Source organism: Camellia sinensis, chromosome 2 (genome assembly GCF_055761805.1).
Source record: "Camellia sinensis isolate YWXY chromosome 2, ASM5576180v1, whole genome shotgun sequence".
In the NCBI taxonomy this organism is placed as follows: Eukaryota; Viridiplantae; Streptophyta; class Magnoliopsida; order Ericales; family Theaceae; genus Camellia; species Camellia sinensis.
This window is the reverse complement of record NC_138962.1, coordinates 83893577-83965665: the sequence shown is the minus strand read 5'-3', so window position 1 is coordinate 83965665 and position 72089 is coordinate 83893577. Positions and strand designations below refer to the sequence as shown.

Sequence of the window (72089 nt, the reverse complement as noted above, 5' to 3'; positions counted from 1 at the left end):
ATTTTAATAATATAACTTGCAAGAAAAATTATTATTTGTATTTTATGTAATTTATCAAAATAAAATTAAAGAGAAATGATTATATATTTCTTTTCTTTTCTCTCCAATTTAACAAATAGGAGATTCAATCTTTTTTCTTGTTTTCTTTGCATAAGAGCATTTCCCATCCTTCACCGTTTCTTTTATTAAATTTGAATTTGACGAGGAAGTTTTCAAAAATTATTTCAAACCCTTTTATCAAATATTCATCCAATAAAGGAAGAGTTATTCTTTCATTAAATTGGGAAATTATCAAATTCTTCAACAAATTTGATTAAAAAAATTAAAGGAAATTTGCATTTCAATGGCGCAGTGGCTAAAAAATTACATTTTCATGATGATGCAACTTTGTATGAATAGTGCAAATCCATTCCAATGCTTAGTGCAACTCTTTTTATATGTTATAATTGCACAACAAAAATTCTCATTTATAATGTAATTATTTTGTAACTGTTCTATAGGGGCTGTCCATTGATCCAATGGCCCATCCAACCCAAACTAATTTTTTTAAGGCTTGGGAAAAATATTTACTCTATAGGGTTGGGCTGGACAAATTTTTTTAGCCCATTTAATTTTCAGGTTGGGTTTGAAATAAAAAAAATTTAGCCCAGCCCAACCCTAGCTTGCCATTTAAAAAATATTAATATTAATTTTTATATTATTTAAATACAAAATAAATTAAAAAAAATAAAAGACAAAAAAATACGTATATATACTTATTTGTATAGGTCAAACTAAAACACTTCTTACAAGATTATATTTATTTTATAGTTTAATTTTATTAATATTTTAAATTCAAATATATTAAAAGGGTTTAAATAATTTAATAACTCTTCAAGATAGGAAAAAAAAATTAATAACTCACATCTATTGGGTTAAGTGAGCAAGTTTGGGATTTCGATATTTTTTTAAGATTGGGCTTAGAATGTTTAGGTTAAACCTAATGCTGGATCGGGTTAAATTTGGGATGACACACATACTCTTACTATATAATGCAGGCCCGACCCGGTATTTGTCCACTCCTATTGTCTCACTTTTTGTAGGGTTGAGCAAAAAAAATAAAATAAAAAATCATAAACCGGTCCAATCCAAACCTAACCACTCAGTTGGTTGGTTTTCTCACTGCACGGTTCGGTTTTGATTCTTAAAATAAGCGAACAATATTTTATGGTTTGGTCCATAATTTTATAGTTACAAATCCGTTTAGAATCGAAGAGAACTATATATATATATATATATATTTGTGAACTATTGTAAACACTCAAATATCTTATTTGGGAATGCACTGAATAAGTGTACTTATTTACTTATTTATTATAAATTGTCACATTACTTATTTATTTTTCTATATATTTTTTAATAAAAAATCAAAAAATCACTAAATAAGTAAATTTCAAACCACCCATAATAATATTAAATGTATACATAAGTTACATATCTCTATTTTTACAAGTGTGTTGTTATTTAGTGATAGAACTAATCATAAACATTTATCCAAATAATTTTTAGGTTCTAAACAATATTTATGATAATAATATTTTAAAAATCGTGGTTCAAATCGAATCAAATCATGTTTTAGTGATTTGATCTAAATTGGTTCAAAGATTTTTATGATTTGATTTGATTTTGATTGACTCTTAAACCAAATCAATCTGAACCATACTCAATCATACCTATTTATAGTGTGCCCAAAAATAAATTTAAAATGAGAGGAGAATTTTTATAAAAATTTTGATAAACATTAAAATTAGAGTTTTTTATCCAAATTTAAAAATTAATACGAATAGAAAATAAAAAAATTGGTGAAAGTTGAATTCTGAACATGGTCCTACCAAATAAATTCTTTTGTTTTCTGGCCAATATATCCAACAATCCCGCTACATAACTCGAATTTTCCGTGGCTCCAGTGGCTTGAAATCCCAAAATAACGTCGTTTTGGATTTTTTTTTTTTTGCCCCTCCCTTTTCTTCATCCTTTCCATGACTCATAGAAGAAGAAGAAAGTAGAAAGAGATCATCAACAACCAACTCATCATCATCAACACATCATCATCATCACAGAGACTTCACAGAGAGAGAGAGAAATACAGAGAACGAGAGAGAGTGATACATAGAGAGAAATGGAGAGAGATATAGATTTGTGTATACACACACAGATCTATCTGTGTATGCATAAATCTGTGTATACACACAGAGGATGATAGGTGCCGGTGATGGTCTCCCTTCCCTCTTCTTTCTTCCTTCTTCATTCCGGTAAGCATAGTTAGTTTGAGCAGCAAAAATCGAGATAAAAGATGGAAGTGTTAACATACACATCAACCGAAGTAAGAGTTAGTTTTCATTCATCAGAAAGCAAATACAAAGGAGGGGCCGTAGCCCGGTTACAAGAGTAAAGAAGTAGCAAAAAAAAGAAAAAGTATAAAATCAAGAGAAAAGGTCTTCAATTTCGGCATCAATGTCAACTTGAACGCCGGTTGCAGATGGAGCATCCGTCTCAGCAGCAACTGGCAGAACGATATCAGTCGATGGCTCAACAGTCAGGTCTTCCACCGTTGCCTCCAACCGAGCTGATTGATCGCTGACTTGTGCGTTGACTACCGGAATAACAGTTTGTTCGTTCTCATCGTCTGAATCATCCGAATCCTGCAAAAATTGTTCTTGGACCAAAGCAGCATATTCCGCAAGAGAGGCCGGAATGAAGTACTGTGGAGCATTGTAGACCTCGGTTTCAGGCCCACAGCCGAGTTGTTCCACAGCACTCCTCCAGCCACACTTGAAGAACAAGTCTTTCGCCCCCTCGCATTGCGGAATGTAGAGGCCCTCCGCCTCTTTGAAACCTTGGGCATTGGCGTCACTGATCTTCTTCTTCAGATCCGCTATTTCGGCGTCTTTTTTGCCTTCGAGTTTGGCCAACTCGCGCAAATATTTATCTTTCACCGTTATTGCAATTTTTTGTTTTTCAGCTTCAGCCGAGCTAACAAGTCCGGTCAAGCGACCGTTCTCGAACTGTAGCTCGGCTATTCGCTTCTTGGCATTCTCAAGTTTGGCTGTCTTTGCCTCGGCGTCTGCCATGGCATGTCTTGTTGTCTTGCGGAGCTCTAGTACCTTTTTGTGTGCAATATTGTTCTTCTGAATGGCCTGCAAAAGAATGGTAACCCTCTTCAGCTGGACTGACAGTTGGGAAAAATTATACAGAAAAGGGAGCGCCACTTACCAGGATCATTGATTTTGTAGAAGACCGGATGGCCTTCAGCTCGGTGTTTAATTGCTTGTTGTGGTGCTCCATATCCTTCGGAAGGCAAACACTCTTGGCTAAGTTGAAAGCCAATAAGTGGTCCTTCTCAGCAACAACCGAGTCACTTTCCTCGATATTTCGGTTTTGAAAGGAGAGAACTAGAGCCCATTTTGAGGAGTCAGCTTGGTCAGATTGCTCCGGTTGAAGGATGGGTTGAGGACTTGGTGAAGGGATGGAATCGTCCTCATCCGCAAGTTGTTGTTCGGTCGGGATAGATCGGGCGCGCTTAGAGGGGCGTGATGAAGAAGGCTGTTGAGAAGGGAGGGCCACAACGGCAGGCTGCGTTTGGCTTGGTGGCGGTACTTCGGGCCTGTTTGTTTCGGTTAGAAGCGCCCTTACTCTGTTCTTTTTAGCCATCTCCTCTTCAGCTGTTAGTGGGATTAGTCTGATTTCTGGCAAGGTTGGGTCCGGTTCGGGGGCCTCCTCAAGAAGAAAGTCGGTCACTCTTGCCTTTCGGCGACCGCTGTATCTGTAGGTCGGCTCAAACTTTAACAGCTTAGCCCAACTACGTTCTGGATACCGTAGTGCGGCGCGTAAAGTCGCTAGATTGGGGTAGCTGTATAAAGAATGGAGGTGGGCAAAATCTGCGAAAAAAGACAACTGTTAGCTCGGCTGAAAGATTGACAAACCGAAATATAAAATAGCACGCAAGAAAACCGAAGTAAATTTACCAGGTTCTCCTTTTTTCCAGTTTATACGTCGGCCAGGAATCTGGGCTTGATGATCCTCAAAATTCCTAGACACCCAGAAAAAATCGTCGTCGTTCAAGTCCTTATCCGGTGTATGTTTTATTATCTTCTCTCGGCGACGACGTATTCTTAAATAATAGACCCACCCATCTTCTTTTGAACCAATGGAGTATTGGTGGAAGATATCGGCCAGGCCAAGGTTTAGTCCGGCTTGGCGGTTCAGTTCGGCTATTCCCATTATGATGCGGTAGGAATTGGTGGATAGTTGGGTAGGGCACAGTCTAGTTTGCCTAAGAAACTCGCAAATTAAGGGTTGGACTGGAAATCGTAGTCCGGTTTCAATAATGGATAAGAGGGTGAAGGGGACAAAGCCTTCATTGTCCCAAGGAATGACATCTTTTTCGGCTAAAATCAGGTGGACGTCATTGGGTATATTGTAGTCTTTTCTGAATTCGGCTAGGCCGCCTGGAGTGTCTACTAGATACCTATACTTCCCCATTTATTGTATAAATTATGAATAATTTAGATCAGTGCAAAAGTTGTGCTCGGTAGCTCGGTTGAGCGCACGGAGGAGTGCCTGGGCAACCTAAGTCTACAAAATAGAGAACAAAGGGGTTAAGCACAGATCGTTGGACCGTGCTACAAATTAAAAGCAAGGTAAAAGAGCCCTACTTCGGCTGTGTGGGCAGGTTCTATCTCGGTTCAGCAAAATGCTTGGTAGCTCGGTTTGAGCAGGGTTTTTATTAGCCAGACCTTGGCAAGCGTCTCGGCATACTAGCTTTGGAAACAATTTTGTTAGACTGGTTCATCGTCTAGGGGCAGCTTTCTGAGTTCGGTCTAAAAAACTAAGAAAGCTGGTTTAGCCCCAAAGGCCTAAATCGGTTGAACTATGAGTTTTGTTACTTCGGTTGAGCCTCTAGGGGCAGCTTTCTGAGTTTGGTTCAGAAACTAAGAAAGCTAGCTTAGCCCCAAAGGCTTAGCTCGGTTGAACGCCGAAGTTCCTAGTTTAATGAGTTCAAACTTAGTTCGGTTGGTTACCTCGGCTAAGGACTATCAAGAAGTTTTGACTTATTCAAAGCTACTGGTGTAAACATGAAGTGTTAGTCCGGTTGTACGTTGATTAGACTTCTACCTAGGTTAAACAGTATCTTAGTTCGGTTGCATCATGATTTTGGATCAAAGACTAGTCTTCTACAGGATATTGCATACACGCATGAGTTCCGTAAAGTTTTTCCAGTAAAGTACAGGGCAAAGCAAATGGAAAGAATATGTTTTGCAAAAACACACGAAACAAACTACATGGAAGTAAATAAAAGCAAAGAAAGATAGATAGGTTCCAGTTGCTTACCAAACGAAGACGTAGAAACACTGAAGATGGAAAAATGGTAGCAAAGTCACAGTCTCTTCAAGTGCAACGGAAGAACAGCAAAAACACAGGGTGGAGAGAGAAGAGATGTAATAGTAGAGTGGATAATCCAAAATATAGAAGGTGTTTTGTGTAAAAGAAGGGACGAAAGAGAAAAAGCGGGAACTGTTCAAATTTTTCGTAGTACGAGGGCGGCGTGACAGCTGCCCCCAGCCTATCAGAGCCTGCCACGTGTCATTGGAAAGGGAAGCGTTACAGTCGCTGTGATTGAAAAGACGTTTTGACCGGACAAGTAGAGCCCGGAGAGAAATAAGCTCGGCCGGAAGGCTAAAGAGTTTTCAGCTCGGCTAGAGAGGCTAAAGGGTTTTTTTAGTTCAGTTGGAAAGGCTTAAAAACTTCAGCTCGGCTGATAGACATGTAATCCTAATCATGCTGTGCAGATGGAATTAAGGGGCAATTGAGAGGGTAATTTTGGTGAAAATTGGGTCGAGCTATGAGATGGACTTTATGGCCCAAAGTACGAAGGACTGGGTAAAAAGGCCGAAAAGTTACTTCGGCCCAAGAGAGATAAAGTTACTCCGGCCCAAGAATTGTAAAGTTACTCCGGTCTGGAAGCAACTTGGAGTTAGGCCGGTCTCAGAGTTAGTCCGGTCATGACGTATTGTGGTTAGAACGGTCAAAACCTTGCTACTCGGTAGTTCGGTCTAAACATACCATGGTTTGTACATGAAAGAACCGAGATAGGGAGTAGAAAAGAAAGAACCGAACTAAGGATAGTTCGGCCTACTCTGTGGCTCAGCATAGCCAGTATTATTTCAGTCATGTGGTAGTTCGGCCATGGTAAAAACCATCTCACTTGGTTTAAGCAGTGAGGGGGGTGTTGAAGGATAAGTATTATCTTTCAGGAGTATGAATCCTAGGAGGACTCTGCATGGAGAAGTAGAAGTCCTACTAGGATTGTGCCACACGAAACTTATAAAAGCTCACAAACATCACCTTGGAGGAGGTAACACCAACTTTGCTTTCTGAATTCACAGAGCTTTGTCTATTTGTCAAGTTTGCTGACTTAGGCATCGGAGAGGTTTCCGGCACACACCCGCCGGCTAGCTCACGTTTGTGCTTTCAGGTGATAATGCGACGTCGTACGGAGGAGTGCAGACTTGGTCAATAGGATTATACGAGAAGGTTTATTTCTTTCCCGTACAGTCTCCCTTCCCTTTTTTTTCTTCCTTCTTCATTCCCCCTTCCTCCTCTCTTTCTCTCTCTCCTCCTTCCTCCATCTGTTTCAGATATAAAAGAAAAAAAAGAAAAACCAAAACGACGTCGTTTTGAATTCGAGCCACTCGAGCCACGGAGAATTCGAGCTCTGAAGCATTTTTCTATATCCAAACATATTTGATGCAACACAACTTTTAAGAATCCATTATAGTTATTTTAATTTGAGAGTTTGTATTTGTTTATTGTAATTTTTATTTATAACATATTAAGTGATTGTTTGAGATGATCAAAATAAATAAACTTTTTAATTTTTTACACAAAAATTATATAAAAAAATAATATGATTAAAAAAAGATAAAAAGATTTAAAAAAATATTAATATAAAAAAGATGTCAACTAAAATAACTCCAAAACAGAAATAACATAAATAAATTTTTAAGAAAAATTAATTATTTAAAAACTGCCGAATAGTACTTTTTAGCTTTTAGCTTAAAAAGGCTCACCAAACAGCGCCACTGCCAATGCCACTGGCTGAAGACTGAAATCAAGAGACTGCTTCACGGGTAGTGATGAAGTGAAATTGAATGAAGATAAAATCAAGAGACTGCGCCAATAATGCTTCTTGGTGCATTCTCAATTTCACTCTTCGCCAATGTAAAGGTAACAGGTTAGGTAATCTTAGACATTTATGAATCATAGATTTGTTAATTTTTGTTCGATTATGATTTTGCACATTCAAATCTGCATATGAAGAGTAATTGTTTTTGGTAAAATCAATGTTATTATAAAGTAATCCTCATTTTCCTACTCTGAATTTGAAATTTGTGCACACAAACAAATTTACCAGGTGAAAGTATATTCTACTAAAAAAATTAAACTGTTTAGGCTTGAATTTGAGATACAATGCCAATTTCTATGTAACTAAGGTGCAATGTTTGCTCTACACATTTGTGGTACCAATTGCGGCCTTGATGCTATCAGAGACCACAACCTTAATTTTATTCATCCAAATCTACATAATACAATGTTATGCCTATTTATATGTCATTAACCCATATTAATATAAGAAACTAAACCCTAATAATAGTAGGAAACATAATCAAAATATCCAAACAAACAATTTTTCAGATTCTAGGTAAATATTAATTAATAATAAAATCTATCAATTAAATTTATTGGACGAAAAAGTCGTATTTCTATACAATGGGCTACCTTGGCCTTCATTCGAGGGGTAATTCTATTCGCGCACTATACTTTATCTCGGTACACACCATTTGTGCCATTTAGATATTAACTTCTGAACAAAAACAAAAAATGTTCAAATATTCGAACAAAATCCTGTTCAACTTTTGAACAAAAACCAATTGTTCGAACAAAATCCTGTTCAAAAGTTGATATTCGATCATTTGTACTTTGTTCAGAAGTAGATATCCGAACATTTGTATTTTGTTTGGAAGTAGATATCCGCACAAATGGTGTTTACGGAGACAAAATGTGGTGTGCAAATAGAACCATCGTCATTCGAGACTTCCAAAGTTGATAATTATCCTCTAACCAATTAAGGGCTGCTCCATTAGGTCCCCAATTGGGTTGTGGAAAATTTTCTGATTACATAATTCTGCCAATCCCATTCCTTTCTGGAAATTTTTCAGCCTTTGCGCAACCAATGAGATGGAGGGACGTTTTTGAGGATTCTCTTCTGTGCACATCATCCCTTCTTTGAGCATATCGATACAACATAATTGATGCTTACTTAATGCACCGCTCCCATCTGTTTCATTTGCCTCCTGCTTTAATGACATGTCTACTACATCCAAAATTCGATCAGGAAATGCAGACCTCACCCATTTCCTTAGATCAATTCCATCTGAAAACATTTGATTTGTGGGTTTCTTGCCTGTTATCATCTCTAACATAATCACACCAAAGCTGTATACATCACCGCTTGCTGATACTTCAATCCCCTGTGCATATTCTGCTTACAAGCGAAGGTTGTTAGATTAGTTTACTTCAATCAGATGCTCAGTTTTACTTAACAGCAATTGTAGAAAATCATATGCTCAATTTCCTGATTTGAATGTCACCATAGATACTGGGAATCTCTTACTACTAGGAGTCAAGAATTCATAGTAAGATCATTGTAGAACCACTAAGGACCAGATTTGAAAACCCAATAGCATAACGTTAAATAAGATCCATGCCCCTCTACTAGTCCATTCCTTCAAAAACCTAGAACCATCTCAATATAAATTCTAAAACTTACTATCGTTTTGTTTACTATAGTTTACATGGGCTTTTATTTTGAGGTTCCGTGTCAAACCGCTTGTTATGGCTTCTGCTTACATCTTATGTAGTACAAATAACTTAAATGACTTGAAAAAAAAAAAAGAAAAGCTAATTATTCAGAAACTGGGGGAGGGGTGCTTTTAGATACTGCTAAGGATTATCAACTCTCAACTTAGCATAAGTTGCAACAAACAAGCCCTATAACTACGTAAATAAAACTAATTTGATAGCATATCAACATCATATAATATGGGTAAATTACATTTTGCTCTCCTGCACTTTACACCGAATTCCACTTTGACCCTCATTTTTAATTGTAACAGTCAAGGCCTTGCATTTTTGGTCAAATAACAATGTCACCATTATGTTAGGCTTTTGTTTAATGGGTTGACAGAATCTCACAAGAGAATTTTCAAGGACAAATATGGAATTTTTAGTTGTTCTACAATTGATCACAAACCTTCCCTCTCTGCCTTCCACCCCCACCTCGTGACAACCCCCCTCCCACAAAGGTCACCAGGTCCTCTCTCTTTCTCCTATTTTCTCCCATCACCTCCCCTTGACCACTCAACAGGTTAGTCTTAAATGTTGAATGGGTGGGAGCACCATTGATGGAAACTAATGAACAAATTATTTAATGATAATCTAGTTGAAATTGGTTGGCTATTGTTGAAGGAAATGGCTAGTATGATGCTGGGTCAATGATGTCATGGATCCAATTGTTTCCTGCAATTCTAGCTGAAGGGAAAGCTATACTTCATTGGAAGGCTTATTATGTGGGCAAGGTCCTAGGTATGATGGAAGGGTTATAATGTGGTTGAGAGATTCTAAGTGGATTTTTATTACCTGACATTCTTAATTGATGCAGGTATTTCATTTGATTTGGGTGTGGATGTGTTGGACGGTGGTTACAATGGCTGTGAGGGTACTTGGCTGAGGGCGTGGTGTGTGTGGGGGATGTTTGAATGGTTGTTGTTTTTGTGATTAAATTGAAATGGAGTAATTGATTGTGGTGTTTGAATAATTTGCTTCTAACTTGAAGGCTTGTTGCTATGCTCCTTTTCTCGAGTTACTAGTATGGAACTTCAACTCCTCTTTTATTTATTTATTTATTATTTTTTTTTATTTTTATATATATATATATATAAATCTTTAACCTCAGAAATTTTAGCACTTTGCAGCAGCATCGGCTATCTGCAAACATTGTTTCAGGATCCTCTCTACTTGTTGGTCAACTTTTGCAACATTAGCTAGTTTGAATTATGTCCTGCATAGTTTATCCAACATATATGTATTTATGTTTATACCAGACATGGCCTAAGAGCAGACACTCCTAAGATAGTTCTGTGTCCATGTCAGACACCAACACTCATTGGATACTCCTCAACACATGTCAGACACTCATCCAAACATGTATATATATTTTAAGAAAATGTTTGGGGGCCCGAATTTTTGTAGCTCGAATGGCTTGAATGTGTCAAAACGACGTCGTTTTACACTTAAAACGATGTCGTTTTGGGTGTTTCGAGCCATTCGAGCCATGATTTTTAGGGCCACCTAACATTGTTGATATTTTAATTGCTAAACACCTTTTGGACACTTGGTGTCCATTGTTTGAGTACATGTAAAACACATTGCAAGTTTAAAGATATTAACTTGCGAATTGTGATTCAATATTAAAATAAAAACAATGTGAATTAATAATTATTAATCATTTATCCTTTCGACTTTTTAAGTTTTAATTTTGGGAATGCTAAAGCCAATAACTTTCATTTTAGATGTTAATATATTTTTTTTGTTATATATTTATACATGTGTGTGTGTGTTTACCTTGTTATAGCATACTTTCGGTGTACCTAGAAAATTCAATTTTTTTTTCCTTCTTTTCAATTAGAGATGTCAAAAATAAATAATAATAATAGTAATAAAAAATAAATAAAAAAATAAAAGAAAAGTAAAAAGAGAGTTATCATGATCTGAGTAGAGAGATATGTACCTGGGGGGATATACCCAACTGTTCCTCGCAGAAAATTGGTTGTGCTATTGTAGTCTCCTTTTGGATTGTGATGTAAGGTTAGCTTTGCAATCCCAAAATCTGCTACATGAGCCACCATATCATCATCCAAAAGCACATTTTGTGGTTTTAGGTCACAGTGCACAATTTGACTTGAACAACCCTCATGAAGATATTCCAAGCCATGGGCAACATCTATTGCTATTTGCAATCTCTCCATGAGTGTCAGTTTGCACCGTCCTTCCTCCGACCCACTAGGATGAAGATGCTGTTCCAAGTTCCCATTGCCCATGAATTCCAAGACAATAGCCTTGAATTTTGAATTCCAGCTTACCCCTACCATTTTAACTAGGTTTCTGTGTCTAATTTCAGACAATATTTGGCACTCCCTTTTCAAATTCCGATAACTCTGACTGCACTCCTGCAGAACTTTAACTGCCACAATGGTTTTTCCTTCATCAATGATTGCTTTATATACTGATCCAAAGCTTCCCCTCCCTAAGAGATTGGCCTTATCAAACCCATCTGTTGCTATTTCCAGTTCCCTCTGAGTTAAAGTATGGGTTCCACGGTGTCCCAGGGGCACCATTAGTTGCTCCTTAGTTTCATTTTTGAAAAAGCGGTGACGGACAGAAATGGCAATCAACATAATGAGCAATAACATACAACTTAGTGAAATTGCAAGAACATAATATACCCATTTCCTTGTCTTGTGCTTTCTCTTTGTAACTTCACATGGAGGGAGGCCCAATATCTGAGAGCCACCGCACAATCCTGCATTCCCCATTAATGAACTTCTTCTGAGGTGGTCAAATTTCCCAGCAATTGGGACTTCTCCTGTTAATCTGTTATATGACAAATTTAGATTTTTGAGCATTTGGTTGTCATCAATCCATGAGGGAACTTTACCAGTTAGCTTGTTATAGGACAAGTCTAGAACTTCTAGATATGCAATTTTCTTCAAGGTATCTGGAATTGTACCTTCTAGCACATTGTTGGATAGGTTCAAATACTGCAAAGAAATGGAGCCTCCAATTGAACTTGGTATCACTCCCGAGAAGTTATTTGCTGACAAGTCAATTGCCTGTACAGATGCCAGATTTCCAATACTTTCAGGTAATTTTCCTTCAAGTTTGTTGTTTGAAAGGTTGAGTGAAAGAGCCAGGTTTCGGAAAAGTCCAATTTCTGTGGGAAGATACCCATTTAAATTGTTGAAAGATAAATCAAGGAGCATCAAATTTGAAGATTGGACAAGTTCTGTGGGAATAATTCCTGAAAGAAGGTTATGAGACAGATAAAGATATCTTAACTGGGTGAGCCTACCAAGTGATAAAGGGATTGACCCACTAATCATGTTGGCACCGAGATCCAGCAAACCAAGGTTGGTCATCTGCCCCATATCATCTGGAATCGGCCCCATTAATTTGTTTTGATTCAAGTATAACCTCTGTAACTGCCCGAGTTTTCCAACTGTTACTGGAATTGTTCCTGAAAATTGGTTTCCCCACAGGTATAGGCTTACAAGGCCACTCAGATTTCCTATACCCTCTGGTATGTTTCCTGTCATGCGGTTATTCAGAATATTGAAGTAATAAAGGTCTTTGGAAAGACGGCCAATAGAGGTTGGCAGACTTTCTGCAAGCAAACATGAACCCAAGTGCAGTTTTTGTAGAAATGAACAATTTGAGAAAGCCATTAGAAAAGAGTTGTTGGAGTTGCTAACCAGGTCATTGCTGTGGAGGTAAAGAATCTCAAGTTTCTGCAACTTCCCCAACTCCAGAGGAACTTCTCCACTTAACTTGTTGAGACTCAGGTCAAGCAAAGTCAGGTGAGAAAGATTTGATAAGGTCACTGGAATCCGCCCTGTTAGTTGGTTGTTTAGCAAATATAACTTCTCCAAGTTGTAGAGTTTGGCTCCCAATTCAGAAGGTATGTCTCCTGTCAATAGATTTTCTAGCAGTGATATCTCACGCAGAGCGGTGCAGTTACTTATGGATGCTGGTATTGTTCCCTGGAAATCGTTTGCGTGGAAATACATTATTTCTAGCTTTGTCAATGCTCCGAGTCCTTCCGGGATATTTCCGTTGAAATAGTTATTCGCCAGCACTAAATCTGTCAACTCTGTCAAGTTTGATAGGGAATCTGGTAAGATACCAGTGAGCCTGTTCACAGCAAGAGCCAAGTGTGTCAAGTTCTTCAGCTGAAAGAGTTCATCTGGAATGTTGCCTTTGAGTTGATTTCTGCTCATGTCTACATGTTTTAACTGAGAAAGCTCTCCCAAAGTAGTTGGGATGTTTCCATAGAAGCTGTTGTCATGCAAAGAAAGGGTGGTGAGAAAAGAGAGATTGGATATATAAGGCGAAACCTGTCCTTGTAAACCCATGTTTATGAGCTGGAGAGCTATGACCCGGTTTTGGAGTTGTGGGTGGCATGTAATTCCAGTCCAGTTGCATAAGGAACTGCTGGTACTAGTATTCCACGTTTGGAGATGCCCATCTGGATCACTTGTTATGCCTTCTTTGAATTTGAGAAGCGATATGCAATCAGTGAAATTTTCACAGACAAATGATGAAGTTGATGATGGCAGAGCAATACAAATGATCAGAGAAAACAGTATCATTGCTTTCATATGGTATGGGTTGTATGCCATTCTCTCTCTCTCTGCTGTTTGTTGCATTGATACAATGGAGGTGTGTGTAGTTTAGAAAAATTATTTGGAAATGGACAATGGAAAGGCAGGCCCCTATTCCTATTGAATAAAGGATTTAGGACTTCTTGTTTGCCTTACATATATATTTTTAGCTTAGATTTTATCTTTATTTATTGTTTTATTATTATTATTTTTTTTTGGGTAATGCAAGGAGGCTAAATTGCTTTAGGAGACGTGATTGCTTTTTCCTTGTGACATAATTAGTCTAGTTAACTCTATCTAAGAAATCCTAACCGCACTCTCTTTCTCTACTCTTTAGGGGGAGAGCGTGGCACTTCTAGACTTCCTCTCCCCTCCGTTTCTTCACTAGCGGTTTTTCATTTTTTCATTTTTATTCATCACCATGCTAGACAATATTGCTTCTCTCGTCTCCGTTCTCGGCTTGTCATTGCAAGAGCTTTTAAATCTAGATTGAGATCTAATTAATGATCAAGATTTGATGCTGCTAAAAGCATTTTTATACGTTAGGTGATTATCTCAAATCTATAATGTTTTGTTTGGTACATAAAGGTTGTTTGGTACATAAAGGTGGTGATTAAGATATTACAGTTACCGGTTGCAACGATAAACGAATCGTGAAGGTGATTAGTAATGTTTGTTTGGTGGTGACTGTTTTGATTTATTTTATTTTATTTTTGTGTTGAAATAATCCCTCTCTTTGTGGAAGTTTCTTTTTTTTCATAGAGGTTTTCTGCTCCATGCATGGAGATTTATTTTACTCCCTTATGTGGAGACTCGTATTCTCCTTACGTAGAGATTCTCTTTATTCCTTTTGGGATCTATTTTATACTCTGATATATTTTATTAGATGACTTATTATTACATGCAATTTCATGCTTTCTCATAATAATAAATAAATAATTAGTCAAGCTTAAATATGATAGATGATATGTCCAGATCACGAGCTTGACAAACCAAGGATACTAATGCGTTAATTTTTCTGGTACAACGCATTGAATTCGACATTATATGGCATGAGAAAACTAAATTACCATTATTTACCATTAAAAAAAAAAGGGGATATTAGTGTCGGAAAAATAATTACAAATCAATATAAAACTTTATCAATATTAGTAATTAAAATTATAATTTTTTCAATGATTCTATAATTATTTTTTACACCACACTAGATTGTAATTTTCCAAAAAAAAAAAAATTATAAGCATAAGGAAACTAACAGTTGTAACTGGGGCAAACGATTACAAATCAGTTGAAAAGGTTTTTTTTTTTTTTTTTTTTAGTTATAACAGAAGTGGAAAGAACAAAACTAATTGCAAAGAGGTAGAAATGGGAGCTTCTATTTGAACACACCTAATCCACTTTTTACACATCCTTCTCAGTTCACACACCTTAAAAAGATAAATAAATAAAATTTACTTATTACACACACTTTTATTCCAATTATATCCTCATACACAACTTTCCAACCCTCCCAATCCACGCATCTTCCACACCAGCGACCACCTCGCTGGCGGCGATGCAGCACCACTGTTTTCTTTCACTTCCAATTGCCATCCCCACCCCTTCCTTCACCACCGGCGACACTACCGCGACCCCCACCTCATCCCCTTGATCTCTCTCTCTCTCTCTTAGTCGCGAAAATGGGGTTTCGGAGGTTGATAGTCGAACCAAATTTGTCTTCTTTCATATTTAGGTTCTCATCTCTCTCTCTCTCTCTCTCTATGGGTGTGCAGAATTGAGGGTCGCGAAGGGGTGGGAGCTGCGGCGGCGGTGGTGTTGTGTTCCGAAGTGAGGGGTTACGAGAGTGGTGGGGAGGGTGAGTGAGCGACGAACGATGGGGTTCTGTGGGGCTTTGATTGGAGAAGAGGAAGGCTGGAGGGAGGTGACGGAGGGAGGGCCGGTGTTGAGGAAGGAGACGACCGGAGGGGAGGGACTGTGTTGGGGGTTAGGGTTAGGGTTTTGGTTGAAGAAGAAACGGATATTTTGATAATTTTATTTTAGGATGGAAATGTAATAAAAAAAATTATTATTAAGTGTGTGAGGAGAGGGGAAGTGGTGTGTGTAAATAGAAGCTCCCAGAAATCAGCCATTGAACTTGCCCAAATGCCCTCATTTTCCTCTTCTGCCCCTTTCTTACCTTTGCTTACCTCTATAACTCCAGTCACTGGCCTCGGCCGCCGGCCACCACTCCCCCACCACCCCCAACCCCTTTCCTTCCCTTCCCTACTACTCCAAACCATTGCCCCCTCCCATTATAGTTCAACTACCAACTTTCGAACAAAAAATATATTTTTGGGCATCAACTATTGAACAAAATTCAATTGTTCTTCCAATTTTAGCTATAATTTAAAAAAAAAGAGAAAAAAACTTCCCATTAGTTTGTAAACATTTATCTCATTTACCACTGTTATATATTTCCCTACAGTATTTGGTTGCAGCTGTTAGGTTTTTATCTAGAGGGAAAATATCAAATCAGTAGCATTTTTAACAAATAATTATAAATTACTGATAAAATTTATAAATATTAATAATTTTAGTTCTAATTTTTTTTTCATGAATACGTAATTATTTTTTGAAAGTTTCACTGAGGTGTAATTGCCCTTTATCTAAATTTGTGTGATTAGGGTTCATTTGGGTTGGGATTAAGTTTTATTTGGTTTTAGTTCTTATTATCTCTTTATTTTTGTAAAAAAAATGTTTTGATATTTTGGATATTTCTTCCTTCTAAATAAGAATTTGTCAACTGATTATAGGGAAGAGTATTATTTTCTAGAAGTAGCTGGTAAAGTTGAATTAAAGGGACAGTTGTTTTCAATGGTAAACAAAGAAAATTAGGGGAAAATAATCATCAATTTGGGAAAATTGGTAAACGTCAACATCTTTAAATGCGGTTTGAGATACAGCTAAAAAATCACATTTTTTTTTTCAATGATCTTTTTTTTTTTTTCAAATTATGTTATCTTTTTTACTTTTTCAAATTTATGTTGTGTAAATGAATCTAAAAAGTATATAAAATAATAAAAAATTTCAAAAAAAGTTTACTAAAAATAAAAATGAGTCTGTTTCTTCTTTCTTTTTTTTCGTCGTTTTCAAACTTTATGTAAAAAAAAAAAAATTAATTTTTTAACTATCTCCGTCTACCTACTCGGAATCTCGACTAGACATCAAAAGTATAGAGTTTTTAAATTTCAGTAAAGAATAAAAAAATTATTAAAAAAGTCAATTTTAAATTCTAAATATCAACATTTCTCATCGGCAGTGTTTGTTGACTTTCATGAATTATTTTTTTGTTTAAGAAAAGAAAAGAAAAGAAGCATTTTTTTTTTGTTAAAAAAATTTAAGATATATTTAAATAAATAAATTGCAAATTCACCCGTGGAGTTCAAAAAGCAAAATCAAACTTATATAAAATTTTCAATTTTGTAAAAATAAACTAGGGTTTGTTCATGTTAGCGTTTGTAGCCATAAATAATCATAATTAGTGATATTTTATTTTGGGGCAAATTACATATATCCCTCTCGAGGTTTAGTAAAATTACAGATACCCTCCTGAGGTTTGAGAAATTACAGATACCTCCCTGAAGGTACTATTTGCATAATAAATGAGAGGGCAAATTGTTATGAAAATATAAACCTCAGGGGACAATTTGTTATGAAAATATAAATTTTAGAGGGGTATCTGTAATTTTCGAAACCTCAAGGGGTATCTGTAATTTAGCTAAACCTCGAGGGAAGTATATGTAATTTGCCCTTTATTTTGTAACTACAAACAAATATAATTATTGTGAATAAATTTTGATAATCATAATTAATGATACCTTTTCGATGATGACTAGATTGTTGATTGAAGGAATCAGTTTGATGATGTAACTGGAAATCAAAGGAGGCAGTTTGTTGTATAATCTAAAGATTCATGGAGTGATTTGCTAAGGGATTTCTTGTGAAAGATGTTTCTGTGTTTTCAAGGTGGGTGGAATAAAAAATGGGTCTACACTATTGATTCTTTGTGGAACAAATAGTTTAAGTGGTGTGTGTAGAAGGATGTTAGTTTAGGGTATAATTGGAACATGTGAGGTGTGTACTGAGAATAAAAACATAAAACTAATTTCATAAGGGTGTGCATTGAGAAATTATGTACACAGAGATAAAAGAGTGTGTAGAAATAGAATTTCCCAGGTTAATCAAAAGTCAATGGGAAATTCTATTTCCCTACACTTACTTACCTCTGTATACACATTTAATGAAATATTATTTTAATGACAATTGTACCCTAAAGCAAAATTACTATAATGGACATCAAAACGCACCTATAATATTATATCAAAATTTCTCTGTACACATCTTTTTAAAACAAAAAAAATCTCAATGCACATCTTTTGAGTAAAAAAAAAAAAAAAACTAAACCCTAATTTCTCCATTGTTTATCCCTTATTCCATTGTTTCTCACTTAGTATATTGTCCATTACTTGCAACATATTCTATAATCTTTTAGTCTGTTGTCCATTTTGATTTGAAGCTTTTGTCTTTTATCCCAATCTCAAGCTCCAATGATTATTTTTTATAGATATACAAAAACAAAACAAAAAGGCTAATAATGACATTAATCAATCATACAACTCAATTGCATTAAAACCCAGTCTAAACTAAAGTAATATCATCCACAAAACTATTTACGAAGAACAAATAGTCAAATAAATGAAAATGTAACATCAAATTTATTATAAGTAGTAGTCAATTTACAGGTACTAGAGGACCCCTATGCATTCATCTTCAACAAAACATCTCTCTTTCTCAATTAAACATATACTGATTTTTTTATTAGGATTTGGATTTTAATCCATTTAATGTTCTGTACAAAACAAGGGTGCCCAAGAACTCAAATGTTCTCTCCTCTGAACTATTAAAAACAGAGTACTCTGAAACCAAAATGATAAAAACAGAGAAAGAAACAAAGAAACAAAATAAAATCTGTTACCGGAGCTAAAATTATGTGACACCCCCAAAATATTGACATACGGATTACCCGAAATCCTAACATTTAAACTTTATACAAATTTAAGTAAATCAAGACCAGTTATATATATATATATATATATATATAAGGATCAATGTTATACTTCTACAAAATGAGTACACATGCATAATACATTCTTTGATAGTGAACCTTGAATCCATAGCATGTGAGCGTTAAATAGTAATGTCTAAACTATTACAAGTTAATGCCTTAGTGGCTACAGGTTCCCAAGTTTATACTTGGTTACAACAAAAGTGGGATTTAAGTCCAGTACATGAAAGCCCGAGGCTAAGCACAAAATAAGATACAAAAGATGAGCGTTCAACTCTAACTTCCTCCCAAGCTATCCTCTTGACGGGGGCAAACCATTAGCACCTGAAATGTTTTTCCACATAGGGTAAGCTAACACCCAGTAGAGATAAGTTTAACGAGTTGCATGATGCTTAACCAAATCATGCGGTGAATGCTTGTGTTATGCTGTTACCCAAAACTATGAGTTTTCTCCATTTTCGAAACCATACAATGCTATAATTTAAGTTACATCTCGTATAATTGCATCATTTCTTCAAAACATGTAATAGGGCGGTAAACACACACAATGAGAATCTCTAGGTACGTGTTTGTAAGTAGGCTGTACAAGCACTACCAGAAGCCATTTTACTGGTACTATCCAGAAGGATTAACACCTAACCGCGCAAGTTTTTGGACTTTCACTAAAGACACAAAAGCTAACTTAAAACCATAACCCACACCTTCTAACAAGATTCACCAAGGTATTCAGGGTCATTTCCCTAAATAAGCCAAATTATCAATTCAATTCCCAAACTAAGCCTAGTTTTGAAAGAATTCCCAAAATAGGCTAAAACGTGGTTCACAACCACGCTTTCAACGTCTGTGTGCCTGTCCCGCGTGAAAATTCGGAAGTCTTAAAAGCGTGGTTACAAAACGCGTTTTTAATTAATAAAGCGCGGTTACAAAAGGCGCTTTTAATTAAATTTTTTTTCTTCTGAAATTGCTGTTCTGAATCACGCTTTTAACTTACATTTTTTTTGTTCTAAAAGCGCGGTTGTGAACCACGCTTTTAACCAAAAAAGATTTTCTTCTGAAATCGTGGTAATGAACCACACTTTTGGCTTAAATTTTTTTCTTCTAAAAACATGGTTATGAACCACGTTTTTTGGCAAAAATTTTTTTCTTGTGAAAGCGTGTTTGTGAACCACGCTTTTTATATAAATACACCAATTATTTAGTTTCAGTTTAACTGAACTCTGAAGAAGAAATTTTTTTTTTGTTTTTTTTTTTTTGTTTCTGTTGTCATTGTTTTGGTGATAATATATTTCAGAATAATTTTTTGGGTTAAAATTGTTTTACTAAAACCGTTCTCATGTTAATTTTTTTTTTCTTTTCTTTTGTCTTTATTTTGGGTTAGAAGGTGTAATTCAGAACTTTTTTTTGGCTTTACTAAAGTAAATTTATTTTGTTTTTTCTTGTGTTTGTTTTGGGTTAGAAGGTGATAATGTAATTCATAAATTTTTTGACCTTTAATAAAGTCGTTTTGATGTAAATTTTTTATTTTATTTTATTTTCTCTTTGTTTTGGGTTAGAAGGTGTTATTCAGTAATTTGTTTGGGCTTTAATAAAGCCGTTTTCATTTAAATATATATATATTTTCTTTTGTCTTTGTTTTGGGTTAGAAGGTGATAATGTAATTCAGAAATTTCTTTTCGCTTTACTAAAGCTGTTTTCATGTAAAGTTTTTTATTTTTTATTTTTTTCTCTTGTCTTTGTTTTGGGTTAGAAGGTGTTATTCAGAAATTTGTTTTGGCTTTACTAAAGTCGTTCTCATTTAAATAATTTTTTTTTCTGTTGTCTTTGTTTTGGGTTAGAAGGTGATAATGTAATTCAGAAAACCTTGAGGAAAAAATACATAAGTCTCCCACAAAAATACATAGGTAGTACAGACATAAGTCTCCGACAACAATACATTCTGGACACCATGAACTGAACACACAATACATACAAAAACATAACAGTTAGACAGACAAATATTAGCCAGACAATGTGACAAACTCATTACGGAAACACTTAGTCTAACACAGACATTACATATTAATGTATGACTTAATATTGCCGAAGTGTAGACATTAACACCTAATTCGCGCTTAAATCGGTAGGTGGCTCAGAGTCTGAATAATCCGAAAGCTCAGCGTCAGAGACAAGCTCAGGATCCTCCATGATACCCTTGATAGCCACAATATTTGGTTCTGTTCTGTTCTTCTGGGCATCCTTCTTAACTATTTATAGCTGCATATCGCGGGCTAACCTACGACGCATTTGAGAAATCTCACGTTGTAGTCTTTCACATAGTTGATCAACATTATCAGGATCTTCTTTTTGGATCTCAACAGAACGTGCTTTTGGCACCTTCAGTCGATTTTTCCGACATAATCTTTCATTTGCACTCGCTCTATAAATAGTGCGGGCCACTTCAGAAGTCTAGCGTCTACTAAACCATATCCTGTTTGATTATCTGATGGATCCATACATGAACCTCCTTGAACTGGATAATACTTGGGTATCAAAAAATGTCGCTTCCCAAACCTATCACGATAACCACAAGCATAATCTAAAATAGGTATTCCCACTCCCTCCCATGAATCGTCTTCAGCATCGCCACGTCCCCTTTCCCCTCCTCGTCGTGAACTATCACCCCTTTGCAAGTTCCGACCACCTCTGTGATTCCCACTCCCTCCCATGAACCATGTAGCCATGCTAATTTTTTAAAACAAATGAATGATAATTTCGTAGAGCGAAATGAGTTGTAAGGTTGTGTCTTCACCTTTAGTTGTTTATATAGTTGGTTATGAACAGCTTTAGAAAGATGCCCCTGCATGACAATCCCACATATACGAACAAGGTATGAGTTGTCACTAGAATGAAAAAACAGAGAAAAGCAAATACTGTGTACCAAGTCACGTGACTTGACAATCCATCTGCATATACTGACAAAGTAAGGGCATGCTCACTGTAAGGTAAATAAGTTAATTCACTGTTGGCATGTGACTTTTTGAATTGAGAATCACTGTAATAAAAAAATTGAGCAAAAAATCGATAAAACCAAAGCCTGTGCACCAAGTCACATGACTTGACAATCCATCTGCATATACCGACAAAATAAGGGTATGTTCACTGTAAGGTAAATTAGTGAATTCACTGTTGTTATGTGACTTTATGAATTGAGAATCCCACATATATCAATAAGAGATGAGTTGTCACTGTAATAAGAAAAATCGAGCAAAAAATCGAGAAGACCAAAGCTTGTGCACCAAGTCACATGACTTGACAATCCATCTGCATATACCGAGAAAATAAGGGCATGCTCATTGTAAGGTAAATCAGTGAATTCACTGTTGCCATGTGACTTTATGAATTGAGAATCCCACATATATCAAATTGGTGTTGAGTTGTCACTGTAATAAAAAAATCGAGAAAAAAATCGAGAAAACCAAAGCCTATGCACCAAGTCACATGACTTGACAATCCATCTGCATATACTGAGAAAATAAGGGCACGCTCACTGTAAGGTAAATCAGTGAATTCACTGTTGCCATGTGATTTTCTGAATTAAGAATCCCACATATATTAATAAGAAATGAGTTGTCACTATAATAAAAAAATCGAGCAAAAAATCGAGAAAACCAAAGCATGTGCACCAAGTCACATGACTTGACAATCCATCTGCATATACGGACAAAATAATGGCATGTTCACTGTAAGGTAAATCAGTGAATTCACTGTTGCCATGTGACTTTCTGAATTGAGATTGTAATAAAAAATGAAGCTTATGTAGGCAATGTTGTGTTTCACTTAGCTATGCATCATTCGTTGTTACGACCAAACGTTTGTGTATTTCATTGAAAAGTATGACTATTTGAATTATTTGTTGTCATTTGGGTACAAGTCAAGTTTCTTACATTTTTGGCCTTGCGTTGATTGCTATTCTATACTAAGAGAATCGTCAATTTCTTGAAAAAGGCGCAGAAAACAATCTATTTGTGTATAATTAATTGTAAATAGTGATTTTGACAAGCAAATCAAGTAAAACCAATTGGGTTTTAAATTTAGTTCCCCAACTGGACCAATCACTTAGCTTTGAGCTTGTTTGTCCAGCCGCCCAAGTTTAGTTATCTGTCAACCCCCCATTCCTTACCAGAGTCATCATTTTGACTGGACTTCCAGGAATTGGAAGGCGACTCTTTCTTCTTTTCTGATAGAGATTGAAATTCTTTACGTACAGGATCCCTATTTCACGAGCCCCAGTTAAGGGAAGCTTTTCACCGAGCTACCTGTTTTGTTTTATGTGTTGTTGAAGGCGGTAGTTCGCTTGTATGAACTTTATTAGTCCCCTAACTGGACCAACCACTTGGCTTTGAGCTTGTTTGTCCAGCCCCCAAGTTTAGTTATCTGTCAACCTCCCATTCCTTACCAGAGTCATCATTTTGACTGGACTTCCAGGAATTGGAAGGCGACTCTTTCTTCTTTTCTGATGGAGATTGAAATTCTTTACGTACAGGATCTCTATTTCACGAGCCCCAGTTAAGGGAAGCTTTTCACCGAGCTACCTGTTTTGTTTTATGTGTTGTTGAAGGCGGTAGTTTGTTTGTATGAACTTTATTAGTCCCCCAACTGGACCAACCACTTGGCTTTGAGCTTGTTTGTCCAGCCCCCCAAGTTTAGTTATCTGTCAACCCCCTATTCCTTACCAGAGTCATCATTTTGACTGGACTTCCAGGAATTAGAAGGCGACTCTTTCTTCTTTTCTGATAGAGATTGAAATTCTTTACGTACATGATCCCTATTTCACGAGCCCCAGTTAAGGGGAAGCTTTTCACCGAGCTACCTGTTTTGTTTTATGTGTTGTTGAAGGCGGTAGTTCGTTTGTATGAACTTTATTAGTCCCCTAACTGGACCAACCACTTGGCTTTGAGCTTGTTTGTCGAGCCCCCCAAGTTTAGTTATCTGTCAACCCCCATTCCTTACCAGAGTCATCATTTTGACTGGACTTCCAGGAATTGGAAGGCAACTTTTTCTTCTTTTCTGATGGAGATTGAAATTCTTTACGTACAGGATCCCTATTTCATGAGCCCCAGTTAAGGGAAGCTTTTCACCGAGCTACCTATTTTGTTTTATGTGTTGCTGAAGGTGGTAGTTTGTTTGTATGAACTTTATTAGTCCCCCAACTGGACTAACCACTTGGCTTTGAGCTTGTTTGTCCAGCCCCCCAAGTTTAGTTATCTGTTAACCCCCTATTCCTTACCAGAGTCATCATTTTGACTGGACTTCCAGGAATTGGAAGGCGACTCTTTCTTTTTTCCTGATGGAGATTGACATTCTTTACGTACATGATCCCTATTTCACGAGCCCCAGTTAAGGGAAGCTTTTCACCGAGCTACCCGTTCTGTTTTATGTGTTTTAAGTATTCACATAATTCAACATACATTAATCCATTCATTAATCCAGAACATTCATTTACTCATTGCAATTCAATAAAGAAAGTCATGAACTAATAAATGTGCAGTTATAAATGTAGTTATTTCATAAACTTCAAGTTCATAAAACAAATACTTGAAATACATCCGTACGTTAGATGAACAACAACATTGTCTTACACTCCAGTAACGAAGATATGAGACAACATACAAACATATATAAAAGATAAAGGTGTTTGATTTCTCATTCCTCATCTGACATGTAGTAGTCAGAGAGATATTTTTCATTGTTTAAGACATTATTTTGCTCAATCACTATCAAATCTTTGTTGCTTGCTTCTGCCATTTTGGTGGCTAGCTGAAGCATGAAATGTCGACATCTCCGCATCAACATTCTGTTCTTCTCCTTCTTAATTCTGGTAACTGCTTTTTCATAGTCACTCACATTTTGTCTAGCCATGGTCAATGAACGACGATGAGGTACCGGTGCCCCAAAGTTACGTAGATCATTAAACAATCCTTCTTGCTCCGTTACCCTGAACGCCCATTCTGCTCGGATACCAGCATAATAATCCTTCAGACTCGAGTACTTTTCGCTCTTGTAGTCATAAGTAAATGGAGGTAGCAGCCACACTTTCGGATTTCTTTGCCGGCGTGAACTTCCTGCACCTCTTGAAGACATTGTTCATAAAATAAACAAACAAATAATAACAGTAATTGTAGATATATTACTATTGTTATGGCTTGAACAAACATCATACTGGGGGTGTCGCTATTTATAGACATCATATTGAGGGTTAACTAGAGATGATCTAGTGACGATAATGCATGCTGGGGCACTATGGAAGAAGTGATACCCGTGATATTATTTTATGTTATTCATTTCATGCAATCCTGAGTACCCGTGACTTTGTGTACCTATGATGTAGTCACGGACGTGGTTATCAGATAAAATCATAATTGTAGGCCAGAGGATGACAATGCAATCCCTTCATATTCGAGCAGTGAGTTGTCAAATAAAACAACATGCAGTGAGTTGTCACATCGCCACATGAAACTATTTTTTCATGCTTACTTTTTTTAATACAGTAAGTAGTCACTTGGAATTGACGATTTAGTACAAATTGGTGTTTTCAAAAAATTATAAATGAAATTAAATGCTTAAATTTTCTTTGTTTTAAAGTAATATTCTTCATAAACAATTATGAAACAGAGTGCAAGTAAATACACAACCGTCCAACTCACTTCGACCTGCAAAACTATCGTTGTTTTTTTCACCGAAATAATAAAATGGTCACCTGATATGTAAACACGATTGGAACTTTGCAGCCTATATTTTATCTTATTTTCACTTAATGAACTTCACAATCATCCCATTTTCTCCTCTTTGCATTTTCTGCTTCTTTTTATATTCGGTGAATTACACTTTACTCCTTCAGTCCATCACATAATTGTTTATCAACACTATTGCCATGTGGTCGTATTGATGTGACTTAGATGAATTCTAAAATGTGAGAAAAAAAGAAAGCATTTATTTGCGCTGCAGAAAGTCACATGTATCACGTAATGTGAGAAAAAAAGTCACAAACTATATAAGCATGGCAAAGTCAGAAAGTCACATGCATTACTGCATCACTGCATAAAGTCACATGCATCACTGCATCGCTACACAAAGTCAGATGCATCACTGCATCGCTGCACAAAGTCACATAGTATCTGAGGAAAAAACAAAGCATCCAAATTATTACGTCTGTTCAAGTCACTAGTGAGCATCACTGAGAAATGTTGGACGTATCACTGCGTCGAGTTACAATTTATTATCGTACCATACCTACTGTGCCCTTGTGAATTATGCAATTCATTAAAATTTTGAGGGGGTATCATAACAAAATAACAATAAATTAATAAATATGTCAATACACCTAAAAAGTAAAACAAACTTGTGAAAAAGTTTTTCAAAAAATTTAAAAATATTTTAAAGATTTTTAAATTGTAATTTCACATTTATTTTTTTAAAAAAATTTAAGGCAGAGAAATTTGACTAATTCAGACGTTTAGTCTGTTGATCAGCTTGGTTCTTTTCATTTTTCATAAAATATTTTTCAGAAAATTCTAATTTCTTAATTTTCGTGTTTTTTTTCCAAAGTTTTTACTGATTTTTTTAAATATTTTAAGCAATTTGACTAATTTAGACGTTTTTACTCTTTTTTTTTTTTATGTTTTTACTTTTTGTTTTGAAATAACAATAAATTATGCAATTCATAAAAGTCGAAGTGACAACTCCTATCAAGTTGATGCATAGTTGTTCAGGTCATAAAAGTTGACGTGACAATTCTGATGCATAGTTGTTTACAATAATTTCGTACATACAGCTACCATGTGTATATATGGTATAAATATCACATCATACCACAACAAAAGTTTTACAGCTATTTCGAGCGATATCATCATGAGATATACGGTGGTTGATCTATATTCAGCAATGGGTCGCTATTGGGTTGCAGATGGAGATGAATTTGAATACCCATTAAATCCAAATTTGCGTTACTCACGTGCCACCGTCAATACCATGAGAGCTGAGTGGGAATTTCGCAAAACTCGAGCAAACGTTCTCGTTGAGCTATGTCGTGAAGTTAATCTTAAATTTCCTCGCCGGTTAGCCATGCGTATGCCAACTGACACTCCACAGTTGTTGCAAAGGGCATTGCATCGTATCCGCGACGAGGTTAATCGCATGACCCAACGTTTGCAAAGGTCCGGACTAATGAAGATCGCAAATGAGCATACCGAAGATGGGTTAATGGATGATGTACACCAGTACTTCGCCTGGAGCATGGATGTTATGTATGATTCCGATATTGAGATGTCAGATGATGATGATAATGAATGAAATTGTTTAGATAAACGACCAAACTATTTCTGTAATGCATGCAATTTGTAATGCTTATCCACGACTTATCAATGAAGGGAGATATTTCAATTGTTTTCGAATAGTTCTTGTATTTCTACCTTTACTTTCTGTCCGTTATTGTTATTTTGAAGAACGCTACTTGAACTAGACTTTCATGATTTCATGCATTATTGATGTGGAATATAATAATGATACTTAATGAACTACAGGTTCATATAACAAATAGTTGAAATACACGTTTAAGCTAGATGAACAACAAATATATATGTCTACATTTTGTTTGGTTATCATTGGTTTGTACATGAAAAAAAGACAGTGAATGCAATCATTCAGAAAAGTAAAAGAAAAGGGAAAACAAAATTATGTGTTTGCTTAGATATTTATTTTGTTTCCTTTTTATTCATATTTCTCCCCACAACTATCCATTATGCAATGTTTACATTTTTTTCTCAGATTTTTTTTGTATAAAATTTTTACTAACCTGTAGCAACATAAGTGGTCCTCCAATCTCCCTCGTTAATAAAATCCTATCAATTCTTATCCTTTTTTTTTTCTTTCTGTTTTCCTTTTCATTTTTATGGAAATCATCAAAACAAGTAAGAATAAAAAATTGTAAAATTGTATTTTTGGAATAAATAAGTATGACACATTTACATCATCTGTACAAGTTTGATTTACAAAAACTATAACAAAAACTATAAATAAAATAAACTATACACTCCATATCACACTCGCTAATGCCCTAACCTGTCCCCAGTCCCACAATCCCGACCGTGGACCTCCCTCCTCGGTCTCCTACGGTAGACTCTCTGAATATCTGGCTCCCCTAATCGTAAATGCGTATCCTGTGGAGCCTGTGAGTGTGACCTCACCTCTACTGCATGTGCTGCCCCTGATCCTGTCTGTGGCCGAAGATCGGATACTGCTGTAAGCTGTGAAACTCTATCATCTGGTGCAACTGTATCACGATCTGCAGCTGGACCTCGACCTCTGCCTCTGCCCGCACCCCGACCTCGGCTGCGACGTCCGCCACGACCAAAACCTCGGCCTCTCCCGCGCACTCTGGGGGGGCTCAATATGGGCCTCATCGTCAACGTGGGAGATGTCAGTGAGAACTGCATCATGTGTACTCATGGTCGCGGTCGAACTGTCTGGTGGTGATAACTGGGTGGGTGGGGTAACAACGTCATGCATGTATCGGGGTGGTGTCCAATCAGGGTCAGGCACATAAGGTATGCCAGATATGTATAGGGTAGTATGTGGTGGGGTGACTGATGTCGAAGGAGCTGATGTGGCAAGCGCTGAAGTGGAAGGCGCTGACGTGGACGGCGCTGATGTGTCTGTAGCAGCTGCTGAAATGTGTACATCGTAGTGGCCGTAATGCAAACGATCTCCTCGATGGGCAACCTGGAATGCCTGGTACAATAACTCTCGGATCTCTGCAACGGCCTACAAGGCATGCTGTCCATCACGTTTGAAATGGGCGTCCTCTGCCAAGTGATACGACCTCCCAGCTCCAGCCACCTGAACAAACATTCAGACGTATTATTAGGCTACAATTGACTGAAAGTAAATCAAGTATGATTTTAATAATTATCTGACACATAATATGATACTCACCAATGCCTCAAGATAAGGCCCAACTCCCTGGTATACAGACTCAGACACGTGGCTCAGATTCCCGACTAGTAGGTGTGTATGTCGCCGATACCACAACATATAAGGGTCGGAAGAGGGGATCACCTCATCGCTATAGTCAACCGGTACAATACTGTCCCGACGGGCATCCCACAACTGTATATATGGCATATAAAACAGATGCAAGTCAGTGCCAGCTCGGCCACGCCTATCAGTGACGTGCAACTGCCACTCAGTATCGAACCAATCCGGCACGGACTGGACCCGACCAAACTGTCGGAGGACACGATGGGGGAGATGCCACTCAACCACGTCAAAACAAATAAGTGGCACTCTCGCCATCCATATCTCCTGACCCAGTCGGCAGTAGTCGGGGAGCGTACCGAGGACCCCAGCGTAAGGCTGCCAGATAAACTACAATGACAACAAATAAATTAAATTTTGCTCGTGAACTCAAAACATATACAATGAAGAAGACAACTAAAATGCAATCAAAAAATTTCATACCTCGCCCTCGATCATCCAGTCCAGCTAGTCTCTATAAACTACCACTATGTGGGTCGAGACAACCTCGTGGCCCATGTCAACCCTCCACCGGCAACCTCGCGGTCCGGGGGGCAACTGAATGTCCCCCTCACCCATAAGAAGCTCACAAGGACCAACCAGTTGCCGCCTAGTCGGGGCAATGCGAATCAATCTCTCTCATGCCCAAATCTGCAATAGTTTGAACACAATTAAAATACTGATATATGGCATACAATATGAATTGACATGTAATAAAATTCTTACTAACCCGTAGCAACATAAGTGGTCTTCCAATCTCCCTCGTACCCACCTGAGTTGCTCGACATAGCATCCTATACAAGCATGCCAGAGCCGCGCTACCCCAGCTGTACTGCCCAATCTCGTCAATGTCTCTCAGCAGTGGCAAGTACATCAGCTTGAACAGGTTCTGTGACTTATCAGGGAGAAGTACCCCCCCCAATAAGCCACAGAATATATGCTCGGGTATGCTACTGTACCAACTCATCTGGAGCATGATCTGGAAGATGAGCAAACTGCTCGGCCAGCCACCTGACCCTCAGTCTACCTGCCTGTAAATCTGCTGATGTAGGTGCTACTCCCAATAGCTCAGCACATAGGGCTATCCACTGCTCCGTCGCGAAAGATGGGTCAACTCCAGTAACTGCTCGGCCATCAGTCCGAAGACCAAATATGACGGATACGTCCTACAATGTGACGGTGGCCTCCCCGATCGGGAAATGGAATGTATGAGTCTCTGTGCGCCACCTCTCGACGAGAGCAGTGATGAGTGCGTGGTCCAGTCGAATGTGCCCGATACGATACACACCATAGAATCCCGCGCGTAATACATACTGCAAGACTCTATGGTCTAACGGATGCTCCCACAATCCAGAATCTGCCCGACGGCATGTCAATGCGGTGCGTGCCTCATCCTGCACAACAGAATGATCAGTTTAAATAATAACATTATCACGAAATATACAACAAAATGCAATGTATTTTAATTGTAAGCGTAAAGTCCAACAAACGTTATTGCATACCGGACGCTCCCATATACTGTCAGCCCAATGTGCCTGTCTGAACAGTGGAACCTCCTTAGGTACATGTGCCATGAAGCTTGTTCAATTGAAATATTAGATCATCCATATCAAAATCTCATTTAATCATAACATAATAACAGAAAAACTGTAATTATTGATTTTGTACTTAACGATTTAAAATACAATGAAGTAAATCTTATGGGTTCGAGAAAAGACAAATTTATGTGCCACTTACATGGAAGCAATTCGAAACTAATGATTACATTATGGCATATTTGACAAAACTTCAATATTGATTTTGTAATGCTAAAAGTTTGAATAAATTATAAATTTTGTAAATTACATATAAAATTTGTAATTGTGAACAATGACTGCAGCATTCCAATTTTTAAAATTTTAATTTATATAGGTTAATTTTTTTAAAATTTGTAAATTTTTTAAATTATAAAATGTGAACAATGATTGCATCATTCGATATTAAATTTATTCAAAAATATGAAATTTTGAAATGGTAGAAGAACTACGTGATTAAGTATAGAATCTTGCAATACACATTTTGAATCAAGTACACAGTGAAAAACTAGTACACATTTTCAATAAATTATACAAGTTTGAATAAATTATACACATTTTCAATTTTGTATTACACATTTTGAATCAAGTACACATTTTGTAATACACATTTTAAATGTACGACCCCGTTTACAAATAAAGAATTTAAAAATACATAATTAAATGATCTATTACAAATAAAGAATTTCAAAAGGATATATTACAATATGTAAGTATTACATAGTCTTCATCGACCAAGTCGCGCCGAACATGTTCGCCTGTCATGACTTGTCTGCTGGCACTGACTGCAACGAGCTGTCAAATGCCTGTTTGATATATCCATCTCATTCGGAATACGAGCCATAGATGTACGACCCCGTTTTACTTCTCGCAGACGAAGTACATTAGGCATTAAGGTCCACTGCGGATCATCCCAATAATCTTGATGATATATTGGATTGAATTTAATTTTCCAAACCCTCATGTATACAGGAAGCCTATATAATGGATCAACGTACTCGAATGGATTGTCACCGCATTCAGACATTATAGCGAACATATGGGAACATGGATAGTGTCTTATCTCATATTTCCCACAACTGCACGTGGGTTGATTCATCCTCACAATCTGTCTATTGCGACCTCGTCCACGGCGAAAAGATGTTTGCACCTCAAATACGTGGTGTAGACACCCCATTTTTGACCGTCTTCAAGACTTGGACGTCACCGCTTGAACACTCAGTGATCATCCATATTCGTGTTTATTTTGAGTTCCCGGAGGTCTTGGCTACGCGCCTTGCCTCAGGATCTCTCGACTTGCTTGTTCTGTGCTTGGTTTTACACCAAGGACTTGTTTGTTTTTTTGCACTTAAGGGTAGAGAGTAGCTTGATAGCTACCCCTGATACCCACCGGCCATGGATTGAGGCCATCGGTTGTGTTTTGAGGCTACCGGCCATTGGTGAAATATACCATTGGCCGGTCGGTACTTAGTGTGGTCGGCCGACCATCTGTTTGGCCGATGGCTTCCTTTTCTGGCCGGTGCCACTTTTTTGCCTTTTTCAGGCATGGTGTAAGCCAGCTGTGCCAGCTGGAATGCATGGACCCTCTTCCCTATGTACGAGTGTGGCTGTTTTGCCCTTTTTGCACCTTTTTGGTCTAGCTTCTTGAGGAAGCTTGGACCTTTGTCTTAGCTTCCTCAAGAAGCTTGGACACCTGTCCCAGCTTCCTAAGGAAGCCTTGGCCCCTTTGCCTTAGCTTCTTTAGGAAGCCTTGACCCCTTTGTTGGCTTCCCTTGGAAGCTTAGCCTTTTCCATTGTCTATATAACGAGACCTCCCCTCTCTTTTGTAGGGGTTGAGCAAAAAACCAGAGCTTACATATATATTCAGATATATATCACCTTCTTTCTCTACATCTTCCTCTCTCTCCCCTTTTGTGTGTGTTAGAGGCCCCAAAAGTGTGTTTTGACCTTAGTTGTGCACTAAGTCACCTACTATTACACCACACTTTGACTTTGGAGGCTTTGAGAGTTTGTTCTTGAGGTTTTGGGGTGGTTTTGATCAGAAGAAGGGGCCTGAGCTTGCTGTTCTTGAGGTGTTCTTCAAGGATAATACTTTTGCTTTAGATTCCCCAATCTTGCACTAGTCTTTAACCTATCTTGCTTACTGATTTAGACTTTGTGTATAACTAAAAAAAGTCTTGTATTTGCATGCTTAAGATACTTCATTAAGGTTGTTTTGGTGTTGGGGGTCGACCTCCCCCTCTAAGGCCTTGTTTGGCCCTTTTTGTGCCTCCATTGTTAAGCTTTGGTTACTTTGGTGTATTGGCCTTCTCACCACTGAAATCCAGTGGATTTTCAGTGGTGAAGAAGGGGGTTTGAAGTCTTGCATAGGGGAGGGACACCCCTCTCCCTTTGTCTCTCTTTTGTTTACATTTTTGGCTCATAAGGGTAGCATGCATGATTAGTTGTCTTTGGCTCCATTTCAGAGGTTTTTGGGTGTCATTAGGTCATAATATACCTCTATTTTTGGTCGGATTAACGGCCCCTCTCATGCTTAATACACTTGCTTTGTATTCTCCCATTTTGCCTAGAAATGCATCTTGCCATTAGACCATCATGCTTGCACATTTTTGCCTAACTTTGTAAAGCTTTTAGTCATATTTTGCCATGCTTGAGGTCTGTTAGGTGTTGATTTGGTCATGCATTTCATGCTTTGTATAACCCCTTTGCATTCTAGCATGTTGGCATCGGGTGTGTGAGTCATTAGCATGCACTATCTTGGCTATTTTAGTGATTTGGAATCACTTATTACGTCATTTCAGTCCACGTTTTATGCTTGCATGTTTGCATTTTGTTATCCTTTCAATGCTTCGGAGAGACATGATCCTATGCTCCATGTATGGCCTTTTGTGCATGCCTCTTGTTTTGTGTCTCTTAGCTGCCATATCAGGGGGTCTTGGGACTTATTTTGGTGCATTAAAACTCTGTTTTTGGTTGTATAGCTCATACCATGCTTGCTTGGGGTAGGTGTTGAGTAATGCTCCCATTTTTGTGGCCTTGAATGCCTTTCATTTTGCATCTATTCCCTAGCATGATTTGGCATCATCATTCACATGTTTTTTTAGAAGTTAACATGAGTGTTTAATGTCCATACTTACCACCTTTGAGTGTTCTTGAGAGTAGCCTTCCATGCTTGGGTTTTTGGCTCATTAGTGTGCATGTTTGCATGAGCACTTGTCCACCATTTTTGGCACTTTTGGTCACTGTTTATGGCAAGGCCGAGGTCTGTCCTTTATGGTTTAAGTCCACCATTACATGTTTGTCATATGTTTGTTGCACATTTGGCTCATTATGTGTTGCCACATGCTAGTCCCATTGCATATTTTTCCATGTTTACTACATTGCATGTTGCATGCTTTAGTACATTACACATTGGCATGTTTAGTTTGCATTGCATTTGGCATGCCTTGCTTACTTAGCTTCATGTTGTATATTTGACCCATGTTGCATATGTGAGGTACATTGCATACTTGCATTACATTTTGCTTGGTTTGGGGTGTCAAACCAAGCATGAGAATTGAGAAGTGTTCGTACTTAAAGTGACGAAACACGTCTCAATCCTCAGTCGCTGACGCCCTTGATCTTAACATGATAGGGCGTTAGCATTCATTTGTTTGTTGCATGCATTTACATTAAGTTGCAAACTTGGTACCTTTGGCCATCATGCATCGAAATGCGTGACTGGTGGCCCGAGTACCAAGAGCCGCACTCCCTTGAGTCCTTAGCATGATAGGAAGAGTGGCCATGCACACATTTGCTTGAAAATTCCATGCCATACACTGTTTGCCCTTTGCTGCTGTCAATTGCAGGATTCTACAGGAAGAAATGGCCGACCGACCATCTTCAGTGTCGACTGGCCATCAGTGCCCAGCCGATGACACCATCTTTGGCCGATAACCTTATTCCAATGGCCGGTAGCCTTTTGCTCTGGCCGGTGGCACTCCACAGCACTCAAAAGGAAGCTCAAAGCAGTTCTGGAGACTTTCATAATTTTCAGAGGGGTGAGGCAGTGTAAACAGAGGCAACAGTGGCATGGTGCGGGTTTCCGGGCAAGGCGGATCGAGCACGCATCATTCACGCATCCCGAGGCAGGGCTGCGGCCACCTTTCTTTTGCATTTCATTTGTTAATTAATTAGAAGTTCTGTAATAATTAATTTAGTAATATTCATTTGGTTGTGTAATATTTAGTCGGACCCTCCGAGCGAGGGCAATTGTGTAATAAGTGTGCGTGAGTGTGTGTATGTCTTCCAACCCCACGTCTTTCTTCCCTTATATTTACTCGCTTTTAATGGTTAGTATTAGGGCATATTTAAATTAGCATACCTTATGATATGCATGCGTGCATTCATACATTTGTCTTGCTTGCACCAGGCTCGGCGCATCATGCTAACTGCATTGTATTTCAATCCCAAATTGAATACATGTTATCTGTTGCATTTCACATGCCATGTTTAGAATAGTCGAGCCTATCTAGATTGCATCTTTGCATGTGTTGCATTAGCCATTTTTAACACGAACTATGCATATGATTACTAACTAGTTTCTGTTTTGGCTCGGAGTACTAGGTAAGCTTTTTATGCTTTAGCATGCCACATGTGTGTGAATGTTGCCATGATAGCATAATTACCATGAGGCTAGCTGCTTATGTGATATAACTGCCTGAATGCCTGTGGGTGGAGGTTGGGTTATTTGAATTGGAACAATGCATTAAATGCGAGTTTTAAGCCCACTTGGAAGTGGCAAAACCATATTTTCTAAGGCCCACTTGAGGGTGGCAAAATTCATGTTTTAGCCTACTTGCGGGTAGCACCATCAAACCATTTTCAAACAACAAACATGAAATGTCTTGTTCCAGTTTAGGTGACCCAGTCTATACTTGTTTGCTGTGCGCATAACATAGTAAATCTAGGCTAATAACCGGAATAAGAACATGTAATGTTTTCAAAACAAGATATCATGGTTACTAGAGGCCGATCTTTGATCGGGCGAGAGGGGGTGCTCATAGCTGACCTTCCCCAATCGTACCCAAGTTCCCGAGCCGAGGCAACTTTGGTGATGACGGACACATGGCCTTAGGCAACGAGTCAGGGTTTCCTAAATTTTCCCAAAAATAAAATATTTAGGTGGCGACTCTGTATCTGGCAAAGCAGTCCATGTTTGGTGCTTCTTTTCTAAAAAAATTTATTTTTTTCTCAAAACGATTTGCCGGATTTGGACTCTTTGGTTCAGATTAAGAACCGTGACAATTTGAGTCCGAACTGTAGTAGACCCACAAATGAACAGAACAGGACTCATCCTCCCGGGGCGTTTGGGGACGTCTACAGTTTCTGGCGACTCCGCTGGGGATGTTTGGAGAACTTGACTCGAACTCAAGATATCTTGTTTTGACTACGCTTATGTGTTTCTTTGCATTGCATGTGCATTGGTGCGCCTAGGACACCGTGTTTGCCATCTGCCATTCCTGAACGGTTTGCCGGAGGCTTGTCTTGTCAAGGCATGACCATAAGGCTGACCGGTTGCGGGCTCTGCCAGTATGGGAACACAAACCCCGATTTTTACCAGGGCACTCTTTTTTGACCATTCGACCTAGTGCATATCGAAATCTGTAGTGATCATTCCAAACTAGGACAGGTTGGTTACCCGATGTTAGGTTGTTTGAAATCGCTGCGTGCGTAGCGAAACCCTAGCTCCTGACAAAATAGGACAGGGAAACCCTACCCCAACATAGAGGTGTTTTGGCTCTCACTTATCTGCTATGTGCTTTAGAGTGTGTCTCTACAGGAATGCGTGTATCAGTTTGTAAGTTTGGGCATCAGGCCTGCGGGCGCCAGTTCAGTGTTTGAGAATCAGTTATTTGCGGGTATCAGGTTTAGTTTTGGAAACAGTGATTCAGGGACAATAATCAGTATTGAGGAACAGTGTACTCGGCTTATCAACCGTGTGTTGTGATACCCGACTGTGTGTTGTGTGTATTTATTTTACGCTGTTATGCTGCCCGTTTGTTTGGTTATTTATTTCCTTATTGCTTTATTTATCTTTTTGCTAGATAGTTTAGCACGATTGCTTTCGACCTAGTAAATATTCCCCAAGCACTCTGGACTAGAGGTCGCCGGCTCAATTGATCTGAGGATCTGGTTGACGGACAACCAGTGTTTTATTCTCTACCCCCGGTTATCAGACGAAAGCCGAGAAGACGTAGTGTGTCTGAGCAGAGATCGCCCGAGCAGTGGTCGACCCTACCAGTGGACAATCAGGCTGAGGTCTCAATTTTCACCACAGAGAGGGAACATATACCAGTAATTCAATCAAAACAAAGCAATATGGCAAGCTTAGAGGAGATGGTGCGCCAGCTCCAGGAGAGCATGAAAGTTATGTAGCAAGATGCTGTCCGACAGGCGGAGTTCGCCAAGCAACAGGCCACGGTTATGACTGAACAAGCAGAGTTAATTGTAAGGCTACAGCAGCAAGCCGGGGCATCTGCTTTGCATCAAGCCCCTCCCCCACCAAGGGTTCCGATACCCGAGGAGACACCAAATGTTCAAAATGTCCAAGAGGATATAGACATTCCAACGGGGCCGGCTCCGCTTCCGATTCCACCGCAACTATCCAAGGCGCCCACGCCTATCAATGTACCGAACTCTCCCTTCGAGTTCGAAATGGACCCCACAGCGCTAAAGCTGAGTAAGCTGGAAAAGATGTTTAAGAAATCCCAAGGAGTCAAGTCCATTCCCGACATTGAGGACGGATATACGGACGCAGCTGTGACGCTGCCAGATCGGTTCAAAATGCCACAAATTGACCGATTTGATGGATCCGGTGACCCCATGGTGCACCTGAGGTTGTTTTCAAATATCTTAAGGCCAATGGGCCTCACTAGACTACAGAAGCTGTCTCTGTTTGGCCGGACCCTGTCGGGTGTGGCGGCCATCTGGTACGCAAAATTGGAGGATGATGTTATGAGGAACTGGGATGAGATAGCCGAGGCCTTCGTTGCACAATACTCGTATAACACACAAATCGAGATTACGACCTGTGATCTTGAGACGACGAGACAAGAGGCTAAGGAGAGCTTCTTAGAATTTGTGACCCAATGGAGGGTAAAGGCCTCAATGATGACCATTAGGCCAACAGATAAGGATCAAATACGGATGGTTGTGTGCAACCTCTAGCCCAAGCTGATGCAAAAGATGATCGTGCTCCCCTTCCCTACCTTTTCAGATCTGCATGAGATGGGAGTACAGATTGAGGATGCCTTGAAGCAAGGATTGATCGATAATGACAGAGAGCAACCCAAAAGAACTTTTAACTGCAACACTAATGCGGGCCCGAGTGGCGCTACAACTACAAGAGCCTCCGAAGTGAGCATGGTCACCACCATTCTCCCTCCAAGAACCATGGCAGCTATGCCATTCTCCGGTACGTCCGGAAGCAACACACAGACAGCAAAACACCAACCCAAAAACCAAAGAACCTTCGCTCCACTATATATGCCCCTGTCCAAAGCTCTAGGGGTTTTAATCAGAAAAGGGCACTTGAAGCCCCTAGAGCCGAGGCCATTGCCGGAAAAACTTCTCCCTACCCACAACCCAACCAAATATTGCGCATTCCACCAACAGCACGGTCACAACACCGACCAATGCTACCGATTACGTCATGAGATCCAGGATCTCATTGATAATGGAGTGATTGTGCCTCCAGAAAAATCTAATGTCACGACAAACCCTCTCCCACCGCACCACCAAGCTCCACCTCCCAAAAGAATCAATTTCATCCAGATTGGGGTCGTGTCTTACAATCCTAGCATATATATCACTCCTTCCCACCTACCCAAGCTGGAGGTGCTCCTTCTTGACTGCACCGACTTGTGCATGATGGACATCTCCAGAACCCAACCCAAACTAATGGTGGTGACTGTCGAAGACAGAACAGGGGAGTTTGCCAGGGAGAATGAGATTGTTGGGACAGAATTTGAGGAGTCTGGGATTTTTGCCAGGAAAGGGCACAGTCCGAGCAACTACATTTGGTCGGCAGGCCGAGATAGATCGAGTGTGGAGTCGCCAGAAAGGGTAGAACTCTGTGTGATACAGGGAGATGGGTTGGATTAGAGATCAGAGGACTTAGCGGCCATGGAAGGAGACTTTGCTGCCTTCCAATTTTTCAATGAACAAGGCCCAGAGGACGTGGCAGTCAACTGGTCAGATTTTGAGGAATCAGTGGAAGTTATCGGGTGGCTCGATGACCTACCAGACGTTGTTGAAGAATCTCAGTTGGGACAGGGCCCGGCAGGGGCAAGAATAACAGTTGTGGCCGGAAGGGCCGGAAATCAGGATACATCGCCGGAGAGCGCCGGTGTCAAGAATTTCGCTCAGGGTCTGAGCAATTTGAATACAGGAATCGTTGAACAGACAACTGTACTGACGCAGTTGGAACAGGAAAGGTTTGGGGATTCTGAGAGGATCAGGAAAGCTAAAGCCCATGTGGGAACTGAAACTACTGTGTGCACAGGGACAGAGAATGCTGCGAGCATGTGGATGGGGGGTACTGCGAGTACGAGAACGGTTGGTGGGAGGACGATGATTTATGTCTTGCCCACACGGATGAGGATTGGGGAAGTGACCAACCAGATGATACTTGGTATATCGGCGAAGTTGATCACATGCTAGGAGTGGACGGTATTTTAAGCCTCCACACCTAGATCAACCAGAGGCGTCTGCGGAAGATAGGAAAGCAGAGAAGCATAAAGAAAAACAACTTGAAGATGAGGCTGTGCTCAAACAATTGAAAAAGATACAGGCAGACATCTCCATCTGGGGACTGCTTATGGCATCGCGGGTGCATCGACAAGCTGTCTTATCGGCCATGGACAAGGCCAAGCTCTCAATAGACACCACGCCCGAGTAGCTAGTGGGCTTAGTTTTTCCAGGAGGAGCTACCCCGATGTTAACTTTCTTCGACAAGGAATTGCCACCTGAGGGTGCGAATCACAACAAACCTCTCTACATCTCTGTGGAATGTAGAGGCAAATGGGTACCAGTGGTTCTTGTCGACGCGGGATCCGCCATTAATGTGTGCCCGTTAAGGACGGCATATACAATCAGGTTGAAGCCCGCGGACTTCGTACCAACTGCCCAGGTGATTCGGGCGTATGATAACACAAGTAGGGAGGTGATGGGGACTATCAAAATTCAGACCCAGGTTGGTCCAGGACAGCACGAGATTGATTTCCATGTCTTGGACGTTCCCGCAACCTTTAACCTACTTTTGGGGCGACCGTGGTTGCACCAGGTAAAGGCAGTTTCTTCCACCTTGCACCAGATGTTGAAATAGCTCCATGGGAAGGGGGTGGCTATAGTTTTTGGGAATTCATCGATCCATCCGCCACCAGAGGTGTCCACACCGGTTTTGGAAATCGAGCATGGCACGGAGGATGTCTTCTTATCAGGATTTACCCTGGCCGAGGCCCGGGTCGTTCAGAACATCTTGGCTGATAATTAGGGGTTGTACGTCAGTGCACAGTCAGTGTATCTCATGAACAAACTTCAGCACATCCCTGGGATGGGATTGGGAAAGGGTGGCCGGAAGGGCGTCGCAGCATTGGGCAAAGTGCCACACAATCCACATACCTTTGGCTTCGGTTACCTGTCCACCAAAGAGGATTGGATAAGGAAAGACGAGGAAATGGCCGGGAGAGCTAGAGCAAAGAAGGCCGGGAAGCCTTATGAGCTAATGCACCGACCCATTCAGGGTACCCTAAACAGACGCTTCGTCTGGAAGGGGGAGGACTTTCCTTTTTGTGGCTTCCCAGAGCCATGGCTGAACGCAGAGAGGAAGCGCATACCAGGCTTTGAGATCTTCTTTGATCTGCAGTTATCCGGGGATGATGTTGCCGAAGAGCAAACATACCCATTGGCTGAGGCTGAGTGGAATGAGAAAGTGGAGTTTGAGGACACCGAAAGTGAAATGGGGGTAGCGCTGGCATGTCTACTTTCAGATCCTCCAATCGAACAGAAGTGCTTGGGGGATAACTTCTCGGTATACGTGATCGGGAATAGAACGGCTATGGGCCTACCAGCAAACATTTTGGATGCATCCATCGCACCCTCTCTCATTTGGCAGTATGAAGAGGGATTTTTGTCAAGCAGCACCGGGTTAGGTAGTGAGCCGGAATCTGATTCCACCAAGTCTTATGAGTCGGAATCAGGTTCCAGCTCAACTGAGTCTGAGTTCGGTATTCCTGGGGATGATAACCCGGATACCGCAGTCTTGTCCAGGTCGTCTTTTTCTTTCTTTTTTGAGTCTGTTGTAACCGAAGAATCAGACGATTTGGATGTGCTTAATGAGAATGATATGGCTGTGATTTCTGAGTACTTTTCTGTGCCCTTGATTTATTGCATTAACTCAGACTTTCAAAATTTTGATGAAAACGACGAGGAAAAAATTCCTCCGGTGTTGCAACGCTTAATTGAACAAAAGCAGGAAAGATTTGTTAAACCCTTAATGGATGAAATCACTACTGTGAATGTTGGTACTGAGGAGGACCCGCGGCTGGTCCAGATCGGGTCCACGTTGTCTTCGGAGGAACGCGAACGCTTAGTCGTTTTATTAAAAGATTTCAAAGATGATTTCGCGTGGTCCTACGAAGACATGCCTGGAATCGATCCTGAGATTGTATAGCATCGGATCCCTCTTGACATCGAGGCCCGACCCGTTAAACAAAAACTCAGAAGGATCCGCCCGGATTGGGCTCTCAAGATTAAGGAAGAGGTCACAAAGCAAATTGACGCAGGTTTCCTGCTGGTATCCGAATACCCAACTTGGTTGGCCAACATCTTTCCGGTACCGAAGAAGGATGGCAGGATCAGGATATGCGTGGATTTCAGGGACTTGAACAGAGCCAGTCCGAAGGACGACTTTCCGTTGCCCCATATTGATGAGTTGGTAGACTTCACAGCGGGGCATGCTTTGCTTTCGTTCATGGATGGCTTCTCAGGCTATAATCAGATAGTGATGGCACCTGAAGACCGGGAAAAGACTGCATTTACCACCCCGTGGGGGACATACTGCTACAGAGTAATGCCGTTTGGGTTAAAGAATACTAGAGCTACATATCAACGGGCTGCGACCACAATATTGCATGACATGATCCACAAAGAGGTTGAGGTGAACGTGGATAACATGATCGTCAAATCCAAAGAAATAAAGGGCCACTACACCGCCTTGCAAAAGTTCTTTCAAAGGATCAGAGAATTTTGGTTGCGGCTGAATCCTCAGAAGTGTACGTTTGGTGTTACAGCAGGAAAGATGCTGGGGTTTCTGATTACACAGAGAGGTATCGAAGTCGACCCTTCCAAAATCAAGGCCATCTTAGAAATGCCACCACCAAGGACTGAAAAGGAGGTGCGAGGCTTTCTGGGTAAAGTGCAATTCATAAGACGGTTTATCTCGAAATTAACCTTGACTTGTGAACCACTTTTTGGCCTCTTGAAGAAAGGAAAAAAATACCGGTGGGACGACCGATGCCAAGCTACTTTTGAACAGATCAAGGAATACTTACAGAACCCACCTGTGCTGTCACCGCCTGAGCCGGGGAAGCCGTTGATTCTGTATCTTTCAGTAACTGAAGCTACAATGGGTTGTATGCTCGTGCAAGAATCAGAGGACAAAGTGAAAAGAGCCATCTACTATCTGAGCAAGAAGATGCTAGAGTATGAGACTCGTTACACGCCATTGGAGAAAGCTTGCCTAGCTTTGGTATGGGCTACCAGGAAGCTGCGGCACTACCTGTTAGCTCACTTCGTAATGTTGGTTTCACGACTGGATCCCATCAAATATCTTTTCGAGAAACCGGCACTTACGGGTAGGCTGGCTCGTTGGTTGCTGTTACTTTTCGAATTTGATCTGAAATGTTTGACGCGCAAGTCAGTCAAGGGAAGAGCAGTGGCGGAATTTTTAGCTGATCATCCGGTGGAAGGGGGTGAAACAGTCGAGTACTTATTCCCAGATGAGACCATTTTACATATCGAAGATGAAACTTGGACGATGTACTTTGACGGAGCGTCAAACCAGTACGGGTATGGGATAGGGGTGTTGCTAATAGCACCCGACAATTCCCGTATCCCTTTAGCCTTCAAACTCCGATTCAAAGTCTCAAATAACGAAGCAGAATATGAGGCGTGCATTGCCGATTTAGAAGCAGCCCTGGAACTAGGGGCAAAACGGTTGGACGTCATCGGGGACTCGAACCTTGTTGTGTCTCAAGCAAAAGGAGATTGGAAAGTCAAAGAAGAAAAGATGATAATGTACCACTAGACCTTGGGCTTGTTGATTCCTCGGTTTGAGAAGTTAAACTTTACTCATCTAGTAAGAGAGAACAATAGGTTCGCAGATTCACAAGCAACTTTATCTTCCATGATAGACATCCCGTTTGGAGTCCGGATGCGTCCGATCATCATTGACCAAAAGTTTGCGCCGGCATATGAATCAATTGCTGCCATAGATGAGGTTCAGGATGAGAACCCCTGGTATTACGATATTTGGAATTTCTTGGAGAAAGAGGCGTATCCACCAGGGGCGAATGCCAAGCATAAAAGGACAATCAGAAGAATGGCCGTTCAGTTCATCATTTGCGGAGGTAAATTGTATAAAAGTGGTCATCTGGGAATGCATAAGCTGTGCGTTGAAGCTGAAGAATCAAAACGCCTGATGGAGGCCATCCATGGAGGGGAATGCGGTTCACATATGAACGGGGTAATTCCAGCCAGGAAGATCCTCAGACAGGGTTACTACTGGTCCACCATGGAGGAGGATTGTATCGGTTTTGTTCGGTGATGCCACAAATGTCAGATCCATGTAAACCGCATGAACATTCCGCCGTCGAAGCTGTACAATATGACTTCGCCATGGCCATTTTCGGTTTGGGGAATTGATGTGATCGGAGCTGTTACTCCGAAGGGGACAAATGGGCATGAGTTCATCCTGGTTGCGATAGATTATTTCACAAAGTGGGTTGAGGCCCAATCTTATGCGGTGTTGAAGGCGTCGCATGTTGCAAAGTTCATCAGAAACAACATCATCTGTCGCTACGGGGTCCCGAACGAGATCATTTCAGATAATGGTTCCCACTTCAAGAAGGAAGTTATTGACTTGTTGGAAAAATACAACGTGGCTTTTCATAAGTCATCCACACACCGGTTGCAAACCAATGGAGCGGTTGAGGCCGCCAACAAGAATATCAAACACATACTGCAGAAGATGGTGGAAACCTACCGGGACTGGCCAGACAAGCTGCTGTTTGCTCTGTGGGGTTACCGGACTTCAATCAGAACTTCTACTGGGTGACTCCGTATTCGTTGGTTTATGGGATGGAGGTCGTTCTACCCATTAAAATTGAGGTTCCATCTTTGAGAGTACTGGCTGAGTGTCAGATAGCCGAAGCAGATTGGCAGCAGAGCAGATTTGAGGAACTCATGCTCTTTGATGAGAGAAGACTAAAAGCATTGTACCATGTTCAAGGTTATCATCGCAGAATTGTCCGGGCTTTCAACAAGAAGGTTAAGTCCAAGAATTTGAAGGAAGGAGATCTGGTGCTCAAGGACAACCGAGCTCCCATCCACGATCCTAGGGGCAAGTTCAGACCCAATTGGACTGGTCCCTACATCATCAAGTCTATTTGGTCAGGTGGAGCTGTGGTTCTGATGGATCTAGATGGCCTAGAGTTTTCACAACCGATCAACATGGACAAGTTGAAGAAATATTACCCCTGAGAGACTTGCTAGGCCGAAAACCCGAAGGGCGACCTAGGCAAAAGTTAGAGCATTGAAAAATTTGAAATTATAAAAACTGAGCTCGCAAGGTTGAAAACTCGCAAAGGGCGGCCTTGGCAAAAGTTAGAGCATAAAAGGAGAGTGAAAATACTCGAGTGAACCCAAGCCTGAACTACGTAAGGCTTGATTCCCATCTTTGGGATACGTAGGCAACTTCATCCTGAAGTTTAGCCATAAACTTTTCCCTGATCAACTTAGTCCATTTGATCATCTCGGCCATCTTTGTCCATTCAGCATTCAAGAGTTCGGTTATGATCTCCGGTTATGATCTCCGGTGTAGTGCTTTTCAGACTAGGGGCAACTTTCCATTGCCATGCAGTGCCGCGGTACTATTCAAACTAGGGGCAACTTTCCAGTTGCTGGAATCCGATGTTGTGCATCTCAGTGACAGATTTCAGGCATGTCCAGTTCTGATCCATATCAAAAATGGTTTGAAAAGTTTTAAGAAAAGTTGACTTTGTTCAAATTAATCTTTTTACAACTAGGACCATTTTTGGACCAAAGCGGAAAATTTTCAGTACCCACAACCTTCAATTTCATTGATTTCAATACAGAGTTCTCCTGCTCTTGCATACAAATTGAAGTTGCTTTTTATTATTACATTCATAAAGAAAACTTGAAAGTTCTAATAAAGTAATAAATCCGGGGTATAGATGAGTCAGGTGCTCCTGCGCCCCCTCCCAGAGCTGGTCGAAGCCTCTGATGCCAAGTTGGGCCCAATCTGCGCCTCTTCATTGAGCCAATCTATGCACTCGTCAGACAAAGTGCAACTGAAAGTAGGAGCGGGGTCCAGGAGCTCTCTAGTCCTCCACGCTGCGGCCTGCCGAGCAAGCTACGCACCTCGGGCCGGGAATGCAGCTGGATACTTTATCCCCTCTGCCGGGAAAGTCTGATCATGACCGAACTGACGCTGGAATCGAAATGGGAAATAGAACACACAGTGAGTAAAGCCAATCAACTGAATCCCAGTCTGCCGGGACATACTATAGCCCATTGCCGGTAGGTTAAGCCAAGGGCACCGCCAAGCAATACGGTCTGCGGACAAGCGACACATCCAATCGAACCACCATCCCTCATCAAGGGCATTGACTAGGCGTTACCGGAAGAAGTAACCACGCGCTGAGTATGCTGGGCAAGAGTCCACAGCTTGCAACTTGTCCATCAACCACACCTGGGAAGGGATTGAAAAATGAGAGAATAAAGAATAGAGAGATGTACGATGAGAGAAAAGTGAGAAAAGGGCTTTGTGAGAAAAACCGAGCCTGAGGGCCGAGTGATGTGAGCAATACATATGTAAGATTGGGTGGGAAACATTACCTACAGTAGTAGTGGACTCCCCGCAAATCTGGTCGTCTCTCGGCGAGAGAAGGCGTCTAAGCCCATCAATGTCTCAGCCAGAGTCATGGCAACGCAGCTCTTGCCCTCCTTCAAGCCTTGGGCCATCTCGATCAACTGGACGTTAGATCCTCCCAAGTTTGAGACAAACAGGAAATGAGATAACATGCACAAACAGAGGGCATGTCGCCGAAAGCCTTGCCAATGATGGTCACTACGGTCGCCAACATCAGAAAACCGACAAATCAAACTCGGAATATCCAACATTCCGTCACAAATCAAAGATCGAGCGTCGTGCATAGTAAGTCCACACATTCGCCCTAAGGCTTGGGCGTGGCCAAAGCGAAGCTGAGGCAAGATTTCCTCATCGTGCTCGGATTCCATCAAAGCTTAAAAGTCTTCGAAGGTAGGACACACCTCTTTCCCGCCAAAGCTAAAGACATGTGTTACCGGATTCCAAAACCTTGCCGCGGCATGGAGAAACGAAAAGTGCAGCGGAGTACGACTCAGCGTGAATAGTGCATTCATGCCGAAACCCCGGAAGTTCAGCTTTTCCGAGCCGTCCAAGTTGGCAATCCAAGCTGTGAGATTTTGGGCAAGAAATTCTTCCATTTGGAGCAAATCAGTGTGGAATTAAGAAAAACTATGAAGCTGAAGTCTTTTGTAGGGGATAAGGCTGAGTGAAGGACAGATGTCAGCATTCTGCTGGTCTCTGCCATTTATGGCCGGCCGGCCAAGTATAGTGCCGACCGACCACAACTTTTGGCCGATGGCCACTTTTTGAGGCCGATGGTTTTCCCCTGTGGCCGGTGGTATTCCTTCTTGCTCCCTGAGCTGTTTACGTGTTGAACATGCTGAGGATTTGCGGAATACCACCACTTCCAATGCCCTCCGATGATGACTTTTGCGGCGTCACGCCCATTTGCTTATCGAGTTATTGTAAATTTGCTTATCGAGTTGTATTTCACATTCCTTAAATCTTTGTGTTGCTTATCGAGTTGTACTCGCTCTTGGCTAGCTAATCGAGTTCTTTGTTTATCGAGTTGTAAGTCGGTTCACTACCTGATTATTACGATGCAAGTGCTCGATTTTCAAACCAAGTTCAATTTCGTTCACATTGCTATGTGATACCATGCGATGCGATGCATAGAAAGCACGAATGTAACACCTTTTTGAACAAAATAGCTGTTTCATTTCCCTCATGTGTTTTGCAAAAATACACACTTTTGAAAAAGTAAAACCTGCCTGAGGCAGTGCAATGTGCTTAAATTACCAGTAAAAAGAAAAGTAAAGCAAAAGAAGAGCAGGGCAGCAGAGTATCGGAATTGATACCGGTAACCTCCCCTTGCGGCCAATACACCTCCCGCGCCCTTGTTCGGGTCAACTATGTGGCTTGGCACCTTCATTACTCAAGACAGTGCAAGGAAGTGCACTTTCGGAACATTAGTAGGCCTTCGAGTTGACCTCAAGCCGTATCTTCTATGAGCAATGCTCGGTGCGTGCGAGGAACGTCCCTTTCCGTATCCTTTTCGTATCTAGTGAATTCCACAAATCGCTTCAATTATACTGTGTTGCAGTGCTTTGCATTTCAAATTTCATGAATAACATGTTTTTACCATGCTTCAAAATTGAATCGGCCCCTTCAAGTTTCTATACACATTGCATGCATTATCGCAACGCTTTACTTACATGTGTTCAAGTTCCTCTCTATACACATTGCATGCGTTATCGCATCGCTTTACTTACATGTGTTCAAGTTCCTCTTTATACACATTGCATACGTTGTCGCGTTATGCTTTACTTACATGTGTTCAAGTTTCTATACACATTGCATGCATTATCGCATCGCTTTACTTACATGTGTTCAAGTTCCTCTTTATACACATTGCATATGTTGTCGTGTTATGCTTTACTTACATGTGTTCAAGTCTTTATACACATTGCACACGTTGTCGCGTTATGCTTTACTTACATGTGTTCAAGTTCCTTTCTATACACATTGCATGCGTTATCGCATCGCTTTACTTACATGTGTTCAAGTTTCTATACACATTGCATGCGTTATCCCATCGCTTTACTTACATGTGTTCAAGTTCCTCTTTATACACATTGCATACGTTGTCACATTATGTTTTACTTACATATGTTCAAGTTTCTATACACATTGCATGCGTTGTCGCATCGCTTTACTTACATGTGTTCAAGTTCCTTTCTATACACATTGCATACATTGTCGCGTTATGCTTTACTTACATGTGTTCAAGTTCCTTTTTATACACATTGCACACGTTGTCACGTGTTCTTTACTTACATGTGTTTAGGCCTTCATAGCATTGTTATGCTTGCCTCTAGTCACATCGTTATGCTTCCCACTCGATTTGCGTTGTCACGCACTTTCAATTGCATTGTCATACATGTTGCTAATAATATTGAACCTGTTAGTTTTCTTTCTCTTTCAGGCACGATATTGTATGTACGGTTCATTTGAAGCTAGTGCGACCAGACGAGCCGCACAGGTATTGTATTCTTCGCATAAAACGTAGCGAGAATTGCATAATTCTCTTACATCCTTTCTGCATTGTAATGTAGCTAGATTCGTGTTTGATTGCTTAAAACTGTTACATGATATGCTTCGTTACAGCTTTCTTTGCATCATCATAAGTTATGTTCGGCTTCTTGCATTGTCAGTTGCATTTTGCCTCTGCCTTCAGGCACATATCTAATCTGTAGCTTGTATGTTTGTCTAAGTCTTCGGCCTTGTCAAAAATGGGTCGTCTCTGGGCTTTGACACTCACTCTCGTCATTGTTATGACTTTCGAGTTCTGTCAAAGAGAGGCAACTGTAGACACCCCATTTTTGACCGTCCTCAAAACTTGGACGTCACCGCTTGAACACTCGGTGATCATCCATGTTCGTGTTTGTTTTGAGTTCCCGGAGGTCTTGGCTACGCGCCTTGCCTCAGGATCTCTCGACTTGCTTGTTCTGTGCTTGGTTTTACACCAAGGACTTGTTTATTTTTTTGCACTTAAGGGTAGAGAGTAGCTTGATAGCTACCCCTGAAACCCACCGGCCATGGATTGAGGCCACCGGTTGTGTTTTGAGGCTATCGGCCATTGGTGAAATATACCATTGGCTGGTTGGCACTTAGTGTGGTCGGCCGACCATCTGTTTGGCCGATGGCCTCCTTTTCTGGCCGGTGCCACTTTTTTGCCTTTTTCAGGCATGGTGCAAGCCAGCTGTGCCAGCTGGAATGCATGGACCCTGTTCCCTATGTACGAGTGTGGCTGTTTTGCCCTTTTTGCACCTTTTTGGTCTAGCTTCTTGAGGAAGCTTGGACCTTTGTCTTAGCTTCCTCAAGAAGCTTGGACACCTGTCCCAGCTTCCTAAGGAAGCCTTGGCCCCGTTGCCTTAGCTTCTTTAGGAAGCCTTGACCCCTTTGTTGGCTTCCCTTGGAAGCTTAGCCTTTTCCATTGTCTATATAAGGAGACCTCCCCTCTCCTTTGTAGGGGTTGAGCAAAAAACCAGAGCTTACATATATATTCTAATATATATCACCTTCTCTCTCTACATCTTCCTCTCTCTCCCCTTTTGTATGTGTTAGAGGCCTCAAAAGTGTGTTTTGACCTTAGTTTTGCAGTAAGTCACCTACTATTACACCACACTTCGACTTTGAAGGCTTTGAGAGTTTGTTCTTGAGGTTTTGAGGTGGTTTTGATCAGAAGAAGGGGCCTGAGCTTGCTGTTCTTGAGGTGTTCTTCAAGGGTAATACTTTTGCTTTAGATTCCCCAATCTTGCACTAGTCTTTAACCTATCTTGCTTACTGATTTAGACTTTGTGTATAACTAAAAAAATTCTTGTATTTGCATGCTTAAGATACTTCATTAAGGTTGTTTTGGCGTTGGGGGTCGACCTCCCCCTCTAAGGCCTTGTTTGGCCCTTTTTGTGCCTCCATTGTTAAGCTTTGGTTAATTTGGTGTATTGGCCTTCTCACCACTGAAATCCAGTGAATTTTCAGTGGTGAAGAAGGGGGTTTGAAGTCTTGCATGGGAGAGGGACACCCCTCTCCCTTTGTCTCTCTTTTGTTTGCATTTTTGGCTCATAAGGGTAGCATGCATGATTAGTTGTCTTTGGCTCCATTTCAAAGGTTTTTGGGTGTCATTAGGTCATAATATACCTCTGTTTTTGGTCGGATTAACGGCCCCTCTCATGCTTAATACACTTGCTTTGTATTCTCCCATTTTGCCTAAAAATGCATCTTGCCATTAGACCATCATGCTTGCACATTTTTGCTTAACTTTGTAAAGCTTTTAGTCATATTTTGCCATGCTTGAGGTCTGTTAGGTGTTGATTTGGTCATGCATTTCATGCTTTGTATAACCCCTTTGCATTCTAGCATGTTGGCATCGGGTGTGTGAGTCATTAGCATGCACTATCTTGGCTATTTTAGTGATTTGGAATCACTTATTACGTCATTTCAGTCCACGTTTTATGCTTGCATGTTTGCATTTTGTTATCCTTTCAATGCTTCGGAGAGACATGATCCTATGCTCCATGTATGGCCTTTTGTGCATGCCTCTTGTTTTGTGTCTCTTAGCTGCCATATCAGGGGGTCTTGGGACTTATTTTGGTGCATTAAAACTCTGTTTTTGGTTGTATAGCTCATACCATGCTTGCTTGGGGTAGGTGTTGAGTAATGCTCCCATTTGTGGCCTTGAATGTCTTTCATTTTGCATCTATTCCCTAGCATGATTTGGCATCATCATTCACATGTTTTTTTAGAAGTTAACATGAGTGTTTAATGTCCATACTTACCACCTTTGAGTGTTCTTGAGAGTAGCCTTCCATGCTTGGGTTTTTGGCTCATTGGTGTGCATGTTTGCATGAGCACTTGTCCACCATTTTTGGCACTTTTGGTCACTGTTTATGGCAAGGCCGAGGTCTGTCCTTTATGGTTTAAGTCCACCATTACATGTTTGTCATATGTTTGTTGCACATTTGGCTCATTATGTGTTGCCACATGCTAGTCCCATTGCATATTTTTCCATATTTACTACATTGCATGTTGCATGCTTTAGTACATTACACATTGGCATGTTTAGTTTGCATTGCATTTGGCATGCCTTGCTTACTTAGCTTCATGTTGTATATTTGACCCATGTTGCATATGTGAGGTACATTGCATACTTGCATTACATTTTGCTTGGTTTGGGGTGTCAAACCAAGCATGAGAATTGAGGAGTGTTCGTACTTAAAGTGACGAAACACGTCTCAATCCTCAGTCGCCGACGCCCTTGATCTCAACATGATAGGGCATTAGCATTCATTTGTTTGTTGCATGCATTTACATTAAGTTGCAAACTTGGTACCTTTGGCCATCATGCATCGAAATGCGTGACTGGTGGCCCGAGTACCAAGAGCCGCACTCCCTTGAGTCCTTAGCATGACAGGAAGAGTGGCCATGCACACATTTGCTTGAAAATTCCATGCCATACACTGTTTGCCCTTTGCTACTGTCAATTGCAGGATTCTACAGGAAGAAATGGCCGACCGACCATCTTCAGTGCCGACCGGCCATCAGTGCCCAACCGATGACACCATCTTTGGCCGATAACCTTATTCCAATGGCCGGTAGCCTTTTGCTCTGGCCGGTGGCACTCCACAGCACTCAAAAGGAAGCTCAAAGCAGTTCTGGAGACTTTCATAATTTTCAGAGGGGTGAGGCAGTGTAAACAGAGGCAACAATGGCATGGTGCGGGTTTCCGGGCAAGACGGATCGAGCACGCATCATTCACGTATCCCGAGGCAGGGCTGCGACCACCTTTCTTTTGCATTTCATTTGTTAATTAATTAGAAGTTCTGTAATAATTAATTTAGTAATATTCATTTGGTTGTGTAATATTTATTCGGACCCTCCGAGAGAGGGCAATTGTGTAATAAGTGTGCATGAGTGTGTGTATGTCTTCCAATCCCGCGTCTTTCTTCCCTTTTATTTACCCGCTTTCAATGGTTAGTATTAGGGCATATTTAAATTAGCATACCTTATGATATGCATGCGTGCATTCATACATTTGTCTTGCTTGCACCAGGCTCGGCGCATCATGCTAACTGCATTGTATTTCAATCCCAAATTGAATACATGTTATCTGTTGCATTTCACATGCCATGTTTAGAATAGTCGAGCCTGTCTAGATTGCATCTTTGCATGTGTTGCATTAGCCATTTTTAACACGAACTAGGATCATGCATATGATTACTAACTAGTTTCTATTTTGGCTCGGAGTACTAGGTAAGCTTTTTATGCTTTAGCATGCCACATGTGTGTGAATGTTGCCATGATAGCATAATTACCATGAGGCTAGCTGCTTATGTGATATAACTGCCTGAATGCCTGTGGGTGGAGGTTGGGTTATTTGAATTGGAACAATACATTAAATGCGAGTTTTAAGCCCACTTGGAAGTGGCAAAACCATATTTTCTAAGGCCCACTTGAGGGTGACGAAATTCATGTCTTAGCCTACTTGCGGGTAGCACCATCAAACCATTTTCAAACAAACAAACATGAAATGTTTTGTTCCACTTTAGGTGACCCAGTCTATACTTGTTTGCTGTGCGCGTAACATAGTAAATCTAGGCTAATAACTGGAATAAGAACATGTAATGTTTTCAAAACAAGATATCATGGTTAGTAGAGGCCGATCTTTGATCGGACGAGAGGGGGTGCTCATAGCTGGCCTTCCCCAATCGTACCCAAGTTTCCGAGCCGAGGCAACTTTGGTGATAACGGACACGTGGCCTTAGGCAACGAGTCAGGGTTTCCTAAATTTCCCCAAAAATAAAATATTTAGGTGGCGACTCTGTATCTGGCAAAGCAGTCCATGTTTGGCACTTCTTTTCTAAAAAAATCTGTTTTTTTCTCAAAATTATTTGCCGGATTTGGACTCTTTGGTTCAGATTAAGAACCGTGACAATTTGAGTCTGAACTGTAGTAGACCCACAAATGAACAGAACGGGACTCATCCTCCCGGGGCGTTCTGGGACGTCTACACGCGGCGGGGCCTATAAGACAATATTGATACAAACTAATCGAGTTCATGTTTTTAGGTGTAATTAACTTAACAACATAATAATAACAATTTTTTCACATTACAAACTAACCTGTCATATGATATCAACTGGAAAGTATTTCCCCTTGCGATACCCTCCTCGATAGTTTTTTGCATCTCTCTAGGGTATTGGAACTCATTCCGTACATCTGTTTCAGCTTGGGCTCCCATCTCGTCAAAATATTTGACGAGCCGTCGAAATGTAAATTCAACGATAGCTAAGATAGGTAAGTTCCTTGCACCTTTCAAGACGCTGTTGAAGCACTCTGCATCATTACTGGTCAATACCCCCCAGCGATATCCACCGTCATATGCAAGGGCCCAATCCTCAGGATTCATCTTGTGGACCTAATTGATAGCTTCTTGGTTAATAGCCTGTATCTGTTCTAAGTAACCATTACACTTTTGTCGTTGATCAGCACTCCCTGCTTTCTATAGAAGTTGCTTGAGCTCCTTATTTTTGAACTTTGTGTTAAAGTTACTGCAAACATGTCGAAGGCAGTGCCGATGATATCCAACACATTGGAGCGAGAGATTCAGCCAATGCCGCCTCACAGCAGCTAAAATACTCTCAGCTCGATCAGATATCAAAGTCACTCCCTGTCGGTCCAGGACAATATGTTCCTTGATATTTTGAATGAAGAACGACCAAGACTCCAAACTCTCCCTGTCGACAACAGCGAATGCAAGCGGTAATATTTTGCCATTAGCAGTGACAATAGTTGCTACAAGAAACACACCAGTGTATTTACCGTATAAGAATGTACCATCTATAGTTATAACATGCCTACAATATCTAAAGCCATCGATGACGGGTTTGAAAGACCAGAAAACAAAGTGGAAGACGGGCATAATGGTTGTATGCCCGGTATATCTATGCTTCCATTTGACGATGGTGCTAGGATTAGATGTCTGTAATGCATGCATGAATTTAGGCAACTGCCTATATGATTCATCCCAATCACCGAATACCATTTTAATTGCCTTTGCCCTTGCATGGCACGCCTTCTTGTATGATATACTATAGTTCATGGTCTTTTTGATATCTTCGATGACATTCTTAATTGGCATATCAGGTTCATTCTGCATACGACAATCAAATATGAGTTGGATTATTTGGGTGTGAACACTATAAACAAACAAATATGTATATATATGTAAACATTTATTTTTTATACTAACCGCAATTTGTCCCAAAATATGAGAAGCAATGTAATTGGAGCTAATATTAGTGTGGTCCTAGTTAATTCGTGGGTATAAACAATGGTGAGGACCCCTGTACTGCTTTATTTCAAAAAGACCATGTTTCCTACTAAGAGATGCATGCAACCACCAACTGCAGTCGTGCTTGCAAGCAGATACCCAAATGTCTCGCTTGGAGGTTACGACCTTATACTCTCGATTATTTGTTGCATGGTACAATTTCACAGCATGTACAAGTTGCTTCTTATCAACAAAAACCATTCCTCTGTCCAACTCTGGATTTTCAGCGCTCCAGATCCGGTTACGGGGAACGACATCACGGGTACTAATGTCAAAATCACCACCCATGTGAATGTTGTCATAGAAAGGGATTTCAACTCTAGGTGGAATGGGGGCATTTTCAGGGTCAACGGGAGCCTCGGCGTCATCTTCATCATCATCATCATCATCATCTGATCTGTCCAATAAATTTTCTTCATCACACATTTCATTGTCATCATCGTTTAGGGCGACATCAGGACCGTACATGTCATTGTCAGCAAACTGCACATTGTTCACTGTTTCTGCCATATTACCAGCAACTTCAACCGGAGTGATATGATGGCTGCATATGGGCACATCTTGTGTGTTATTGTCAAATTCATAATCATATCTACCACGTGAACTTGATTCTACACCATGGCCCTCAATGACTGTTGTGTGTAGCCCAATAGATAACATTGATCTGATTCATACATAGGAGACTGAAACGCTGTTGTGTCAATCCCATGCGTCAGCAATGTAGTGAACGGACGAGAATCCATCTGTGCCATGTTCGGGATATTATGTACAACCTCTTTATCAATGTAGACTTCCAAACAATTTGGTGCTTGAAAACTTGCACCGATACTTAATACGGTGTTCAACGCCTCATCGTCATTGATCGGTAATATCTTGTATTTGCTGTGTACTTGCCACTGGCGATAAGGATATCTACATTTAAAGGTCAATCGGACACTTTCCCCATAACTTGCCACCTTCGACATAAACATCTCCTCCAAATTGCTAAGCGTGGTGCCAATTTGCACTGCATATATCCCTTTCGACTCAACATCATATGAGACGCCTTCATCGGATCCCGAATTATGTTTCCCCCCAGTAGAAAATAATTGGAACAGTCTCCATATACTTGCTTCAATTAAGACAAAAAAACATTAAAATAGCAACAATATATTGATATCTGCTTGTACTTGTAAAAGAATTATATGAATTTTAACTCATTCAATTACAATTACTTGTGACGCAAAAACTTTATTTAAGTAATCAGCAATTGTAATCCAACAATCATTATTGATTTTTTAATTAAAATATGAGTTAAAATAATGATAATGCTTTAGATTTTTTAGCTTTTTAAGAAACAAATCTTACAACACATACAAAATTAACATCATGCTCTTGTGTTATGCTTTTTACATTATTTATTAGGATTAAGATCATGCTCTTATGCACATTAAATGTAATTCAGCTAAGTTTTAGGTTTGAAAATCTTTTATTAATTTTGGATTAATTTTGTATAAATTATATAAAAATGATTATAAATTATAAAGTAACAACATTTGTAATCATTAAATAAATGTAATTGATGTAAATTGATTTAGGTAATTGATAAATTATAAATCTAAGTAATTTACATAAAGTTATGAGTGTAAGTTGTTAATCTTGTTACTTTGAGTGTAGGTAAACTTATGAGTGTAGGTAAACCTAACTTTACATCAAAGTAACAACCTACATCAAAGTAACAACATTTCTAATTTACCTAAATTTCTAATCATTACATAAATTATGAGTGTAGGTTGTGACTTTATATAAATTATAAAGTGTTGGTAAACTTGATTTATACATAAAGAAATTTGATTTAACATATTCGTGACCACGCTTGTAAGTAAAATATGTAAAAACGTATTTTCAAAACACATTTTGAACAAAAAATCAAAAGCAGCACTCACTCTTCTTTGTCACACACACACACACTCACTCTCTCTCTGTCTCTCTCTGACAGACACACTCACAACACACACTCACATCAAGCATATAATTTTTAATATATATAAATTTTATTTTATAAAATTCAGAACAATTAATTTTTTTTTAAATTTAATTTTTCTTTTGGAATAATTTAATTTTCCAATTAATTTTATTTTTTTTCCAATGAATTTTTTTTCAAAGGTTGGGGAATAACTGTCATAAACATAAACCTCAGGGGGTGTCAGTGTAATTTACCTAAATAAAAAATTACATTTTAAGAATTAAAGTAAAAAAATAATCATTTTATATAGTTGATTATTATTTGCTATTATCAATTATTATTATATATATTTAATATCGGTCTGAATTTTACAAAATAAAATTTATATATATTACAAATTATACATGTTTGATGTGAGTGTGAGTGTTGTGGGTATGTGTGTCAGAGAGAGAGAGATAGAGAGAGTGAGTGTGAGTGTCTGTAAGAAACAAGAATGAGTGCTGATTTTGAATTTTTTGTTGAATTTTTACATTTTGCTTAAAAGTGGTTATTATCCACGGGTCAACAGTAAAACTGTGATTTGCAACCACGTTTTCTGAAGATAAAAAGAATTACTTAACAAAAGCATGGTAATGTATAAATCAAATTTCCTTAATCAGATTTACTTTAAAAAAATAATTACTTAAAAATTTATGTATAGATAAAATTTCCTTAAAAGCGTGATTTGTAACCACGTTTTGTTAATTAAAAGCGTGGATTGTACCACGCTTTTAAGATTTTACAAATTGTCCGCGGGAGGGCCACAAAAACGATGAAAGCGTGGTTTGTATCCGCGTTTTAGCTTAGTTTAGGAATTCTGTCCAAACTAAGCCTACTTTGAGAAATAAATTACTATTTTGCCTTAATTTGGGAAAAGCCCCTAATTTTGGCAATGATTTAATCGTACGCATGTGAATGGTAACAATTTAAAAAACACTTATTTTGAGGATATTTTGATAAATCTTGATCTATTTTTTTAGTATTTCGATAAACTAGACAGATATATCAATAATTTTGAATGTGAAGACATTATGAAGATTCTTCTTTTATTTTTCTGTTCATATAATTTTATAGTATAATTTGTATCAAGTATTGTATTTATTCAGTGCGATTGGACAAAATTGGACAAGTCATACAAAAATCTTAAATCATAGTGTAACTTTTTCTATGAAATTATTATTTTTTTCATTGAGTTGAAATAACTCGACTGATTTTGTATGACTTGTTCTTAATTTTTATTTCAAACATTGTTCACATAATTTTTTAAAACTGGTGGTCCAATTAGTGAGATTTAAGGACAATTAAAGAGAAGTTACTTTTATTTGCTCAAGCCTCTGCCATTAGGGACCTTAATAACAAAGTTATTTGGTAGGTTATTTCCTATGAGATTATTCCCTTAGGGAAATAACCTCATACGAAATAACGTAGGAAATAACTTAGGGAAATAACGTAAGAAATAACATAAATAAAAACTTAATGAGCTCTCATAATTTTAAACAATATAAATAACATAACAAAAAAATTATCGACCTGAACCAAGTCAAACTTGAGTTTCATTAATATTAATGAGCTCTCATTATGTGTTAAAAATTAGGTATGCTCCTTTCAGGTCTCATGTTGAACTCTCAGTATGTGTCATGTTTATAGGTATTAATTGAGATTTGTCGGATCTACGTGGAAGGGACGTTTGGTGTGGATTGTAAGATTAATCCATAAATATGTAAACTGATTCAGACATCCGACTATCATAAAAAGTTAAAACTTAATTGAATAAACATAATGCAGGCGCATAAATAATAAGTCAATTGGATAATTCAAGTGAGTAAAAATTATCGAGAATGAGTCATTTTATAAATCAAATATTTTAATTTTTTCAAACATAATTTTTAAACAATTTTTTTTTTTTATTTATATCAAATGTTTTGATAATAGCATTTTCCAAGACGACTTCAAAGGCCTCTTTTGGCAAAGAGGTAAAAAGTCATTTTTTGACTTCCAATTTTTTGTGGATCACCTCTAATGTTTATATCAAATTTTTTGTGGATCAAATTTTTTGACCTCTAATGTTTATATCAAATTTTTTGTAAAAAGTCATTTATTTATATCAAATTTTTTGACTTCTAATGTTTTGGTAATTTTTTGGCAAAGAGGTAAAAAGGCATTTTCAGTATTTTTTTTACATGTGTTTTCCAAAAAAAAAAATTAAAAAAATACAAAAAATTAGCTTTTAACTTATTTCCTAAAACAACCCAAAAAATTGTTTGTACTAGTTATAGTGGCCTAATGATGAAGCTGAAGAGATAAGCGAAAGAATAACAAGATTTAACCATATCGACAGGACTAAGAAGCAATCAGAAATTAAATTTTCAATTCAAAAAATATAGATAGGATTCACAATTCAAAATTCAAAAACCTAATTTGTAAAAAAATAGATAGGATTCACAGTTCACAATGCAATAAATATATACAGGATTCACAATTCAAAACCAAAATTTCTGAAACCATAACCCTAATTTCTGATTTCACAATTGAAAACCCTATAAAATATATTTGTAATTCACAATCAGAAGAACGTCGTCAACGACCATCTTGGGTTTCACTCAGACTATTCGCGGCGAAGGACATGGCCACCCTCTCACAACTGAAAATTTTCTCCCATTTTCCCTTAAATTTTCTCCTCATTTTCTTTTGGCTGAACTTGCTTTTCTTTTATGCCAAACATCCCCTTATACTTTCCATAATAGAGAAAGAAAAAATGATATAATGATCAGTTGGATCTATGGACTCGGGATAATTAGTACTAGACTAACCATGACAACTTTAAACATAGTTCCTTGTAATTCAATTTTGTATGACACTGATATATATTATATGATTTTATTTTTATTCTTTTTAATATATCGTAAATATTGTTAGGCTGTGCTTAATTTATTGGAATGAAAATAAAAGGGAATGGCATGATTATTGCTTAAATATGTTTTGATTAAAAAGAAAAATTTGTGGAAAGTGAAAGTGAAAGAAAAAAAAATAATAATTTGGAAATTTTGAAAGAAAGGGATAGAAAATTTTGAAATTTTAATTATAGATAATTTTTATATAAACAAAATTAGATTTTCTTGTGTTTTGCCATGTTTCTTTCCAAGAAATTATAAAGTTAGTTACGATAATAATATACAAGAAAATTATTATTATTATAAATAATTATTTGTTCCTAAAAATTATTTGTTCCTAAAAAAAATCATATAACATTATTAAAAAAATTTAACTTATCATAAATTTCTTAAACCCTAATTTCTGAAACCATAACCTTCATTTCTGATTTCACAATTTAAAACCCTAACCCTAATTGAAAAATGATTTCACATTCATCAATTCAAAACCCTAATTCAAAACCAAAACCCTCATTTTTGATTTCACATTCAATAGAAAACCATAACCCTCATTTTCTCATTTCAAACATAATATTTAAATTTTTCTAAACAGATTCAACATTCAACTGATTTCACATTCAACAGATGTCACATTGAACAGAAATCTGATTTCACATTCAACAGATTTCACAATTATAAATAGATTTCACATTTCTAAACAGATTTCACAAATTTTTAAATAGATTTCACAATTCAAAACCCTAATTTCTCAAATCGTAATCGTAATTTCTGATTTCACAATTATAAACCCTAACCCTAATTTATTATTTCTGATTTCACAACATTTTCACATTCATGAACCCTATTCTACCATCATTATATCCACATTCACATTTTCACAAACACAAAAAACGCATTAAAGTAGATCAATAGAGAGAGACAGAAGCCATACCAACGAGAGAGAGCACAGAGAGCGACAGTACTGATGCAGAGGGAGCTCGAGCACAGCGACAGAGAGAGAGTACTAAGAGCGAGAGAGAGAGAGTAGGGAGCGAGAGAGAGAGCAGGCAGCGAGAGTGAAAGGTGTTAAGTGTAACAAACGTGATTGCAAAAGACGGGACTGGGAAGATTTTATATAAGTTTTAAAAGCGTGGTTGCAAACCACGCTTTCACTTAAAGAAAAAAAAATCATATAAAAAGCGTGGTTCACAAACACGCTTTCAGAAGAAAAAAAAATTTGCCAAAAAGCGTGGTTCATAACCACGTTTTCAGATGAAAAAAAAATTTAAGCTAAAAGCGTGGTTCGTAACCACGATTTCAGAAGAAATTTTTTTTGGTTAAAAGCGTGGTTCACAACCGCGCTTTCAGAACCAAAGAAATGTAAGTTAAAAGCGTGGTACAGAACAGCGATTTCAGAAGAAATTTTTTTTAATTAAAAACGCCTTTTGTAACCGCGCTTTTTTAATTAAAAGCGCGTTTTGTAACCACGCTTTTAAGACTTCCCAATTCTCACGCGGGACAGGCGCACAGACGTGAAAGCGTGGTTCTGAATCACGTTTTAGCCTATTTTGGGAAATCTTTCAAAACTAGGCCTAGTTTGGGAATTGAATTGATAATTTGGCTTATTTAGGGAAATGGCCCAAGTATTCACCCATTTTTCTCAAAACAATCTTTTCAATACCCGATAATAAAAAATTTGAATGCGTGCAATGCTTGAGTTAAATAGTTTTAATCTACCTAATCCTCATGCAATTTCTACAACAAACAATATTATTCTCTATTAATAGCCAAAACAATTATCTTTATTCAAGATATATATCAAAAGTAACAATACATATAAAAGAGTCTAACTTTTCATCACCAATATGTCACCAAATACTATGGCCTTGTTTGGTTTGTGTTTCCCAAAAATTTTTGGGAAAAATTCTCTACAAATAAGTTTTCAAAAGTAATCAAACCAAACAAATTTTTCCAAATTTTTTTTCCAAAACTTGTTTGGTTTACAAGTTTTCCAAACAAATCTCTCTCTCATACACATCAAATAAATCACTTTTTCAAAAGTAATCAAATCAATCACTTTTTCCACCATTTTCATTTTTAAGCCAAAACTTCCATAACTATAAATTCTACAACTCACCATTTCTCAAAGATTTTGGGAAAAATGAAAGGAAAGTTCTTTTAAAGATCCATTTCAATAAAATTTTAATCACACTCACTTCCATAAGTCAACAAAAAAAAAAAGAAAGAGTTTTGGAAACAACATCAAGAAAACCTATCTTTTAAGCTTTTTAGAATACATTTCAAACCAAACCAAACCAAAGCCCCCAAAGTGTTAAGCTACTCAACTAACACATAATAAAGGTAAATAACACACAAGTCATTAAAGAAATCCCTACCTCAAAGCTCAAGGAGCAGCCGAAGAATGACCGAAAACCAACAATGCCGAAAAATAGAGATTTTCAAATTAAAACGCAGCCCCAACCTTGCTCTACATAAAAGCCTTAGGGACTAGGGGTAGGAGATGTGTGTAACTAGATCAAAACCAAGGGTTTAGACCTTAAAAAGGCAAAAATGGCTTTTACAGAAGTTTTAGAGAAGAAAGAAATCAAAAATAGATATTTTTGCACTTTATTGATATTTGTAGGCAAAAGACAATCGTGGGCGATAACATAAGCTCGCAGGCGCGACATGCCGAGGTGGCACCCTTACGGGCACGACCATGTTGGTCGCAGTCCCTCGCTGCCCACGCATTTTTGCTTCCATACATAGAACCTGAAGTTGTGTTTTGGTCGCGGCTTGCCGCAGACGCGACATAACCCATCGCCAACGCGACTTGACTGGCAGCAAAAAATTCTGCCCAGCTGCTAACAATCAAATAGAGTTTTCGAAGCCCACTAAACCCAAAGGGAAGCAAAAATCAATACAAAATAGACATAAACTCATCAGCAACAGTACAGAAGAGTCAGGTCTTAACCTAGGCCGCTACAAATTATTGGTCGCAGCGATGAGCTTGGTTCAACTGAAGTTCCTCCACGATGGTTTGGGCACCACCATATCACCGTAATCGATTTCATCATCGGCACTCTAATTCCTCCCCAATTTCTTTATCAAATTCTTCTTCGAAATATTGTACCTAGACAACAATGGAATGGTGGTGAACCGTCTCACCGATTTCATCTTTATGATGTCAATGAAACTTTTCCACTGCAAACCACCCTGACTCTCCCTAAACAACGCTCTATAAACCACCGATCTCTCCGACACCGATGATTCCTAATTGCTGATACTGCTATTATCGGACAAAATGCTTACTTACGAAATCGAAAATAAGAAATACTTACCTTCAACAATGCAATAGAGGGTCTTCAATGGAGAGTTAAGCTGATGGGTCTTTATTGTAGTCTCCACTGTATGGAACTGAAATAGAGGTCAATCGTTGGTCTACAATTCTGAACAGGTGTGGGTACAAGGATATGAGTTGAGTGTATGATTGGAACATTTGATGTGTATGGAATGAGAATAATAACTATTAATCAAATTATTAAATGTATGTACTGAGAAGTTATGTGCACAGAGTTAAATAAGTGTGTGGAAATAAAATTTTTCAAAGTTAATGGGACTTACTATGTGTAAGATCCATATATAGGATTTGTTTATTAAAATCCCCTTAGAAATATCATTCTAAGGTGGAGAATTTATTAGAAAATTATTTTTTAAGTACTTGTATTTCAATTAATGCATAATATATTTTTGTATTATAATAAATCTTATTATTTAGATATTTGATCTACTAAATCTTAATTCTCATATTTACGATATTGGGTAAATTGCAAATACACTTCTTGAGATTTGCTTAAAGTACAGATTGCCCTATGTATTGAAAAATTACAAATACCTCATTGTTAGAATTTTTTATATAACAGAATTAACTAAAAAAATCAAATTCATAATTACTCTCCTATACAATAATAAAATTACGTAAATTATTAATTGAAACATATTTCTAACATCATTAAAAAATGTTAATTGACTTGATGATTTATGAATAAAATGGGCAAATTGTTATGAAAACCTCAAGGGGTGAAATGTAATTTTCAGGATCACAGAGGGCGATTCGTATTTTAATAAAATCTTAAGGAGTGTATTTGTAATTTACCCTAAGGTATTTTTTATGGACAATTTTATCTTTACCAAAAAAATTTGAACGCTTAACAATTTGATAACATTCATATTTTACAGTGTGAATGTTCACGTCACGGAATATTCACACTGTTCATGTGAATATTACTATTAAAGGTATTACGATAACTATGTCATTTATAAGATTTATTAGAATATAAGAAAATAATTTGGATCAAGTGGAACATAGGTAGATGAAGAGAGATTTATGAATAAATGCCCTTGTAAGATTTACAAATTTTGAAAGAACAAAAAAAAAAAAAAACCCTTAAATTTGTGAAATATGTATTTTAGAAAAAGTAAGATCAAAAGAACCAATATTTTTTCTTCGCATTGCATTATCTTTTACTTAAAATAACTTTTTTTTTTCTCATGAGGGGCTTAATTACTAAATATAGTAAAAAATTATTGTCACAACAGACCATAAGTAAAATACTTTTGCAAACAATATAAAATAGTGAAAATTTCATGACGTTTTTTTTTTTTTTTTTTTTTTTGGGCCAAAAAAGAAAAGGAAGACAAAATATTGGTAATTTATTGACATGTATTTTTTTTGAAAATTGAAATATGATTTATTAGTAATTACATATTATTTTGAAGGAAGCATAAGAAAAAAAAAATTGAATATTTTTCCACATTAAACAAAGTTTATTAAAGATTATTAAAAAAGCATAACTAAACAAACTTGAAAAAAAAAAAATCCGTATTTATCAATTGATAGAATTCTTGAAATTTAAAAGGTAAAGGGAAAATGGAAATGAGAATAAGTAAAGGAATTTTTTAAAAAAATGACAAAATTCACTTTACCTTCCTATGGTTTGGTCTATGTAGATCACCCCTTCTTATTTGGAAATAATCACATAACTTTCTTGTGATTATAGATTAAAGTACACCATTAAATATTTTGTTTAACTTAACAGTAAGTGTGAAATGCGGTGCTAAATATAAAAGGGTTATATATATTTTTTCAAATTTTAAAGGTGTAAATCGCACATGAAATTAAGCACGGTGGTTGAAATATATTTGTCTTCCAAACAAATAATGGATATATCGTAGTTCACACATTTAGGTTACTTATATGTAAGGATATTTTAATCTCTTTTATTAAATCTTTAACGGGCGTAACGATACATTTCAGTCCACAAACCATAAGAGTGCTATGTGGTTATTTCCGAAAGAAAATGAGATTGTCCGTACATAGGCCTAACTATATAGGGGTAAAGTGAAATTTGAGACCAAAAAAAATGTTGCTCATGTAAATACTAACAATTATATCAAATTGAGACAAAGTCAACAATTTATAGTCAAAATCGAGTCAACTAAAATTACAAGTACTATGTTTGTTTGGACGAATTGGATAAGTCAGGTTTGTAATCCATTGGATTATTAATCTTAGGATACGTAGTCCACGTACTATTTGGTTGGAAATAATGTGTATCCTGTGTTTGTTCAATCATGTGATTAAATGTTAGGAAATAATTATTTTATTAAATTTTATGTTTGGTTGGGATATTATAAAGACGAATAGATGCTCAAAAGATTCTTTTGCCATTTTGAATTTGACTTATAAGTTTTATTTTATTTTTTTCCCTAGAATGTTTAAAAACTAAATAAATAGAACATCAATAAAATAAAATTATTTTATTTTATTTTGAGAAAATTGTTGAAAAGTCCAATCTAGCAATTGTCTAAGGCGTTAGGTTCAGTGGATATTTTTTTGTTGGTGAGAAGTCCACTATTTGTGAAATAATTTGGTGAGGAGTCCTTTTGTTGTTTTGGAGGACATTTTTTTCCCATTTTACCCATTATCTATCTTTTTTGACTATTTGTTCAAATAATTTTTTATCTATTTAATTTTTTGACTATCTGTTCAATTTTTCCCCTATTGGTTCAAATATATGTCCAAATTTTATTATATATTAAAAAATATATCTGTTGAAATTCCTATATATTGAAATTATCTTTTTCAAAAAATCTATCTATTGAAATTATTTGTTAAAAAATCTATCTGTTGCAATCTATCTATTCAAATTCTCTCTATCTCTATTCCCACTATCTGTACAAATAGATTTCAAATTCAACAACAACAACAACAACAACGAATTTATCTGTACAAAAAAATTCATCTATTGCAATCAACAACACCAAGCAAATTGAATATGTCCAAATTGAATAATCTATCTGTCCAAATTAAACAAACTGAGATGTAACGCCCTGAAATAAATACAATGTGCCCATCTCAGAACAACCGATAAGTGGCAACATATATGAATTGATAAGTTTTCATTAATCAGAGTTTGATATACAAAAGGTGACACATGCGATATATATTCATAAACAGTACATCCTGAATCTACAACATGTGTTACAAGATTGAGAAAAGAAATAAAAGGTAAACAGATAATCGTATGCCCTAAAGGCTTACACCTTTCAAAGTCGGTGCTTAGGTAAATTAAAAGTGAGTCTTAAGCTCAATATATATAAAGCCCTAGGCTTGTACAAAAAAAAAACGCACTAAGCCGTCAACTTCACAATTCTTCCAAGCTAAGTCTTTGGTAGAGGCATATCACCAATACCTGAAAATGATTTTCCTATATAGGGTGAGCCAAAACCCAGTAGAAATAATCCAACAAAATATATGAATCTTAACAAAGATATAAGGGTGAAATGCATATGCAATGGTTATGACCACAACATTTTACATTTCTTTCTCAAAAATATTGCCATGCTCAGTTTATGTCACAATTCTCAAATCATGTCTCTTACAACAGAAAACAAGGGGAAATTCTCAAACCGGTATAACCTTTCACGGATATTTCGTCCGCAAGAAACCGTCAAACGATACCCATGTAAGCATAGCCTATACAAGTACTTCTATTGCCATTTTACGGATATTCGTGTCACGACCCGAACCCGGTACCCAAAGGCTTAGCGTCGCAACAAGATAAACATAAAATAATGCAAATAATTTTGTAGTCGTAGCGCACAAGCGATTAAATTAAAAAAATTAAAATAAAATATTTGGGTACCAAATGTTTAATAAAATGAAACAAATATAGTCAATTGAGCTTAATTTTATTACAAGAGTCCGATTAAAAAAAAAAAACAGATAGAAATCTTCAAAATAAATAATAATAAAAAAAACAACACAGTGATTCATTCTCCATCTTGATCCCACTAAACTTCGTCACCTGAAAGGGATAACAACTATAAGCACATAGCAGAGTGAGAAATATTATACTGTGAGTATAGGGGCACCAAAATAGCCATGGATAGTTATTTAAACTAAAACATTAACATAATTTGAGTTGAATACATAAATTAATTAAGTGGCAGAAACTGAAATAAATAACTATAACCACGGTATAGAACATGGGTCACTAGAGTGACAATCAGAACAGAGGTCAATGGATCCATGACAAACTGGGGACTACAAAGTGGCCAAACAGGGGCTAATGGTTATTTAAGTCCCCTAAGGCATGGGACTCCCGTGGTGGTACTACAAAAAATAATTGTTTACAAGATCATTGTCAAATACTTTCTAAAATTTAAACCAACATATCCATGGGTTTTAATTTACGCAAATAGAGTTCAGAAAATAATCCACATAATTGAAACATTAACCTAACCATAAAACATAAATTATATAAAATGAATTGTGGTAACTCAAAACATTCATAAAATATATTATGGTAACTCAAAACATGTAGAAAACATATTGTAGTAACTCAAGGTATAATAAAACTTACCTCTAATATAAATTTATCCCTATTTTTCCCGTGCTACCGAACCTCACGTGTTGTTCCTTCTTCTACTATTTTCGTTGATTGCCATCCTTGCTTCTACTATAACGCCTTATTTATATGCATCAATTCTTGGGGCCCAAGTTGATTACGTGGTGTCAGAAGGCACCACCTGACTTGTCCCTTGACTCTTGCTTCACCAAATGTCCAAAGGTCATCTAATTCATTGGCTCTAGGAGATTAGGGTTGGCTTCTTATAATTCTAAGGGTTGTCACCCTTTTTGGTAATTCACAATGATCCCTAAAAATTTTGTATGATTATAGGTTAGATTCGTATCTAAAAACCTCACCACCCAACTATAAAACATCACTTACCACTCACTAAAATATTTAACGTGCGGTGCCTCACATTTTATTTCCTTAACAATTTAATTGATTAATTCTCAATTTCCTAAAGTATGCATTTATTTGTTTATTTATTCATTTTATTAATTATTATTATTTATTGACTTATTTATTTATTTATTTATTTATTTATTTTGAGTTCTATTTATTGCAATATTAAATTTAAAAACATTCATGTGTCTAAGCCCAAGAAGCTTCGAATCTCAGACACGTTAGTACGTCGTGGCCAATCCATAATTGCTACAACCTTTTGGGGATCAACTAAGATACCATCTTTGTTAATGACGTGACCGAGAAAGTGTACACTAGTGATCTAGAATTCGCATTTCTTCAACTTGGCATAAAGCTTGTGATCACGTAATGTTTGGAGAACTCTTCGCAAGTGGTGCTCGTGATCTTCTGGCAATTTGGAGTATATAAGAATGTCATCAATGAAAACAATGACAAACTCATCAAGATAGGGTTTGGACACTTGATTCATGAGGTCCATGAAGGCTGCTGGAGCATTTGAGACGCTGAATGGCATGACGAGAAACTCGTAGTGCCCGTAACGAGTTCTGAAGGCAGTCTTTTCAATGCTTTCTGTTGTGACTTTTAGTTGATGGTAACCAGAACACAAGTCAATTTTTGAGAATACTTGGATGCTTTGCAGTTGATCAAACAAGTCGTCAATTCATGGTAGAAGGTGTCGATTCTTGATGGTGACTTTGTTCAGCTCCCGGTAATCGATGCATAGCCTCATTGTACCATCTTTTTTCTTTACGAATAATACCAGAGCTCCCCATAGTGAGGTACTTATCGGATGAAGCCTTTGTCCAGTAGTTCTTGGAGTTGGGTTTTTAGTTCTTTCAATTCTGTCATGGACATGCGGTAAGGGGTCTTTGAGATTGATTGTGGACCAGGTTGGGTTTCAATGGTGAATTTAATTTCTCTGTCAGCTGGGGTACCAAGCAGGTCTTCAAGAAATACATCTGGGAATTCTCAAACCACAGGGATTGCATCAAGTGAGGGGGTCTCTTGTTGAGTATCGATCACATAACAGATACAACTACAACAACCCTTTCTTAGTAGCTGTTGGGCTGTCATTAAGGATATAATACATGGGAGGGGAGAGGCTCCAATTCCTGCGAAGACAAGCTCGAGTTGGTGTGGTGATCGGAGGAAGGCCTTTTTGGCTTTATAATCAATAGAGGCAAGGTTGGCGGCTAACCAATCCATTCCTAAGATCACATCAAAGGTACAAATGCAGAGGGGAATTAAGTTTACGTGTAAGGTTTCACCTTTTAAGGATACAGTACAAGATTTGTACACATTAGTACTAAGGGCAGAATTACCAGAAGGAAAAGGCACAGACAATACATATCCTAAGGGTTCGGGTGTTAATGCCAACTTGGTAGCAAAATGTGGTGCAACAAAAGAATGAGTTGAACCGGAATCAAAGAGAACGTGGGCTAAGTGACCACAAATGAAAAGTGTACTTGACACGACATTCTCTGTAACTTCTGGGTTTTCAAGCACCAAGGTAAAAGCTCTTCCTTGGCGTCTTTGGTCCTTTCTCACTCCTCCAGGTACTGCGAGTTTTCAGACTGGTTCAGAGGGGCCGGCTGTAGGACTAGCGAGCTTTGGACAAACTCTCAGCAAGTGGCCAACTTGGCCACATCTAATGGCATTGCCTCCAATGAGTCCTTCTATAGGCAGAGCAAGCTGGAATGGTGCCACCTCTGGAATTTGTAGGACCTTGATTGCTTGAACTGGTTATGCCCGTATTTACCCTCTTGGGAGGCGCGACACCGGGTCTTCTGTTATCTCTTTTCCAAAATCGCTTCCTCTGGCTTGGTTCCCCGGAACGCAAGGCTTTAATCCCCTTTTCCACAATGTAAGCTCGATCTACCACCGCCGCATAGGTTGGTAGTTTCAAAACCTCCAGTCTGTCCTTGATTTCAGGATCCAATCATGCTTCAAATTTCTTGGCTTTTCGAGCTTTGGTGGGGATAACGTGTGTCGCAAATCGGGCCAGTTGTGTGAACTTGCTTTTGTATTCGGCTACTATCATGGTTCCTTGCCTTAGATGTATGAATTCTGACCCCTTTTGTTCCCGTAGTCAATCTGAAAGTATTTTTCATAGAATACCTCCAAGAATCTTGCCCAAGTCACAATATCTTCTTTCTCCAGGATAAGAAGCCACCATTCTTGTGTATCGTCTTTGAAGGTGAATGTGGCGAAAGTCACCTTTGCCTTTCTGTGCAAGGTAGTGCACAGAAAATTTTCTCCATATCTCTGACCCAAGCTTCCACCACCAGTGGGTTTGGACTGCCGATAAATGTGGTGGGTTTCAGATCTTGAAATTGTTTAATCGTAGTTGGTTCTTCTCGTCTCTCTAGTGTCCTATTGGTTATGCTGGTTTGCAAGGCCTGCAAAAAGTTAATGACTGCTTTTTCCATGATTTGTTCCATTAGGATGGTACCATTGGCTGATGATCTGGTTTCATTTCCTTCATTGGCCATTACTACAAGGTAAAATGATATAAGCGTGACATCACATTGATACAACTTTGATACAACGTCATACACAACATATTAGTTTTACTATCACATTAATATTATCACGTTAATACCATATAAAAACTTCATATATACATCATTGTTACTATACATAAAGCGTTAGTCCAGCCATCAAAAATTAATATCTAATCCTACTGATACAAAAAATATAAGGATTAGACTAATCATAGTCAGGTCACAAAAAGGATCTCCTAGTCGAACATCTAGAAGGGACCGTTAGGCCACCACCATAAGAACTGGCCCTGGAAAACTAGCCCTTGAAATAACCCCGCGAACTCATTCTGCATAAGGGACTCGATCTCCCATCCACTGTGCTCTATTCCAAAGCAACTTCATACCACCTGGACTATGTAAACAGGAACACCGTGATCATAACCCCAAAACTCCTGCCCGGTAATTCGTACCGGTAATTCGTACCAGTACTTCCAAGTATGATGCATTGTTAGTGAAGTCCACAGCGGGGGTATAGACAATATGTTGTAGAGGAGGTGTTGTGGTGCGGATATGGCTGCTAGGATATGCGTGTTCCCTCCTCTCCGCAAAGCCTAGGGGTAAAGGTGTGATCAGAAAATGCGGCTGCTTTAGGTCCGGAACAAGACCAACGACGTGGGTCGGCCCTATGTACCTCTCACGAGTGCTGCCTCGACTAAGTCTCCAGAATAAGAAATCCTCATCGGGGTCGGCCTGCAAATATACGGGCCGTCCCATGAGTCGATCAAGTGCCGGGTACGCTTGCCTGACAAGACTCTTCGAATCACCCCAGCCCTCTAATAAGTTTGGGACAAGATGAGCTCCTGGGAGCTCGAACCAAAACAACTTCATAAGGTTGGCCATTTCTTACAACACAGGAAAACTTAGCCTAGACATTATAATATGGTTTACTTGTTTTAGACACAACACATAATATCAAATAATACAAGTTTAATAATTTTTTTTTTTTTTGCAATTAAAATAATGTGAATTTCAATGAATGTGAAAATTATACGGAAAAATTCAAAACTTATACATTTAAAAAAAAAAAAAAACAACCATTGCTCTGATACCACTTTTGTCACGACCCGAACCTGGTACCCAAAGGCTCAGCGTCGTAACAAGATAAACATAAAATAATTCAAACAATTTTGTAGTCGTAGCGCAAGCGGTTAAATTAAATAAATTAAAATAAAATAATTGGGTACCAAATGTTTAATAAAATGAAACAAACATAGTCAATTGAGCTTTATTGTATTACAAGAGTCCGATATAAAAAATAAAAAAAAAACAGATAGAAATCTTAAAAAAAAAAAAATACAGCGATTCATTCCCTATCTTGATTCCGCTAAACTTCGTCACCTGAAAGGGGTGACAACTATAAGTACATAGCAGAGTGATAAATATTATACTGTGAGTATAGGGGCACCAAAATAGCCATTGATAGTTATTTAAGCTAAAACATTAACATAATTTGAGTTGAATACATAAATTAATTAAGTGACAGAAATTGAAATAAATAACTATAACCATGGTACAGAATAGAATAGAACAAGAGTCACTAGAGTGACAATCAGAATAAGGGTCAATAGATCCATGACAAACAGGGGACCACAAAGTGATCAAACAGAGGCCAATGATTATTTAAGTCCCCCAAAGCATGGGACTCCTGTGATGGTACTACAGAAAATAATTGTTTACAAGATCATTGTCAAATACTTTCTAAAATTTAAACCAACATATCCATGGGTTTTAATTTACGCAAATAGAGTTCAGAAAATAATCCACATAATTGAAACATTAACCTAACCATAAAACATAACTTATATAAAATAAATTGTGGTAACTCAAAACATTCATAAAATATATTATGGTAACTCAAGACATGTAGAAAACATATTATAGTAACTTAATGTATAATAAAACTCACCTCTAATATAAATTTATCCATATTTTTCCCGTGCTACCGAACCTCACGTGCTATTCGTTCTTCTACTCTTTTCGTTGATTGCCATCTTTGCTTTTACTATAACGCCCTATTTATATGCAACAATTCTTGGGGCCCAAGTTGATTACGTGGTCTCAGAAGGCACCACCTGGCCTGTCCCTTGACACTTACTTCGCCAAATGTCCAAAGGTCATCTAATTCATTGGCTCTAGGAGATTAGGGTTGACTTCTTATAATTCTAAGAGTTGTCACCCTTTTTGATAATTCACAATGATCCCTAAAAATTTGATATGATTATAGGTTAGGTTCGTGTCTAAAAACCTCACTACCCAACTATAAAATATCACTTACCACTTACTAAAATATTTAACATGCAGTGCCTCACATTTATTTCCTTAGCAATTTAATTGATTAATTCCCAATTTCCTAAAGTATGCATTTATTTATTTATTTATTCATTTTATTAATTATTATTATTTATTGATTTATTTATTGACTTTATTTATTTATTTTTATTTTTATTTTTATTTATTTATTTTGAGTTCTATTTATTGCAATATTAAATTTAAAAACATTCAGGTGTCACATTTCATCTGCGA

The 72089-nt window shown here is 38.3% G+C and overlaps 1 protein-coding gene and 2 long non-coding RNA genes across 3 annotated transcripts; 1 reads left to right on the top strand and 2 right to left on the bottom strand.

Moving 5' to 3' along the window:
• Window positions 1–7126: 7126 nt before the first annotated feature.
• LOC114278393 (uncharacterized) lies at window positions 7127–10057 on the top strand. Its single transcript, XR_003634910.2, has 3 exons — window positions 7127–7266; window positions 9568–9684; window positions 9761–10057. It is a non-coding gene; the product is annotated as an uncharacterized LOC114278393 (long non-coding RNA).
• Window positions 7727–13583, bottom strand: LOC114310718 (uncharacterized). The gene is made up of 2 exons (XM_082914975.1): window positions 10889–13583; window positions 7727–8581 (listed from the first exon to the last, which is right to left on the bottom strand). Exons 1-2 carry the CDS (start codon window positions 13581–13583, stop codon window positions 8157–8159), a joined length of 3120 nt encoding a protein of 1039 aa, XP_082771101.1. The 3' UTR covers window positions 7727–8156.
• A 14012-nt stretch (window positions 13584–27595) lies between these two features.
• Window positions 27596–58542, bottom strand: LOC145820162 (uncharacterized). Its single transcript, XR_014361215.1, has 3 exons — window positions 58029–58542; window positions 28612–28734; window positions 27596–28515 (listed from the first exon to the last, which is right to left on the bottom strand). It is a non-coding gene; the product is annotated as an uncharacterized LOC145820162 (long non-coding RNA).
• Window positions 58543–72089: the final 13547 nt, after the last annotated feature.

Coding starts and splice junctions, on each gene's coding strand:
- LOC114310718 (XM_082914975.1), bottom strand. CDS start 13,583: ATGCAACAAACAGCAGAGAGAGAGAGAATGGCATACAACCCATACCAT. Junction 8,582..10,888: donor AGTTGGGTATATCCCCCCAG/GTACATATCTCT, acceptor GCTTGTAAGCAG/AATATGCACAGGGGATTGAA.